Source organism: Oncorhynchus keta, chromosome 10, assembly GCF_023373465.1.
Source record: "Oncorhynchus keta strain PuntledgeMale-10-30-2019 chromosome 10, Oket_V2, whole genome shotgun sequence".
Classification (NCBI taxonomy): domain Eukaryota; kingdom Metazoa; phylum Chordata; class Actinopteri; order Salmoniformes; family Salmonidae; genus Oncorhynchus; species Oncorhynchus keta.
Window position 1 is genome coordinate 57,659,663 of NC_068430.1, and position 53,004 is coordinate 57,712,666.

The 53,004-nt window shown below is 42.2% G+C and overlaps 2 protein-coding genes across 2 annotated transcripts in view; both read left to right on the forward strand.

The window, feature by feature from the left end:
* The first annotated feature begins 7,746 nt into the window (after positions 1–7,746).
* On the forward strand, positions 7,747–40,316 carry LOC118389026 (neuroendocrine convertase 1-like). Its single transcript, XM_035778715.2, has 14 exons — positions 7,747–8,149; positions 10,466–10,570; positions 11,119–11,241; positions 16,427–16,573; positions 18,191–18,267; positions 22,946–23,034; positions 24,686–24,858; positions 25,091–25,303; positions 25,447–25,547; positions 25,685–25,918; positions 27,926–28,083; positions 34,401–34,534; positions 34,717–34,878; positions 35,711–40,316. Exons 1-14 carry the CDS (start codon positions 7,961–7,963, stop codon positions 36,134–36,136), a joined length of 2,331 nt encoding a protein of 776 aa, XP_035634608.1. The 5' UTR covers positions 7,747–7,960; the 3' UTR covers positions 36,137–40,316.
* An 8,449-nt stretch (positions 40,317–48,765) lies between these two features.
* The window catches only part of LOC118389556 (globoside alpha-1,3-N-acetylgalactosaminyltransferase 1-like), a 10,876-nt gene continuing 6,637 nt past the window's right edge, over positions 48,766–53,004 (forward strand). Inside the window, exons 1-2 of the mRNA XM_035779453.2 lie at positions 48,766–49,075; positions 52,516–52,578. Coding sequence (XP_035635346.1) covers positions 49,042–49,075; positions 52,516–52,578 — 97 coding nt within the window. The 5' untranslated portion in view covers positions 48,766–49,041. The remainder of the gene's footprint in view (positions 49,076–52,515; positions 52,579–53,004) is intronic.

A 53,004-nucleotide genomic window follows, 5' to 3' on the forward strand; every position in this document is an offset into this window, starting at 1 on the left:
TAGTGTATATTTGATCATTTTTTATGTTTAGCTCACATAATACACTGCTCAAAAAAAATAAAGGGAACACTTAAACAACACAATGTAACTCCAAGTCAATCACACTTCTGTGAAATCAAATTGTCCACTTAGGAAGCAACACTGATTGACAATACATTTCACATGCTGTTGTGCAAATGGAATAGACAACAGGTGGAAATTATAGGCAATTAGCAAGACACCCCCAATAAAGGAGTGGTTCTGCAGGTGGTGATCACAGACCACTTCTCAGTTCCTATGCTTCCTGGCTGATGTTTTGGTCACTTTTGAATGCTGGCGGTGCTTTCACTCTAGTGGTAGCATGAGACGGAGTCTACAACCCACACAAGTGGCTCAGGTAGTGCAGCTCATCCAGGATGACACATCAATATGAGCTCTGGCAAGAAGGTTTGCTGTGTCTGTCAGCGTAGTGTCCAGAGCATGGAGTTGCTACCAGGAGACAGGGCAGTACATCAGGAGACGTGGAGGAGGCCATAGGAGGGAAACAACCTAGCAGCAGGACCGCTACCTCCGCCTTTGTGCAAGGAGGAGCAGGAGGAGCACTGCCAGAGCCCTGTAAAATGACCTCCAGCAGGCCACAAATGTGCATGTGTCTGCTCAAACGGTCAGAAACAGACTCCATGAGGGTGGTATGAGGGCCCGACATCCACAGGTGGGGGTTGTGCTTACAGCCCAACACTGTGCAGGACGTTTGGCGTTTGCCAGAGAACACCAAGATTGGCAAATTCGCCACTGGCGCCCTGTGCTCTTTACAGATGAAAGCAGGTTCACACTGAGCACATGTGACAGACGTGACAGAGTCTGGAGACGCCGTGGAGAACGTTCTGTGTGAAGTCATGGGTCAGTCATGGTGTGGGGTGGCATTTCTTTGGGGGGCCGCACAGCCCTCCATGTGCTCACCAGAGGTAGCCTGACTGCCATTAGGTACCGATATGAGATCCTCAGACCCCTTGTGAGACCATATGCTGGTGCGGTTGGCCCTGGGTTCCTCCTAATGCAAGACAATGCTATACCTCATGTGGCTGGAGTGTGTCAGCAGTTCCTCCAAGAGGAAGACATTGATGCTATGGATTGGCCCGCCCGTTCCCTAGACCTGAATCAAATTGAGCACATCTGGGACATCATGTCTTGCTCCATCCACCAACGCCACATTGCACCACAGACTGTCTAGGAGTTGGCGGATGCTTTAGTCCAGGTCTGGGAGGAGATCCCTCAGGAGACCATCCACCACCTCATCAGGAGCATGCCCAGGCGTTGTAGGGAGGTCATACAGGCACGTGGAGGCCACACACACTACTGAGCCTCATTTTGACTTGTTTTAAGGACATTACATCAAAGTTGGATCAACCTGTAGTGTGGTTTTCCACTTTAATTTTGAGTGTGACTCCAAATACAGACCTCCATGGGTTGATAAATTTGATTTCCATTGATAATTTTTGTGTGATGTTGTTGTCAGCACATTCAACTATGTAAAGAAAAAAGTATTTAATAAGAATATTTCATTCATTCAGATCTAGGATGTGTTATTTTAGTGTTCTCTTATTTTTGTGAGCAGTGTATAATGTAAAAGTATACATGAAGGTGTCAGTAATAGTATAAACGTGGCAAAAACAAATGTAGACATTTCTATAGCTTTGGGTGAGTAGTAAGATCTAGGCACTTTGGATTCAAAACAGTGCCCCTATCAGTAATCTAGTCTATTTATACATCCTTTAGCTAACTAGTTGAGCGAGCAAACAATGTAAGAAAATTATAATTTCCGATTCGAAAAATACTCTGTCAACAGGCTCTGCATTTCAGGAATCACAGTGGCAAGCACCCCTGGTGCACTGGTCAATTATTTAGCCAAATAAACAATACAACTTTTACACAAAAAAAACACACAAAAAAATGTATTTGTCACATGCCGAATACAACAGGTGTAGTAGATCTTACAGTGAAATGCTTACTTACAAGCCCTTAACCAATGATGCAGTTTTAAGAAAATACCTAAAAAATACAAATAAAAAAATGAAGAGATAAGAAAACAAATAATAAAAGAACAGCAGTAAATAACAATAGCGGGGCTAGATACAGGAGGTACTGGTACAATGTGTCAATGTGTGGGGGCACCGGTGTCGAGATAATTGAGATAATTATGTACATGCAGGTAGGGTTGTTAAAGGGGCTATGCATAGATAATAACAGAGAGTAGTAGTACTGTGGGGGGTGCATATAGTCTGGGTAGCCATTTGATTAGCTGTTCAGGAGTCTTATGGCTTGGGGTAAAAACGGTTTAGAAGCCTCTTGGACCTAGACTTGGTGCTCCGGTACCGCTTGCCGTGCGGTAGCAGAGAAAACAGTCTATGACCAGGGTGGCTGGAGTCTTTGACGATTTTTAGGGCCTTCCTCTGACACCGCCTGGTATAGAGGTCCTGGATGGCAGGAAGCTTGGCCCCGGTAATGTCCTGGGCCGTACACACTACCCTCTGTAGTGCCTTGCGGTCGGAGGCTAAGCAGTTGCCATACCAGGCAGTGATGCAACCCGTCAAGATGCTCTCGATGGTGCAGCTGTAAAATCTTTTTAGGATCTGAGGATCCATGCCAAATCTTTTCAGTCTCCTGAGGGGGATTAGGTTTTGTCGTGCCCTCTTCACGACTGTCTTGGTGTGCTTGGACCATGTTAGTTTGTTGTTGATGTGGACGCCAAGGAACTTGAAGCGCTCAACCTGCTCCACTACAGTCCTTAGCTTAGTGATGAGTTTTGTGGGCACTATGGTGTTGAACGCTGAGCTGTAGTCAATGAATAGCATTCTCACATAGGTGTTCCTTTTGTCCACGTGGGAAAGGGCAGTGTGGAGTGCAATCAAGATTATTTCACCTGTGGATCTGTTAGTGCGATATGCAAATTGTACAGCTGCAGCTAAATAGCCCACCCAATTTACCTACATCATCCCCATACTGTTTTTATTTATTTACTTTTCTGCTCTTTTGCACACCAGTATCTCTACCTGCACATGACCATCTGATCATTTATCACTCCAGTGTTTATCTGCTAAATTGTAATTATTCGCCTTCCTCCTCATGCCTTTTGCACACAATGTATATATAGACTCTTTTTTTTCTCTTTTCGTTTACTGTGTTATTGACTTGTTTATTGTTTACTCCATGTGTAACTCTGTGTTGCTGTCTGTTCACACTGCTATGCTTTATCTTGGCCAGATCGCAGTTGTAAATGAGAACTTGTCCTCAACTAGCCTACCTGGTTAAATAAAGATGAAAAAAAAAAAATGTAAAAATAAAAAAATGGAGTGGGTCTAGGGTTTCTGGGATAATGGTGTTGATGTGAGCCATGACCAGCTTTTCAAAGCATTTCATGGCTACAGACGTGAGTACTACGGGTCGGTAGTCATTTAGACAGGTAACCTTAGTGTTCTTGGGCATAGGGACTATGGTGGTCTGCTTGAAACAGTTGGTCAGCGCTTGCTCACAGTACATGTCCTGGTAATCTGTCTGGCCCAGCGGCCTTGTGAATGTTGACCTGTTTAAATGCGGAGAGCATGATCACACAGTCATCCGGAACAGTTGATGCTCTCATGCATGTTTCAGTGTTACTTGCCTCGCAGCAAGCATAGAAGTTATTTAGCTCATCTGGTAGGCTCGTGTCACTGGGCAGCTCTCGGCTGTGCTTCTCTTTGTAGTCTGTAATAGTTTACAAGCCCTGCCACATCCGACGAGTGTCGGAGCCGATGTATTACGATTCGATCTTAGTCCTGTGTTGGTGCTTTGCCTTTATGATGGCTCTCTTGAAGTCATAGCGCAATTTTTTATAAGCTTCTGGGTTAGTGTCCCGCTCCTTGAAAGCGGCAGCTCTTCCCTTTAGTGCGAATGTTGCCTGTAATCCATGACTTCTGGTTGGGGTATGTAACGTACAGTCCCTGTGGCGGCGACGTCCTCGATGGACTTATTAATAAAGCCTGATGTGACTGATGTGGTGAACTCCTCAACGCCATCGGAAGAATCCCGGGAACATATTCCAGTCTGTGCTACCAAAACAGTCCTGTAGTTTAAGCATCTGCTTCATCATCTGACCACTTTTTATAGACCAAGTCACTGGTGCTTCCTGCTTTCATTTTTGCTTGTAAGCAGGAATCAGGAGGATAGAGTTATGGTCCGATTTGCCAAATGGGGGCGAGGGAGAGCTTTGTACGCGTCTCTGTGTGTGGAGTAGACGTGGTCTAGAATTTGTTTTTACCTCTGGTTGCACATTTAACATGTTGATAGAAATTCGATAAAACTGATTTAAGTTTCCCTGCATTAAAGTCACCGGCCAGTAGGAACGCCGCATCTGGATGAGCGTTTTCCTGTTTGCTTATGGCAGAATACAGCTCAATTAATGAGGATTTAGTTACAACCTTGCTCTGTGTTGGTATATAGACAGCTATGAAGAAAATGGATGAAAACTCTCTGAGTAAATAGTGAGGTCTGCAGCTTATCATAAGATACTCCACCTCAGGCAAGCAAAACTTTGAGACTTCCTCAGATATCATGCACCAACTGTTGTTTACATAAATGCATAAGCCCCCGCCCCGTATCTTACCAGAGGCTGCTGTTCTGTTCCCACTGCCCTCATTGGCTTTCATGCATTTCAAATGTCAGCTTGTCCGAGCAATATGTCGGACTTGACAGTTGCTATCCATTGGAGGGCTGCGATTGGTTGCCCAAAATTCCGTGATGGGGCTAACCGAAGGGTCAATTGATTTAGCTGCTCGAGAAGACAAGATAACTCTTCTCAAATGCACAATTGCATGTCAAAGAAGGGAAACACAACATCCAAAAGGACACTTAGATTTAATACAACCAAGTGAGTTTGTCGCTATGGTCATCAAAGCCAACCTGGACTCAGGGGTAGATGTAACATAGTAAATGTAAATCCGGAACATTCCAATTAGTATGATATGTTACGTTTCATATGGTATGTATTAATTTGTGGATGTCCATCATCCATTTCATATGATTTGTTTCGAATTAAAATGTGTATGATATTTAAGTTAAGAATTGCATTATGAATTTTTAAAACGTATAATATGTTACAAATTCAAATTTATTGTTGCTAACATTAACTAAGTGGCTAACATTAGTGCTAGCAAAACAGCTAGATAGGGGTTAGGGATTAAGGTTAGGGTTAGGATTAGGGTTCGGAGTTAGGTTAAAGGTTCATGTTAGGGTTACAGGAAGGGTTAGCAAAGTAGCTAAAAAATAGTATGTTTTTTATTTTTTTTAATCCGTTATTTTACCAGGTAAATTGACTGAAAACACGTTCTCATTTCTAGCAACGACCTGGGGAATAGTTACAGGGGAGAGGAGGGGGATGAATGAGCCATTTGTAAACTGGGGATTAATTAGGTGATCGTGATGGTTTGGGCCAGATTGGGAATTTAGCCAGGACACCGGGGTTAACAACCCTACTCTTACGATAAGTGCCATGGGATCTTTAATGACCTCAGAAAGTCAGGACACCCGTTTAATGTCCCATCTGAAAGATGGCACCCTACACAGGGCAGTGTCCCCAATCACTGTCATGGGGCATTGGGATATTTTTTTTAGACCAGAGAAAAGAGTGGCTCCTACTGGCTCTCCAACACCACTTCCAGCAGCATCTGGTCTCCCATCCAGGGACTGACCAGGACCAATCCTGCTTAGCTTCAGAAGCAAGCCAGCAGTGGTATGCAGGGTGGTATGCTGCGGGCAAGTACTAGCAAAGTTGTTAATTATCTAAAATGCTAAAGTTGTCTGTGATGAGATTTGCAACGTTTAGGTTGCTAGATGTTCGCGAATATATATTTTGCATAAGTAACATTCTGTCTTATGTAACATATCATACCAATTTACATTTACTATGTTACGTCTAGTCTATGAGACCAGGCTGTCAAAGCACACAACACTCTCCTTGCTTTGATGGGAGGGCATGGAATTAGCATTAATTACGTGTGAGAGCATATTATAAGTGAGCCGGATTACAATTAAACCAATTTTCGCCGTTGTGGCTGGATGATTCATTGTGACATTAGTGTAGGTGGTTTAGGTTATGCCTATTCATGAGTTTATTTGAGCCCTTAAAGGTCCTGAACAGTCATTCTGAAAAGTACCTTTTCTCTCATGGCTAACTACCAAGAACTTTGAAAAGACAGGCTGAGTGGACGGGGAGCTTATATTCATGAGCTTGCCTTGACTGACAGCTCTGTAAAATGCCTATGTCAAGCAACTTGGATACAGTGAGCAGTGTTGCAGTAAAGTCATCTCAAGCTAATTTGGTGATACATGAAGCAACTCAAACATTGAAATTGCATCAATGATAGATATATATATTCTTTCATATAGATCTCTCGTTTGGCATGTCTCCTGTGATGCGTTTCACAGCAGCACTGACGGATGTGTTGACTTGACAACTGTGTCAGAGGTTTCAATAACCCTTCCCCCCTTTTGCTCTATGCTGTCTGAAACACCTAGCTAGCCAGTAACTAGTTAACACCAGACACAGATGAAAGGGGAAACATATAGTATCTTTGCCGTAGGCCAATAGGGTCAACTATTAATGATCATTTCTGACACCCTACAGTCGAATTCCAAATAACATACACTACTTAGGCTACTTCGTTAGTCTATTCTTATCATAAGTCTCGACGACATAATAGGCATGCCCCCCCAAAAAATGAATTATCATTCAGTATCATAAACATAGGCCTAGTATTACGTTGTATGCTCTTTAAGCCCTATGCCCTATTATACAGGCTGTTATACACTGAGTATACACAATCCACAATCCATGTCTCAATTGTCTCAAGGCTTAAAAAATCCTTCTTTAACCTGTCTCCTCCCCTTCATCTACACTGATTGTAATGGATTTAACAAGTGACATCAGGAGCGGATCATAGCTTCCACCTGGATTCACCTGGTCAGTCTGTCATGAAAACGCAGGTGTTCCTCAAGTGTTGTATACTGAGTGTATTAAGATGATAATATATGACCTAAATTCAAAGCACACAGTAAATGATCTATTTCAATCATCCATGTTTTTCACCGACAATCATTTGCCCATCTGAAACCACTTGCTTGCTTTCTTTCACCTTGTCCTCATCCAAAGAGCTGTCCAATGCGGTGGTGCTGAAACAGCGTCTACACTACCGTGACGTGGCCTGCATAAATGCGTCACCACAGTGAGCTCTCCTTCCCGGGGGCAAGTAACAGATACACTTGAAGACAATCGTCAATCTGAGGTATTGAAATTGAGTCGTGCCATTATCTTACACATCTCAAACACCCACACAGTATACTGCAATTCTAAAAGAACACAGTGCCTATTCTTGCTCTTGCATTTTCCTTGCACAATAACAACAACAAATCATAGAGATAACGCAATAATAACATAATTATTAAGTTTGGGCGTGCTTCAGGTGATGGTCTGAAGCTAACGTAGTCTATGGTTAGGCTCTGCATAGACATGTTGGGTGCACATACATTACTGCTATAGTAATCTAGTATTAATTCTTATACTCCTGCAAACGTGAATAAAAAAATAGAGGGATATTTTTAGATATAACTTTTCCCTCTGACGCTCTTTCTCCCCAACTGTCTCTCTCGGCACTCGAGCATAGACCCTATCCCAGGTATAGACTCGTTGACGTCAGAGACCCTTCGTAATTTGACGTGTAAACATTCTCGTCCCCTTCCACGGTTTACTCTCCGCTTGCTTTCCTTGATGGTTCAATAAGGCAATAACGCCGTGACAGGTCCTCTCATTCCCACTCAGCACGTTGAAGGAAAAAAGACACGAACCAAGGGGAACCAACAGAAATTTATTTACTTAATATTACTTACATTTTCGTTTTGAATTGTCTTATATGCTTTCTAAGAGCATCAATCTAGTCGTATTTTCTCTGAGATGGAAATGAGATGTCGCCCAACAACGGTAATGTGCTGTGCTTTTGTGGTTCTGTTCTCCATCGCTCGTTCTGTGGATGCTTCATTCGGGGACAGACAGTACCTGAACGAATGGGCGGTGGAGATTCCGGGAGGACCGGACGCCGCAAGGTCCATCGCCAAAGAACTAGACTACCGACTAGTCCGCCAGGTATGTTAGCGCCACAGCAACGCCCCGAGACCACGTTTATCCTCGAGTAGTGTTTGAACTGTGTACTTCTCTCTTTACACTATACAATTAATATGTTAAATTTGGCTCAGGGAATAATCTTGTCTTGTTCTCAGTAGCCTATTCAGCTTTGTTTGATAAATTATTCAGTTGGTTGTATTAATACATAGCTGTTGAAAGCTCATGGAGGGCGCCACGGCAGCCTTGTTGCTGATGTTGTAGCCCGTACAGCAGCATCCTTACCGAACTTCTGCTTCAGCCAAGATTAAAACACTACAACTATAGTGATTGGTGTATTCTGTCAATCATCTTCATTATTCTGATCAGAGTGAGCAGGGCAATTCAATTGTGTAACCTATGAAATTTCCATGATTGTATTTTTTTTACCATCAGTGTTTTTCGGTATCACTGTTACTTTATATTAAGTACATTGATATCATCAATCAAAAACAAATCATTCAGTCTATCAGTGTATTTGGGCAAAATATGGGGATCCAATCCATATTTTAAGACTTAGTCTTTTGAACAAGTTCATTTTGTACTGTATACATTAGCCCCCTTCTGTAAATATGTCTATTGCCAATGTTGTAATTCACTGTCTACCTTGTCCAAAACATTAGGCCTGTACACCCACTGACGAGCTCTCTATAGTCCACTCAGAGGAACCTAAGCTCTCTGACTACACAGGTCAACAACCTATGTTTCCATTCGGCCAGGGGGATGGGTGCCATATCAGCATTATCAATATAATAGGCCTGAACTGTGGCTTAGAATCATTTATAGGTTAGGCCTAAATCATTCATTGAATTTTATTTTAATTTTATTTTCTGCCTTGACCAAAGCACCCTCTAGTGGCCTCATGGGTGGGTGTTTTAAATATTTTTTATAATTTCGTAATGAATAAACTTGTTTTTTTTAACACAGAAAATCTGGTGTTTCTATGTCAAACGGTTTTGTTATATTTCAGTCTACTGTGATGTATATAAAGTCTAATATTGGGATGTAAACTCAAAATGCAATACATTTCAACTATATCTGACATGGTACAGGTTTCTTCTTTTTATTGAGTTAGTAATATGCTTTTGTTTCAAACTATATTTATTTAAGAATACCAAGAAACACTCTGTGTAACCCTGATTTAAAAGGTAAACAGTAATATGTGTGATTGATTCATTATTTGCACATTTGCACAATTTGTGTGATATCGTGACAAACACCTGTAGATTCCGTGGGTTCAGCTGTGTTAACCTTGCTTTCTGAGGTAATTGCTGAACAAAGCCTGCTGTAAATACAGTCAGGTCCGATATTATTTGCACCTTTTATAAAGATGAGCAAAAAAGACTGTATAAAATAAACAATACAAATACTGAGCTATAAAAAAAAGTGAAAATTATATTATTGTAAATTAATACAATTGCTCAGAAAAATAGATTTTATCAAGTTATATAAAAAAAAATCTCCAAAATATAGGGGTCAGAATCATTGGGAACCTTTACTTTCAAACCTCCAGCACCCCCCCTTTAAAAAAAACATTTATTCAACTAGGCAAGTCAGTTACAAACACATTCTGATTTACAATGAAAGCCTACTAGGAAATAGTGGATTAACTGCATTGTTCAGGGGTAGAACAACATATTTTTTACCTTAAATAATACTTTTTTTCCCACCATAATCTGCAAATAAATTCATTAAAAATCATACAATGTGATTTTCTGGATTTTTTTTTCTCAATTTGTCTGTCATAGTTGAAGTGTACCTATGATGAAAATGACAGTTCTCTCTCATCTTTTTAAGTGGGAGAACATGCACAATTGGTGGCTTACTAAATACCTTTTTGCCCCACTGTAGCTCTATATATCGATTATTTATTCTATGCAGTCTTTTTTGTTCATCTTATCAAGGGTGCTAATAATTTGGGACCTGACTATAAGTACCAAGGAAACTGGCATGGCTATTGTGGTATCTACCTTCCAGTCACATAAATATAATAATATAATATCAACATCTACCGACGTTTGAGAACGATCTAAGGTAAGCCTATTGATTTAACAAGCTGTTCAAGACATTCAAAGTGAGATGTGTGTAACATGACGCAAGGCGCTTGTATGGCGATGCCAAAGGAAAATGTCCATCCTGGGTGGACAATAAGATTCTATTCTTTGATTCTATTCTATAATTAAAAAGGATTGCATTAACAATGACATGCAGTCCTCTGTTAGGGGATTGACAGGAAGAGGTCAATGGTGTTACACCACTGCTGTGATATATTCAACAACCCACCACTCTCCTCGTCTGCAGATTGGGACGCTAGAAAACCATTACTTGTTCAAACACCAGACTCATCCTAGCAGGACGAAACGAAGTGCCGATCACATCACCAAACGCCTGTCTGAGGATGATCGGGTAAACAATCCTGTATCTGTAACATTGTCTGTGGCTGTGTCTGAACTGGTACCCTAGGTCCTATTTAGTGCTCTACTTTTGGCCAGGACACTTGTGCGTGTGCATTAGCAACGTAAACAAAAGGACAGTATGAACATAAGTAATTGACAGATTGTTTTGGCCTGTGTGGTCCAGAGGTTATAACTGCAGAACCCCGGCACGCAAGTATGCCAGAGTCGGCATACGTTTGAATCCAGCCCACTGCCCCTTTGACTTTAGCCTGGGTGCCAGTCTGTTTCTGCTATCATGCCAGCTACTTGTGAGATTGTCATGCCAACGACAATGCCTTGGCTTGACAACGACAATGCCTTGGCTTGACAACGACAATGGAGCAGGCGAAAGCACAAACAGATCTGAGACCGGGCGACTTTGAGTCCTCCTCCCCTCTATCTTCCCATTTCTCCAACTGTACTATCGCTTAAATAAAGCTCAATGAATATGAAATTAATGGGACTGCCCCACCCCTTATACAAATGTTGATTCATTCTCTCATCTCGTTGGGTGTCTAGGTATCGTGGGCGGAGCAACAGTATGAGAAGCAGCGCAGTAAGCGGGCGTCGCTGGGATCATGCCGGAACTGTCCAGTGGACAAGCTGTTCGATGACCCCATGTGGAACCAGCAGTGGTACCTGGTATGTCCTGAAGAGCCACACATTCCTTTATCTTTCTCATAGGCTAAGTCAGTTGGTGACATATCAGTTTGGATATTAAGATTGGTCTATTAAGGTTGTTTTTTGGTTGTCTGGTGGTCCATGTGGTGTTTTGGTTGTTTTGGTTGTCATTGTGGCTAATAGCTGATGCCACAATGTTAGAATTCAAACCCTACATACACAGCAATCAAAAATGTGTTTTCTAACACTAGGTTGGGTGTTTATGTTATTTATGGTTATTTGGTTCTCATGGTGGCCAATAGTTGGTGCCAGAATTGAAGTCCTACTTAAACTGCAGAAAATGTGTTTTCTGACCCGACCATCAGTTCAGATCCAGCTGGTGTCTTCTGCTGCCTTCTGTTTGGCCTGATTCACAAACACAATCCTAGCCTGGTCCCAGATCTGTTTGTGCTGTCTTGCCAATTCCTAATGGTCATAGTCACTAGGTATTGGCAGGACAGCACAAACAGATCTGGGACCAGGATAACACAATCCCAAAGACCTTCTGAGATTCAGCGCTGGCAGGGATGGACAGCTCCCCAAATGCTGAGTGTGTCACAGTGCGGAGACTTTGCCTTCACAACCCTTTTGGATGTACAGTCATACATATTGTTTAGTGATGAGCTTGCAGGTCTTGTATTAGGGGTTTGAATACATGTTGTGGGATAGTTTATATCACAATTAGCACCTGTCAAAATGAAAGGAAAACTTTATATGTGCGAGGAATACTGTGTGTGTGTGTGTGTGTGTGTGTGTGTGTGTGTGTGTGTGTGTGTGTGTGTGTGTGTGTGTGTGCGTGCGCGTGCGCATGCGTGCGTGCGTGCGTGCGTGCGTGCGTGCGTGCGTGTACATGCATATCACAGCGAGAGAGGATGAGACAAATATCTTCAGCGATCACGCATGAATATGTATAGGAAACTTGAGAAATGTGAGACAATAGGTTTTTACTCTGTGATAAGCAAATTAATTAGTAATCATCCAAAATCCCAGGCAAAGGACCCATTTGTTGAATTGAACATGCTGGCCTGGTAGGCGATTGTAAGGGAAATCAACTTTCTCCCACCTTAATCCAGTGGAACGGAATAGGCCGTCACGCATTAAGGCCCAATTTAGCGGTTATTTTAGCCCATTGAAGCCAAGTGGATGATAGTGTCACAGCTGTGTATTCCCTACCGGATACATTACAGACAGCACATTCACTTTGTCCTGTGTTCAGGATTAACCTACGGTAGTCCAATTGGACTCCTATTCCGTGTCATTAGTGATGGATTTCTTTCATCAGTTATGTTTCGATAGCTTCCAATAATAGCATTTTAGCAATTATTGTGAGAGTGGAGAGAGCAGTTTGTAATGGTTGATTCAAAGTACTCGGTCATTTATTAAAAGCATTGGCCGTGTCCGGATACCTTGCGTGTAACGCTCGTCTGAAGAAGAGGAGCGTGGTACGTGTTCATGATCATTTATTCAAACTGAACATTCAGACAAAATAACAAAGTGGAACAAAACGAAACAGTTCTGTCTGGTGCAGAAACACAAAACAGAAAACAACTACCCATTAACCCAGGTGGGAAAAAGGCTACCTAAGTATGATTCTCAATCAGAGACAACGATAGACAGCTGTCCCTGATTGAGAACCATACCCGGCCAAAACAAAGAAATACAAAAACATAGAAAAAATAACATAGAATGCCCACCCAAATCACACCCTGACCAACCCAAAATAGAGACATAAAAAGCTCTAAGGTCAGGGCGTGACATTGCGTCCTAAATAGTAAGCCATTTGGGTATGCTGAAATAGAACATTTTATAGTATGTGAAATGTCAAAGATTGTGTATGTTTATGTTTAGATGCCAGGATGTCGTACTCATTTCGGCTTTTTATCTAGTGCGAATTTCGCTACGTGCTACCGAGGAAGATAATCGTCTTTTCAGACCCACCTGTGTTTGACAACAGGCCTAGCTAATAATCAGCTGATAATCAGACAAGGGGATTGAATACCGAAATGAACGAATGGTGGTAAACAAAGCAATTGCGCATAAGATGACACATTCTCAGTATGGGTGAGCCCACTATGTTGATACAGTGCCTTGCGAAAGTATTCGGCCCCCTTGAACTTTGCGACCTTTTGCCACATTTCAGGCTTCAAACATAAAGATATAAAACTGTATTTTTTTGTGAAGAATCTCAAACAAGTGGGAGACAATCATGAAGTGGAACGACATTTATTGGATATTTCAAACTTTTTTAACAAATCAAAAACTGAAAAATTGGGCGTGCAAAATTATTCAGCCCCCTTAAGTTAATACTTTGTAGCGCCACCTTTTGCTGTGATTACAGCTGTAAGTCGCTTGGGGTATGTCTCTATCAGTTTTGCACATCGAGAGACTGAAATTTTTTCCCATTCCTCCTTGCAAAACAGCTCGAGCTCAGTGAGGTTGGATGGAGAGCATTTGTGAACAGCAGTTTTCAGTTCTTTCCACAGATTCTCGATTGAAGTAGTATGATTAACACATAGTATGTCATTTCAGTAAGTAGTAGGCAAGACATATTTCAGACACAGCCATTAAGTCACTGTTTCAAATGTCTTAATCAGTTTTCCAGTCAACACCTGTTATTTCAAAGATAGGACGTGTGTTGTCTGTCTGTTTACATGCGTCAGTGTGTGTATTTTATCTGCTCTATCCATTTTCCCTGAACTTGATGTTGTGAGTCACTCATTACAGGAAATAAGAAAATAAATCGAGATGGCCCCTTTTTACTTATCTGGGCTGATGATCCTAATTGAATTGGTCATGAAGTGCTCTCATTTACTGTACGTCAGTAAACGGCCATGGCTGACAAACACCTACTCCCGCCCACTCACTTGTGACAGCACTCTGATTGGCCTGGGGTGGCCCTAGGGACTGTCAGTCAGGGACATCGAATAGGCAAGAAGCAACGAGACAATGTCAATGTTTATTTCTTACATTTCTTCTATGACGGCTTTATCTTTAGGAGGGCATCTACTCGACTATAGATCGGTAGATATATAGAAAGAAAGAAAGATAGAAAGAAAACAGTAGTAATAACCAAGAAAATAGAGATATGAGGGAGGGGTGGGTGGGAGGAGATAGAGGAAGAGAGAGCAGCAATGAGACCGTAGTTACTGAGAGGATAGAGTGATCGTGAGAGGAAGGGAGGGGAAAAGGAGTGCGTAGAGAGGTAAAGGGATGGAGGGAGGGATGGAAGAAGAGGACATGGACAAAGGTATGGCTGTACTGATGGACAGCAGAAACGAAGGGAGGTTGAGTTAGGAGCAGAAGGAAGTGAGGGAGAAAGACAAAATTGAGAGAGGGAGGGATGGAGAGAGAGATGTGGAGAGAGGAAAGATGGAGGGAGAGATAGTGACTGCGTGCAGGGAGAGTGTGTCCCAGGAGTGGGTGACTGCCTGATAAAGCAATCAAAGGAGTGACTCATAATAGATTGAGATTCCTAGCTCCGTCATGGGCTGTGTGTGTGTGTGTGTGTGTGTGTGTGTGTGTGTGTGTGTGTGTGTGTGTGTGTGTGTGTGTGTGTGTGTGTGTGTGTGTGTGTGTGTGTGCGTATCATGCGTGCTGATCTCAGGTCTCAGTTTGTGCACGTAAGCGCATGTGAATGCCGATGTGTTTGTTTAACGCAAGTGTCCATTCTAAATGTATGCTTGTGCGTGCGAGCTGGGCTGTTTGGAGACAACAGGTTATGTGCCAGTCAATAGATGAGTCATCCAATAAGATACCAAGACAGAAGAGCTACAGAAGCCATCAATAGGACTGCACAGCTTGATTTCTGATATCTCCGATATGCTGCCCCATTCATACGTTTTATCATATATGTCATATATTCCACTGTTTTGTCAACCGTCCCTGTAGCAGAAACGTATGGTGTGGCATCTGTGTGGATGGATGAATAGGATGGTTTTAAAGATCATTCTAAACAGAGACAGTCTCCCACAACCACCCTGATCCCTTCACTTCCTCCAGTAGCCAGAGGGAAACAGAAAAGGGGAGCTAAAGAGGAGAGAGAGAGGGTAGATGGGCGAGAGAGAGAGAATCATTGGGGAGGAAATGGAGCAGGGGAGAGAGAGAAACAGAAAGACAGGGTCCAAAAGAAAGCGCAAGAAGATGGAGAGACGGGATTGAGAGGGAGCAAGAGGAGAAGAGAAAAAGAAGGCGAGAGAGAGAGAGAAAGGAGAAAAGGAGAAAGGAGAAAAAAAGAGAGAGAGAGAGTGGCGTTCCGCAGTATCTGTGCATAATGCGGAAGCAGAGCAGCTCCAAAATGTTCCTAGTCTTTTTTTTTGTCCTGTCTCCTGCTCTGAATCATCCCATCTGCCCTCAGGGAGGACTGCTGCTAGCATGGCACTGCTGTACTCTTACTCCCCACTGATTAGCCAATTAACACTAGTTGGGCGCCCCACACATATACACACTCATTACATGCATTAAAGGGACCACTGATTATTAGATAGAGGATTGGTAGAGGTGACAGAGGCTTAGCCTTGCACTATGACACATAATCATGACATATTATCATTTTATTACACATCGCAAGATTCACAACCTTAGCACGGTCTTCAGTGAACCACGTACATAAATAATTTAGTTCTGGGCTGAAATATTAGTCTGAACACTCTACATAACAAGGTTTTCTACCGTAAGCAGTCAAGAGAGCCAGGACAAAGCAACATATTAATAATGAATTGCTAAAGGTCCATGTGGGACATGACTGTCTCCATTAGCGAAGATGGAGCTAGTGTCGCCCGACGGCCGTCTTAGGTTGACCTTTCTCCATTCTTTTCTTAATACTTGATTTTCACAGAGGCAATTTAGGTGAAGTACCTCATTCCTTAATTGTTAGAGTGCCTTTTTTTCCAGTTTCAGTATAGGTGTGCTACTTCCTGTATGTAAATTCTGTGCCAATGTCATGCGTATGTCAATGAGCTTATAAGCTCTATGAACACTGTATATATGCTTCAGGAATAGGGTTCAATAGTTCAACAATTGTCATGAAAACCTCTCTCTCTCCTTCTCTTCCAGCTTATATGACCTTAATGTAATGCTTTAATGCTATATGTACTGTATACATGATTTAATTACAAATAACTAAAACTACTCTCTCCTCCTCCTCCTCCTCCTGTGTCGGCCATTCCAGCAAGACACTCGGACGTCGTCCTCCCTGCCCAAGCTGGACCTCCACGTAATTCCCGTGTGGAGGAAAGGGATCACAGGGAAAGGAGTGGTCATCACCGTGCTGGATGACGGTCTGGAGTGGAACCACACCGACATCTACCCCAACTACGTAAGTCCACATTTCCATGGCAACAGAAATCACTAAGGGAGACCGTTCCCATAGCAACATCGGTGACACTTACACAGCCATCCATGAAGCACTAATAAGCAGTAATAAATTGCAATATGATAGGTGGTGATGACGGTTGTAAGCGTGCATAGATTATAGAATGGAATTATTATGGAATTATTATGGTCCTGGATTATTTTTTTGTGGTTGTGTTGACAGGAACTACAGTATAGGTGGCTTGGAGGCAAACAGTTCTTTCTCTATGAGACACAAGGCATTGAGAGAGAGAGAGAGAGAGAGAGAGAGAGAGAGAGAGAGAGAGAGAGAGAGAGAGAGAGAGAGAGAGAGAGAGAGAGAGAGAATGACAACAAGGCTGACTATAATTAGCGCGACTGTGATTAATCAAAGGGACTTAATCAAGCGAGACGCTTATCCATCTTCACTCAAAGTCTCGAAGCAGACCTGTTTCAGTGATTCTGATGCAGTGTAGGTATAAAAGTGCAGCCTGACCTCAGAGCCATACGAAACATACTATACACATTTTTCTGCATCGCCAAGACTTATGATATGTACTAATCGTGTAGTTACTTTAGACAGAAACAAAAGTAGGGTGGTAGGTCCGGGGAGGATGGGTGGGGGCGTATACCTCGAACCGACTAGCGATCCAAAGGTTGCATCGAGTCGCACAGGGGACTCGATGCACAGCTTCTATCTCAAGGCCATCAGACTGTTAAACAGCCACCACTAACATTGAGTGGCTGCTGCCAACACACTGTCATTGACACTGACCCAACTCCAGCCACTTTAATAATGGGAATTGATGGGAAATGATGTAAATATATCACTAGCCACTTTAAACATTATATAATGTTACTTACCCTACATTATTCATCTCATATGCATACGTCTATACTGTACTCTACATCATCGACTGCATCCTTATGTAATACATGTATCACTAGCCACTTTAACTATGCCACTTTGTTTACATACTCATCTCATATGTATATACTGTACTCGATACCATCTACTGTATGCTGCTCCGTACCATCACTCATTCATATATCCTTATGTACATATTCTTTATCCCCTTACACTGTGTATAAGACAGTAGTTTTGGAATTGTTAGTTAGATTACTTGTTGGTTATCACTGCATTGTCGGAACTAGAAGCACAAGCATTTCGCTACACTCGCATTAACATCTGCTAACCATGTGTATGTGACAAATAAAATTTGATTTGATTTGATTTGTGGCATTTTAGGTAACCCGTTCCCTAAACCTTTTCGTGTTTCTTCGTTAATAAATAGAAGAATGTCTTCACATCACGCTGCGCCTTGGTCTCCTCCATTCAACATACGTGACAGTAGCAATAAACCTTTCAGACGAAGACATATTGACAAATGTTCGACATTCCCCTTTCTCAAAAATAATGGCTTTGTTTCAGCCCTAAATCATTTCCTACCTCGTCCTCTTGTCTGGTGTTCAACCATCCATGTAATTTACAGTCCCTCTCAGTGACAGGTCCCCGGTGCGGTCACCTAAGTGGGTTAAGTGGGTTGACAGATTGGGTTCTGGAGCGTATGGTGATTTTCCCTTCTCTCTCTTTCTTCTCCAGGACGCAGCAGCCAGCTACGATTTCAATGACAACGACCCTGACCCCTTCCCCAGATACGACTCCACCAATGAGAACAAGTAAAGTGTCTATTTATTTTAGGGATATGCCTGCTATCATGTTTTTGTTGTTGTGAGAAGTGTGTAGCATTTTTCACACACATTTGTCTCTTTTCAAATCCTCACTTGTATATTCATTATTTACATGCATTGGCATATTACTTATGTGGGCTATGTAGCATAGTAGCCAATAAAAATGATCTTGACATCCAGTATTAATGGAAAGTACATGTTCCTCATTGTTCGGGTCCCATGCAGTCTGGTGACCACTATAAAACCCATGTAATCCTGTTCCTAGTTACAGCATCCTCACTGTCGATTACACAACTAGATAAGAAGGGGAGCAGCCAGCTATCCTGCTAGACACACACAGGTCACACTCGCTGGAAATGGGCATATCTGGCACACACAGATGGAGCTGTTGATGTAACAACAGTTATATATATATATATATATATATATATATATATATATATATATATATATATATATATATATATATATATATATATATATATATATATATATATATACATACATACATATATATATATATATATATATATATATATATATATATATATATATATATATATATATATATATATATATATATACATATATATATATATATATATATATATATATATATATATAATATATATATATATATATATATTTTTTTGGGGATTTCTCGCAGATTCCCAAGGAATTTATATATTTACAATTTTTCTACATTTAACGTAAAATACAGTATTTATTGTACTTACATACAGTGAGTATAGAAAGTCATCAACCCTTTTCAAAATGTTCACCTTTTGTTGCCTTACAGCCTGAAATGAAAACACATAAAAGCAGACGTTTTTCGGCTTCATTTACACACAGTAACCCACAATATCCAAAACATAAAAACTCTGAAAATGAATTACAATGAAGAGTGTAAAATACCGTATTTGGATAAGTGAACACCCCCCTGGGTTAATACTTGGTGGAACCACCTTTTGCTTGAATTACAGCCATGGGTCTCTTTGAATATGTCTCTACTAACTTTGCCCACCTAGACTGTGCAACATTTGCCTACTCTTCCTTGCAGAATTCTTCAAGCTCAGTCAAATTGCATGGTGACCGCTCAAGGACTGCACTCTTCAAATCATTCCACAGAGTCTCGATGGGATTTAGGTTGGGGCTCTGACTAAGCCACTCAAGGACATTCACCTTCTTGTCCTTCAGCCACTGTATGGTTGCTTTGGAGGTGTGCTTTGGGTCATTGTCATGTTGAAACGTGTACCATCTTCCCATTGTCAACTTCCTGGCAGAGGGCTGCAGGCTCTCCTCAAGAATTTGTCTGAATTTTGCCCTATCCATTTTCTCTTCTATCCTGACAAGTGCTCCAGTCCTTGCTGAAGAGGTCTTGGAATTTGTGATTTTTGGAAAAGCTCAATCAAGACTTGATGTGGCTTTTTTTGAGGAGTCTTTTTTTTCTTGCCACCCTCCCATAGAGGCCAGATGTGTGGAGCGCATGTGATATTGTGGTCACATGCACACATTGACCAGTCTTTGCCATAAAGGCCTGAAGCACCTTCAAAGTCGCCATTGGCTTCTTGGTAGCCTCTCTGATCAGTCTCCTCCTTACCCGGTCATCCAGTTTGGAGGGACAGTCTGATCTATGCAGGGTCTGGGTGGTGCCATACTCCCTTCTACTTCTTAATAATGGTATTATTAGGGATAGACAAAGCGTTTGAAATCTTTTAATATCCATCCCCTGACTTGTGCCTTTCCACAACTTTATCTCGTACATCTTTCGGCCCAGAGTGGATTATTTGCTTTGAATTGCACTACTAAGCAGTAGAGTCCTCTGTGAACAACTGCTTTTAATCTGACCTAATACAAATCAGTACAATTGATCACAGATGGATGCCAATTAGCTTGATTTGTGATCTGGAAGGTGGTCGGTTATGCCTCAGAAAGTTTGCAATTGCAATTGTAAGGAGGGGTATTCACTTATCCAAATAGGTTATTTTACAGTTTTTTCTAATTTGATAAGTTTTCATTTCAGGCTGTAAGGCAACAAAAGGTGAACATTTTGAAAGGGGGTGGTGATTTTCTATACCCACTGGACATGCCCATAAGATTGTAGCCTTGGAGCCATATATGTTGTACTGTAGGTTAGTGTTTGAGTCAGTAAAATTAGTGCCAGAATGACATTCAGACTGGAAAGATTTAGTTGATAGCCTATCTCCCATTGTGCTTGTTAGCATTAGCTTGTGGTAGATCCCATAGATGTAGAATTACAGAATTACAGATAGTAGAATTATATTAGTTATATGTCTATGCGTACAGTGGCTTGCGAAAGTAATCACCCCCTTGGCATTGTTCCTATTTTGTTGCCTTACAACATGGACTTAAAATAGATTTTGGGGGGGGTTTGTATGATTTGATTAACACAACATGCCTACCACTTTGAAGATGCAAAATATTTTTTCTTGTGAAACAAACAAGAAATAAGACAAAAAATATGGAAAGCTTGAGCGTGCATAACTATTCAACCCTCCAAAGTTAATACTTTGTAGAGCCACCATTTGCAGAAATTATAGCTGCAAGTCTCTTGGGGTATGTCTCTATAAGATTGGCACATCTAGCCACTGGAATATTTGCCCATTCTTCAAGGCAAAACTGCTCTTTCAAGTTGGATGGGTTCCGCTGGTGTACAGCAATCTTTAAGTCATACCACAAATTCTCAATTGGATTGAGGTCTGGGCTTTGACTAGGCCATTCCAAGACATTTAAATGTTTCTCCTTAAACCACTCAAGTGTTGCTTTAGTAGTATTCATAGGGTCATTGTCCTGCTGGAAGGTGAACCTCTGTCCGAGTCTCAAATCTCTGGAAGACTGAAACAGGTTTCCCTCAAGAATTTCCCTGTATTTAGTGCCATCCATCATTCCTTCAATTCTGACCAGTTTCCCAGTCCCTGCCGATGAAAAACATCCCCACAGCATGATGCTGCCACCACCATGCTTCACTGTGGGGATGGGGTTCTCGGGGTGATGAGAGGTGTTGGGTTTGCAACAGACAGATTTTCCTTAATGGCCAAAAAGCCCAATTGTAGTTTCATATGACCAGAGTACCTTCTTCCATATGTTTGGGGAGTCTCCCACATGCCTTTTGGGGAACATCAAACATGTTTGCTTATTTTCTTCTTTAAGCAATGTATTTTTTCTGGCCACTCTTCCATAAAGCCCAGCTCTGTGGAGTGTATGGCTTAAAGTGGTCATATGGACAGATACTCCAATTTTCGCTTTGCAGCTCCTTCAGGGTTATCTTTGGTCTCTTGATTAATGCCCTCCTTGCCTAGTCTGTGAGTTTTGGTGGGCAGCCCTCTCTTGGCAGGTTTGTTGTGGTGCCATAGTCTTTCCATTTTTTTATAATGGATTTAATGGTGCTCCGTGGGATTTTTCAAAGTTTCTGATATTTTTTTATAACCCAACCCTGATCTACTCCACAATTTTGTCATGGTGTCGCTAGCTTGGTGGTGCCCCTTGCTTAGTGGTGTTGCAGACTCTGAGGCCTTTCAGAACTGGTATATATATATATATATATATATATATATATATATATATATATATATATATATATATATATATATATGTGTGTGTGTGTACTGTATATATATACTGAGATAATGTGGCAGATCATGTGACACTTAGATTGCACACAGGTGGACTTTATTTAATTAATTATGTGACTTCTGAAGGTAATTGGTTGCACCAGATCTTATTTAGGGGCTTCATGGCAAAGGGGGTGAATACCAGTTATGCACCAGTTATTTTTTTCACTTCACTTCACCAATTTGGATTATTTTGTGTATGTCCATTTTATAAAATCCAAATAAAAATCCATTTAAATTACAGGTTGTAATGCAACAAAATAGGAAAAATGCCAAGGGGGATGAATACTTTTGCAAGGCACTGTATAGCCAACCATAGCAACTCAAAGCAGTCCATTTGACCAAAATGCCACATCGTCGGAATCTCTCTTTCTCTCTTTCTCTCTCTCTTTCTCTCTCTCTCCTCTCTCTCTCTCTCTCTCTCTTTCTATCTTTCTTTCTGGGCCTTTGTCTCACAGACAATACCTGTACATGATGACTCACTCTAAGCCAGCTGTGAGGGTTACACAAACACACACTCAGCCCCACTTCCCACCCCTGTTAGTGCACTCTTTTGTTGTCAATGTACTCTGATCACACACTGTATAATTTAGACTCCAGCAGTAGGCTGTTTATTGTCTCCTATAGGCATGCCCGAATGACATGAAACCAAAGGGCCTTCCATTTTTGGTTGACAAGATTCTCCCTCAATATCAATATTTTCTATGGCAAGCACATCATTAAATGAAGAATCTTACATAACCACATTGAAACGAATTGAGGGACACTGGCACTCTTTCAAGAGTTTTTATGATGGATCCAATCTGTTTTTGAGATTTTTACGTTTACTGTAAGCAATACTGACATATACTATAAACCAGTTTGTAAAGGTTCCAGATCAGACTTGTTTATTCTGAATTCACTGCTACATGTATATGAAATTAGAACTCAAGCGTATTAGAAATGAGAATTGTGTCAGTTAGTGGGCCAGTTTGTAAAGAAAAAAGCAGTTATGTATAGTTGTAAGTGTGTGTTCTGTTTCTGTATGTACTCAGGCATGGAACCAGGTGTGCCGGTGAGATCGCCATGCAGGCAGATAACTATAAATGTGGAGTTGGGGTGGCGTACAACTCCAAGGTTGGAGGTAAGAGATGTAGCTAGCAACGTGCATGCCCTACCCACCTGATGATCTTTCTTTTTCTATTTCTGTGTTTGAGGGCTGCAAAATCCCCTTTTTCACTTAAATATGCCTAGATGAATTGCTTGAATTTGACTCTGGAGACTCCTTCCCACTCTTGCTTTTGTGTCACTCGTTTGTTCATATTTAATGTAACTACCGTTGTAATGACGTGTCAAACACTCCAATAATGGCTGAAATGGGCTCAATGGAAAAAACATTGGCTTTCCGTTGCACCTATAAGAATGTTAATGCTTCGTCAGGATTTAACACGCCGTCTCAACACTTACATCACAACAAAGAGAAGAAAGATCACTTTATTTTGGTGTGTGATTTTTTTTTTGTACAATTGATAAAAATGCATGATTTAATGTAGTTGAAATGAGATGAATGAGATGTGCTGAAATGAAAGCAACTTTCGAAAAAGAACACTCAGATTATAGTGATATTATGTCTAATCTCACAAAAAAAAAGATATCGTACAGTATGTACAGATAGGTGTTATCTAGAGCCAAGCGTTTTGATTTTAAATCGTGTGGCTATCCTTCTCTTATGCAAGAGAACATGACAACGACAGTAGTGAATTAATCATTAATGAGGAAGTCTAGACTGCACAGGTGAGCACAGGTAGGCCTAGACAGAGCCTGGTTTTGGTGGTTGCAGGCAACTTGCAGCCCTTTATATTAATTTATTAATGTATGCAAATACACCCAGTGTATATATGCAAATGAGGCAGATATAATTGTCTTTATTTTATCCCAAAGTATGACAAAGATACCTGATATACTAAGAAAGATAATATATATGACTGCATAATAATATTTTCGTGGGACATTTTACAATCAATTGAATACCTGAAAATGCCTCAATTTATTTATTACAGAACAATCTTTTATGTACTATAATTCAGTCAATATCTGAGCGATGTGTGTGTGTGTGTGTGTGTGTGTGTGTGTGTGTGTGTGTGTGTGTGTGTGTGTGTGTGTGTGTGTGTGTGTGTGTGTGTGTGTGTGTGTGTGTGTGTGTGTGTGTGCCTGATTATCAAACGTGTCCCGGAGGTCGAAGGGCACCCAAATAGCATATGTGTAGAATTGCATGAAATATGCTTTAAAACTGCTACATTTTATCTCTGCCCCATGGCAAAAAGTGTAGAATTGCAGGAAATTTGTTTTAAAACTGCGACATTTTCTCTTAACCTCATGAAAAATGTGCAGAAAAGCATTGTGAAACTACACATTTTTCTTTCTGTATATAAAAAATGGGGGGGTGAGGCCCCTCAGAGGTTGGTGCTCCAGGGCTCCAAATGCTGTAGTCCGGCCCTGTGCGTGCTGGTTTGTGGGACCCAGACAACAGCTGGAAGATGTCCTGGTGGTGGCCTACTTTTTTGAGCGGATGATTACGCAATACCACTTAACCAAATGACTGAGCAACAATTGGGCATCTGTTCCTCAGGGGGCTAAAACATAGCCACAGAGGAGGCAGCTCATATATAATATTAAAATGAGAAAATCCATTTGGGGGCACAAGACCACTCTACTTTCGAAGTATGACTTAAAATACTTCAACTACAGTTAAAAACAACTAGTTGCTGACGATTTTCATCATGTTGACCCTGCAGGGATCCGCATGTTGGACGGTATCGTGACGGACGCCATCGAGGCCAGTTCTATTGGCTTCAACCCAGACCATGTGGACATCTACAGTGCCAGCTGGGGACCCAACGACGATGGCAAGACGGTGGAGGGCCCCGGTCGCCTGGCGTCAAAAGCCTTTGAGTACGGCATCCAGAAGGTAACATACCACAGTCCTCTCTTTTTTACCCCCTCAAAAAACATATTCATTGTAAAAATGTACTCAAATGATTATTTACCCACAAAGCAGTCAAAACAAACTGAAATCCAAACAAATGGCCCATCTAAATACATTGAAATTGGATTAAAAGGGAAGATAGAAAAGGGACCTAGGCTAAAGGCTACTAAAAACAAACTTAACACTAACTCCTCACCTGTCTCCTTCCCATCAGGGCCGCGGCGGGAAGGGCTCCATCTTTGTGTGGGCATCGGGGAACGGGGGCCGTCAGGGGGACAACTGCGACTGTGACGGCTACACGGACAGCATCTACACCATCTCCATCAGCAGTGCCTCCCAGCAGGGCCTGTCTCCCTGGTACGCTGAGAAGTGCTCCTCCACCCTGGCCACCGCTTACAGCAGCGGAGACTACACCGACCAGAGAATAGTGAGTTCAAGTGAACTCCACACCACACCACTGGATAGTGGAGATTGGTATTGTGCTACATTTTGTTATGGTACATTGCGTTTTTAACTTGACTTTTCTTTACTGTACCTGTGGTTTTTTTATTTACTTCTGTGTCCCTGCAGACCAGTGCTGATTTGCATAACGAATGCACCGAGACGCACACGGGAACCTCCGCCTCCGCCCCACTGGCTGCTGGGATATTTGCCCTGTCGCTGGAACAGAAGTGAGGCAACAATCTTGACTTAAACAATGTCAATGGAATATGTGTTTAGGACTCCCTGTCATAATGAAATATGTGTGCAGGAAATATGTGTCCTATCTGATTTCTTATTTGTCCATCCCTACTAACCCCTCCCCCAGCCCTGAGCTAACATGGAGGGATCTGCAGCACTTGGTGGTGTGGACTTCGGAGTTCGACCCGCTAGCCAACAATCCCGGCTGGAAGAGGAACGGGGCAGGCCTGATGGTCAACAGTCGTTTTGGATTTGGCCTGCTCAACGCTAAGGCCCTGGTGGACCTGGCCGACCCGGCCACCTGGAAACACGCCCCCGAGAAGAAGCAGTGCATCGTCAGGGACGACTCCTTCCAGCCCAGGTACAAATACACTGCACTAGTCTAGTAGATCAGAAACATCTAATCCTCCTGACATAACATACATGTTGTATTGTTCACTTCAGACTAATTCTGGTGGGCAAGCAAACTTATAGTGTACCAGTAATTCCTTTATGGACAGAGTCCCGTGTCCTAAGATGTCCCTGTGTTTTGGCTCTTATATTGACGCAGATCAAGAGCTCTTTGATAAGACACTATCTCTACTTTTGACTAGTTTCCCATATGGAACAATATGTCAACAGTAAAATGAAAGCTAGAGGTTTGTGTTTGCTCAGGTGTGTTTTTGTGTATTTCATGTTTTTGTGTATGTGCGTACGTGCACATGGTCCGTATTGGTAGGAAAGCTGGAATTCCGGCTTAGATTTCTGTAACGGAGGGCTCAAAAAATCTTTGGAGCAAACTTTCATTTGTTAAATCACTTTAGGTTTTTAGGCTTTAGGATAAGCTAAGGAAGGCTAGCTGGTAATATTGCTATGTCAACATTTATCTCCAGACTAAATCTGTTCCCGGAGGAAGGGATTTTTTTTATCTGAGCAAATGTTTTGTTTACCTTCCTTTTGGATTAACTGCCTCAGGACATGTAGTGCACTAACTACAATAGGTTAGCCACCAAGGCTAGGCTACATCATCTAAATTACCTTCATCTTAAAGGATATGTTTGGTATTTTAGAGCTTACGGTTATACGGTTCCTTACCCTGGCATTAGTTTACAGGCCAGGAGAGATTGTATTTTTCATGGTTAGGATTTTCTTATGCAGCCACTACTAGCCTCTGCTAACCCCCAAAAAATCTATGGGAGAGATGAGGACATCTGCACAATGTTAAACATTTAAACGCCAAATCAACTGAAATCACCTCAATGATTTGGTCACCTTTACATCACTTAAAGATCCAATGCAGCCCTTTTTTTATCTCAAATATCAAATCCTTTCTGGGTAACAATTAAGTACCTTACCGTGATTGTTTTCAATTAAAAAGTTCAAAAATAAACAAAAATAGCTTCTTAGCAAAGAGAAATTTATCAAGCAAGAATTTTGCTAGGACAGTGGGGAGGGGGAAACTGCAAACTAACTGTTATTGTCAAGGAGGTTTGGAACTCTCTTTCTTATTGGTCTATTAACTAATTTATCACCTGGTGATGTCACCAGGCAGGCCAAAACTCCATCCCACCAAAGGGCAATATCATAACTGTCATAATTTCACAGTATTATTCCAACCTCAGTGTGGAAATATATATAAAGCATAGGAAATCATGTATTTTAATGCACTGGGACTTTAAATGAATAATCTGTAACTATCTTTTGGTATTTGTTTCATTGGCCCACTGTTGATACCGTCCCGAAATGTTTTGCATGTCAGCAATCAAGTTATCAATAAATAGGACTTTCAAAAGACAAAATGTAACTTGCCATATCGTTACGATGATGCGCTTTGCGTTTTAACATGTTAAAATATGTTTTTTGAAAGTACTATATAATCTACAAAAATGACATGAAACGGTTTCCCAATCTGGCCCATTGATTTGTGGTTAGTGAATAAAAAGTTAGTAATGGCTGTTTAAAGAATTCCCTGGCCCGTGGACTACTGTCAGTATGAGGGACCATATAACTGTCAATTCTAAAATACCAAATGCATCCTTTAAGTTTGCTATCACCTCTAGCTAATAACTCAATTATTGATGATGTCCCTACGCCAGGCAGCTTGGGTTAAGCGACTCAGTGGCATTGACACCCAGTTTCCCCTTTACCTAGGCCATCATGATCATTGCCATCTCAGCATCTCAGGAGGATTTAAGACTCCACGTGTGTCATTGCTCACTGGTCTGCAGCCCCCTTCCTCCAGTCCTGTATGCCAGCGTGTTGTGTTTGACTGTATTTGTTAATATATAAATAATGACATGTTATGTTATATGTTAAGCTAAAGGTTTGGTATGTTGTGCTGTGTTGCAACCAACAGTACTGATTTCTCTGTGCTGTGTCTTTCTGCCAGGGCATTGAAAGCAGCAGGGGAGATCACCATTGAGATCCCCACCAAGGCCTGTGCCGGCCAGAACAACGCTGTCCTGTCACTGGAGCATGTGCAAGTGGAGGCCAGCATCGAGTACACCAGGCGAGGAGACCTACACATCAAACTCACTTCCCCATCAGGTTCGTTAGACACACGTACATGCACAAAATCTATATGTATACAGTACCAGTCAAAAGTTTGGACACACCTGTTCATTCAAGGGTTTTTCTTTATTTTTTAAAACTTTTTTCTACATTGTCGAAAAATAATGAAGATATCAAAACTATGAAATAACACATTTGCAACCATGTAGTAACCAAAAAAAGTGTTATTCAAATCCAAATATATTTTATATTTGAGTTTCTTCACAGTAGCCACCCTTTGCCTTGATGACAGCTTTGCACACTCTTGGCATTCTCTCAAACAGCTTCACCTGGAATTATTTTCTAACAGTCTTGTCGGAAGTTTACATACACTTAGGTTGGAGTCATGAAAACTCGTTTTTCAACCACCTCCACAAATTTCTTGTTAACAAACGATAGTTTTGGGAAGTCGGTTAGGACATCTACTTTGTGCATGACACAAGTAATTTTTCCAACAATTGTTTACAGACAGATTATTTCACTTATAATTCACTGTATCACAATTCCAGTGGGTCAGAAGTTAAAATACTATAAGTTGACTGTGCCTTTAAACAGCTTGGAAAATTCCATAAAATTATGTCATGGCTTTAGAAGCTTCTGATTGGCTAATTGACATCATTTGAGTCAATTGGTGGTGTACCTGTGGATGTATTTCAAGGCCTACCTTCAAACTCAGTGCCTTGACATCATGGGAAAATCAAAAGAAATCAGCCAAGACCTCAGAAAAAAATGTGTAGACCTCCACGAGCCTGGTTCAGCCTTGGGATCAATTTCCAAACACCTGATGGTACCATGTTCATCTGTACAAACAATAGTATGCAAGTATAAACACCATGGGACCACACAGCTGTCCTACTGCTCAGAAAGGAGACACGTTCTGTCTCCTAGAGGTGAACGTACTTTGGTGCAAAAAGTGCAAATCAATCCCAGAACAACAGCAAAGGACCTTGTGAAGATGCTGGAGGAAACAGGTATCCACAGTAAAACGAGTCCTATATCGACATAACCTGATAGGCCACTCAGCAAGGAAGAAGCCATAAAAAAGGCAGACTACGGTTTGCAACTGCACATGGGGACAAATATCTTACTTTATGGATAAATGTCCTCTGGTCTGATGAAATAAAAATAGAACTGTTTGGCCAGAATGACCATCGTTATGTTTGGAGCCAAAGAACACCATCCCAACTGTGAAGAACTGGGGTGGCAGCATCATGTTGTGGGGGTGCTTTGATTCAGGAGGGACTGGTGCACTTCACAAAGACAAATCTGCCTGATACCTACCAGCCTTGCTGAGCACCCCCAGATCATTACCGATCCTCCACCAAATTTCACGTGGGTGTGAGACATGGAGAGGCCTACAAGCCACAGAGTCTCACACCCCAAATCCTTATTAATCTGAAACACAATAGCCCATAATGACAAAGCGAAAACAGGTTTATAGACATTCTTGCAAATGTATAAAAAAATATATTTAAAAAATACCTTATTTTCATAAGTATTCATACCCTTTGCTATGAGACTCAAAATTGAGCTCAGGTGCATCCTGTTTCCATTGAACATCCTTGAGATGTTTCTACAACTTGATTTACCACCTGTGGTAAATTCAATTGATTGAACATGATTTTGAAAGGCACACACCTGTCTATATAAGGTTCCACACTTGACGGTGCATGTCAGACCAAAAACCAAGCCATGAGTTTGAAGAAATTGGTCCGAGACACCGAGACAGGATTATGTCTAGGCACAGATCTGGGAAGGGTACCAAAACAATTCTGCAGCATTGAAGGTCCCCAAGAAAACAGTGACCGCATCCATTATTAAATGGAAGAAGTTTGGAACCACTAAGACTTTTACTAGAGCTGGCCGCCCGGCCAAACTGAACAATCGGGGGAGAAGGGCCTTGGTCAGGGAGGTGACCAAGAACCCGATGGTCACTCTGACAGGGCTCCAGAGTTCCCCTGTGGAGATGGTTGTCCTTCTGGAAGGTTCTCCCATCTCTGCCTCAATCCACCAAACACGCCTTTATGGTAGAGTATCCAGATGGAAGCCACTCCTCAGTAAAAGACACATGACAGCCAGCTTGGAGTTTGCCAAAAAGCACCTAAAGGACTCCAGATTCTCTGGTCTGATGAAACCAAGATTGAACTCTCTGGCCTGAATGCTAAGCGTCACGTCTGGAGGAACCTTGGCACAATCCCTACGGTGAAGCATGGTGGTAACAGCATCATGTTGTGTGGATGTATTTCAGCGTTAGGGATTGAGAGACTAGTCAGGATTGAGAGAAAGATGAAGGGAGCAAAGTACAGAGAGATCCTTGAGGAAAACCTGTTCCAGAGCGCTCAGGACATGAGACTGGGGCGAAGGTTCACCTTGCAACAGGACAACAGGATTAACTTCCGGCACCGACAGAGATGGCCGCCTCGCTTCGGGTTCCTAGGAAACTATGCAGTATTTTGTTTTTTTTACGTGTTATTTCTTACATTGGTACACAAGGTAATCTTAGGTTTTATTACATACAGTCGGGAGGAACTACTGGATATAAGAGCAACGTCAACGTACCATCATTACGACCAGGAATACGACTTTCCCGAAGCGGATCCTGTGTTTTGCCCACCACCCAGGACAATGGATCGGATCCCAGCCGGCGAACCAAAACAACGATGCTGTAAAAGGGGCAGACGAAGAGGTCTTCTGGTCAGGCTCCGGAGACGGGCACATCGCACAACGCTCCCGAGCATACTACTCACCAATGTCCAGTCTCTTGACAACAAGGTTGATGAAATCCGAGCAAGGGTAGCATTCCAGAGAGACATAAGAGACTGTAACGTTCTTTGCTTCACGGAAACATGGCTCACTCAAGACACGCTATCGGAGTCGGTACAGCCAGCTGATTTCTTCACTTATCGTGCCGACAGACACAAGCATCTTTCTGGTAAGAACAGGGGCGGGGGTGTATGCCTTATGATTAACGAGACGCGGTGTGATCATAACAACATACAGGAACTCAAGTCCTTCTGTTCACCTGACTTAGAATTCCTCACAATCAAATGTCGATCGCATTATCTACCAAGACAATTCTCTTCGATTATAATCACAGCCGCATATATTCCCCCCAAGCAGACACATCGATGGCCCTGAACTGACTTTATTTGACTCTATGTAAACTGGAAACCACATATCCTGAGGCTGCATTCATTGTAGCTGGGGATTTTAACAAGGCTAATCTGAAAACAAGACTCCCTAAATTCTATCAGCATATCGATTGTGCTACCAGGGCTGGTAAAACCATGGATCATTGTTATTCTAGCACCCGTGCTCAGGTCTGTTCAACGCTGGCCTGACCAATCTGATTCCACGCTCAAGATTTCTTCGATCACGTGGACTGGGATATGTTCCGCATTGCGTCAAACAACAACATTGATGAATAAGCTGATTCGGTGAGCGAGTTTATTAGCAAATGCATTGGTGATGTCGTACCCACAGCAACTATTAAAACCTACCCAAACCAGACACCGTGGATTGATGGCAGCATTCGCACAAAACTGAAAGCGCGAACCACTGCTTTTAACCAGAGCAAGGTGACCGGAAACATGACCGAATACAAACAGTGTAGCTATTCCCTCCGTGGGGCAATCAAACAAACTAAGCGTCAGTATAGAGACAAAGTAGAGTCGCAATTCAACGGCTCAAACACACGAGATATGTGGCAGGGTCTACAGTCAATCACGGATTACAAAAAGAAAGCCAGCCCTGTCGCGGACCAGGATGTCTTGCTCCCAGACAGACTAAACAACTTCTTTGCTTGCTTTGAGAACAATACAGTGCCACTGACACGGCCCGCTACCAAAACCTGCAGACTCTCCTTCACTGCAGCCGATGTGAGTAAAACATTTAAACGTGTTAACCCTGGCAAGGCTGCAGGCCCAGACGGCATCCCCAGCCACGTCCGCAGAGCATGCGCAGACCAGCTGGCTGATGTGTTTACGGACATATTCAATCAATCCTTATCCCAGTCTGCTGTTCCCACATGCTTCAAGAGGGCCACCATTGTTCCTGTTCCCAAGAAAGCTAAGGTAACTGAGCTAAACGACTACCGCCCCGTAGCACTCACTTCCGTCATCATGAAGTTCTTTGAGAGACTAGTCAAGGACCACATCACCTCCTACCTGACACCATAGACCCACTCCAATTTGCTTACCGACCCAACAGGTCCACAGACGACGCAATCGTAACCACACTGCACACTGCCCTAATCCATCTGGACAAGAGGAATACCTATGTGACAATGCTGTTCATCGACTACAGCTCAGTATTTAACACCATAGTACCCTCCAAACTCGTCATCAAGCTCGAGACCCTGGGTCTCAACCCCGCCCTGTGCAACTGGGTCCTGGACTTCCGGATGGTGAGGGTAGGTGGTGAGGGTAGGTAACAACATCTCCACCCCGCTGATCCTCAACACTGGGGCCCCACAAGGGTGCATTATGAGCCCTCTCCTGTACTCCCTGTTCACCCACAACTGCATGGCCATGGACGCCTCCAACTCAATCATCAAGTTTGCAGACGACACTACAGTGGTAGGCTTGATTACCAACAACGACGAGACGGCCTACAGGGAGGAGGTGAGGGCCCTCGGAGTGTGGTGTCAGGAAAATAACCTCACACTCAACATCAACAAAACAAAAGGAGATGATCGTGGACTTCAGGAAACAGCAGAGGGAGCACCCCCCTATCCACATCGACGGGACAGTAGTGGAGAGGGTAGTAAGTTTTAAGTTCCTCGGTGTACACATCACGGACAAACTAAATTGGTCCACACAGACAGCGTGGTGAAGAAACCTCAGGAGGCTGAATAAATTCGGCTTGTCACCAAAAGCACTCACAAACTTTTACAGATGCACAATCAAGAGCATCCTGTCGGGCTGTATCACCGCCTGGTACGGCAACTGCTCCGCCCACAACCGTAAGGCTCTCCAGAGGGCCATGTGGTCTGCACAACGCATCACCGGGGGCAAACTACCTGCCCTCCAGGACACCTACACCACCCGATGTCACAGGAAGGCCATAAAGATCATCAAGGACAACAACCACCCGAGCCACTGCCTGTTCACCCCGCTATCATCCAGAAGGGGAGGTCAGTACAGGTGCATCAAAGCAGGGACCGAGAAACTGAAAAACAGCTTCTACTAACATTGAGTGGCTGCTGCCAACATCCTGACTCAACTCCAGCTAGGAAAATTTATGTAAAAAATGTATCAGTAGCCACTTTAAACAATGCCACTTAATATAATGTTTACATACCCTACATTAGTCATCTCATATGTATATACTGTACTCTATACCATCTACTGCATCTTGCCATCTTTATGTAATACATGTATTACTAGCCATTTTAAACAATGCCACTTAATATGTTTACATACCCTACATTACTCATCTCATACGTTTATACTGTACTCTATACCATCTACTGCATCTTGCCATCTTTATGTAATACATGTATTACTAGCCATTTTAAACAATGCCACTTAATATAATGTTTACATACCCTGTATTACTCATCTCATACGTATATACTGTACTCTATACCATCTACTGCATCTTGCCAATGCCGTTCTGTACCATCACTCATTCATATATCTTTATGTACATATTCTTCATCCCTTTACACTTGTGTGTATAAGGTAGACTCGCATTAACATCTGCTAACCATGTGTATGTGACAAATAAAATGTGATTTGATTTGATTTGACAACGACCCTAAGCAAACTACTAAGACAACACAGGAGTGGCTTCGAGACAAGTCTCTGAATGTCCTTGAGTGGCCCAGCCAGAGCCTGGAGTTGAACCCAATCGAACATCTCTGGAGAGACCTGAAAATAGCGATGCTCCCCATCCAACTTGACAGAGGTTGAGAGGATCTGCAGAGAATAATGGGATAAACTCCCCAAAATATAGGTGTGACAGCTTGTAGCCTCATACCCAAGAAGACTCGAGGCTGTAATTGTTGCCAAAATGTGCTTCAACAAAGTATTGAGTAAAGGGTCTGAATACTTATGTAAATGTGAGCAATTTTATTTTAATTTTTAATACATTTGCAAAAATAAAAAATAAAACATGTTTTTGCTTTGTCCTTATGGGGTATTGTGTGTAGATTGATGAGGGGAAAAAAACTATTTAATCAATTTTAGAAAAAGGCTGTATTGTAACAAAATGTGGAAAAATTCAAGGGGTCTGAATGCCCTGTATATAGTAGGTAAATCTGAAAACTGGAGTTAAACAACTCTATATTGTACATTATTTTCTCCCATTAGGCACCAGCACAGTCCTGCTGGCGGAGAGAGAGAGGGACACGTCATCTAACGGCTTTAGGAACTGGGACTTCATGTCAGTTCACACATGGGGAGAGGACCCCACTGGCACCTGGACCCTTAAGATCACTGACACAGTGAGTCCCAGGGCTGGAGAACACTTTGGCTGTTTCACAAGTTTCATATATTTTAAGGGATATTTCCAATCCAGTATTTTCCAACAAATTTCAAACCACATAGAAAATGTAGCTGGTAATTGCATCAACATGTTGTCTAAACAGGGTGATTTTTACACTCTTTTTCAATTTCCCTCTGTCAGTCGGGGCGAATGGAGAACGAAGGTCAGATCCTAAGCTGGAAGCTTATTCTCCACGGCACGTCAGAAAAGCCTGAGCACATGAAGAAACCCAGAGTGTACGTCCCCTACAACGCTGTCCAGAATGACCGTAGAGGAGTGGAGCACATGGATGACATGATAGAGGTGAGCTTGATAATTAAAGTGGCAATTCACTTCTTTTTAACCTCCTATTCATTATCTCCAGAAGCATACCAGTTTCTACATAGAGCAGCATACCACCCTGCAGCCCACTGCTGGCTTGCTTCTGAAGCTAAGCAGGATTGGTCCTGGTCAGTCCCTGGATGGGAGACCAGGTGCTGCTGGAAATGATGTTGGAGGGCCAGTAGGGGGCACCCTTTTCTCTGGTCCCCAAAAACATCCAAATGCCCCAGGGCAGTGATTGGGGACATTACCCTGTGTATGTTGCCATCTTTCGGATGAGATGTTAAACGGGTGTCCTGACTCTCTGTGGTCACTAAAGATCCCATGCAACTTATTTGTAAGAGTAGGAGTGTTTACCCCAGCGTCCTGGCTACATTTCCAATCTGGTCTTCATACTGTACCATTATGGCCACCTAATCATCTCCAGCTTACAATTGGCTCATTCATCCCCTCCTTTCCCCTGTAACGATTTCCCAGGTTGTCGCTGTAAATGAGAATGTGTTCTCAATCAACTTACCTGGTAAAATAAGGGATAAATACAGTATGTATGTATGTATGTATGTATGTATGTATGTATGTATGTATGTATGTATGTATGTATGTATGTATGTATGTATGTATGTATGTATGTATGTATGCATGCATGCATGCATGTATGCATTGTCTGTTGACTGACCAGAAATTGAATTCTGTGTGGCTTACTGACCTTATCCACTGAAAAAGTGCAGAACTGAGGAGTTAAATCAACTCCTAGGTAGAAGCTACCTCTAAACCATTTTCTGAAGTTCTGTTTGTCCTTCTCCCTGTCATATAGGAGCTGCCCACCCAGGCTGAGGTTCACCCACCACAGAAGACCCAGCCCCCTCCTCCTGCCACCCCTGAGAGGAAGGAGACAAGACCCTCCTCCTTCCCCCCCTCCCTGGCCCTTCTGCATCTCCTCCAGACGGCCTTCAACAGACAGACCCCAGCCGCCCTGTCCCAGTCCCCAGCCAAGGCCTCTAGCTGGGGAGAGCAGCACACGGGCAGGGCCCCCTCCCTTCCATGGAGAGCAGGCCCTCATGTCGCTCCACAGAAGCTGTACCAGGCTCTGGACAGGATCAACCAGTACCAGCAGGGTGGGCAGGACAACAGCCTGTATAGCGACTATAGCGACGGCTTTTATAGCACCAAGCCCTACAGACACAGAGATGACCGACTGCTCCAGGCGCTCTTTGACATGCTCTCTGACGACAGGCAGTGAGGAGGGAGGATATGGGAGGAGAGTGGGTAAGGCAAGGGCGGAACTCCAGTCCTGCAGTGTGTGTTGGCTTTTGTTCTAGCTTAACAGATCCGGCCCCCGAATCCCAACTTGAGTCGAGTTAGGATTCGGGGCCAAATGAACACACCCGATTTAACCAAACACGGTCTACATTGAAGACCTCCTTCGTTGACTACCGGTAGGTGAATCAGGTGTGTAAGTGCTGGGCTAGAGTCTGCACAGCCCTGCCACTCTCCTTGGTCAAGAATGGCCACCCATGGGGTAAGGGGTGAGAGAGAAAGTGTGAGGAGGTGGTAGCTGGGCATGGAAGGAGGGAGGGGGAGAGTGAACGCCAGATAGAAACTCTTCCAGCCAACTGTGATGTTGTTTTTCCAAAACGCTACTTTTCTTTCCTTGCAGCATTCTAGCCTGTCTGTCTGTAGTTTTGTATTTCATTCTGTACAGTTAGTTGTAAGTCGGTTGCATCTCAATACCCACAAGTGGCTTCCTTTCCTCCTCCTCCTTCCTTTCCTCCTCCTCCCCCCTCCTCCTGATGTAATTGAAGTCTAGCTAACCCATAGACCATAGATCTCTGTCATATTGCTTCAGTCTTTTCAGATCAATATGCAGGAAGGAAAGGAGACAAGGAAATGGAACCCCTGTAGCGTATTTAAATTAATCTGTGGTTGCATTCCACCCCTCCTCCAGCCATCTATCCAATAGTCTTCAAGTGACAGTTAACATCAAAGTCAACGTTCAGCCGATGTTTTCAGCCCTCAAAAGTGCTCTGATGTCAGGATGTGTCCAGGCCCCACGACATCTGTTTTGTAGACTCAGCTGTATCCCTCAACTCCAAATTAATGAAAAACATAGCCACTGCGCTGCTAAATGCATATAGGGGAAATGCTGCTCTATTTGACACCTTTACCTGTCAGTCGTATTGAAAGTAAGGAGACAAGAGAAGGAGAAAGGGACGAGGAAAGGATGTTTTTAAGACTTTTGGGACACAGCCCTATTCTCCCTTCACGGCACTACCTGCTTGAGCATGCTATGTACAGTACCTTTAGAATTTCAAGTTCATAATTGTATTATGACTGACACTATTATCTATATATTATACAAAGACAATGAATGTAATGTTGCTTTTACACTGAACAAAAATATAAGCGCAACATGCAAAAATTTCAACGATTCTACTGAGTTACAGTTCATATAAGTAAATCAGTCAATTGAAATAAATTCCTTAGGCCCTAATCTATGGATTTCACATAACTGGAAATACAGATATGCATCGGTTGGTCATAGATACATTAAAAAAAGGTAGGGGCGTGGATCAGAAATCCAGTCAGTATCTGGTGTGACCACCATTTACCTCATGCAGCGCGACACATCTCCTTCGCATAGAGTTGATCAGGCTGCTGATTGTGGCCTGTGGAATGTTGTCCCGATTCTCTTCAATGGCTGTGCTAAATTGCTGGATATTGGCGGGAACTGGAACACGCTGGCGTACACTTCGATCCAGAGCATCCCAAACATGCTCATGGGTGACATGTCTGGTGAGTATGCAGGCCATGAAGGAACTGGGACATGTTCAGCTTCCATCTGTGTACAGATCCCTGCGACATGGGGCTATGCATTATCATGCTGAAATATGAAGTGTTGGCAGCTGATGAATGGCATGAAATGACAGTGGGCCTCAGCATCTCGTCATGGTATCTCTGCATTCAAATTGCCAATCGATAAAAAGCAAGTGTGTTCGTCGTCCGTAGCGTATGCCTGCCCACACCGTAACCCCACTGCCACCATGAGGCACTCTGTTCACTAGGTTGACATCAGCAAACCGCTCACCCACACGGCACCATACATGCTGTCTGCCATCTGCTTTGCACAGTTAAAACCAGCATTCATCTGTGAAGAGCATACTTCTTCAGCGTGCCAGTGGCCATCGAAGGTGAGCATTTGCTCACTGAAGTCGGTTACAACGCCAAACTGCAGTCAGGTCAAGACACTAGTGAGGACGACGGGCACACAGATGAGCTTCCCTGAGACTGTTTCTGACAGTTTGCGCAGAAATGTCTTTGGTTGTGCAAACCCACAGTTTCATCAGCTGTCCGGGCGGCTGGTCTCAGACAATCTCGCAGGTGAAGATGTGGAGGTCCTGGGCTGGCGTGGTTAAATGTGGTCTGCGGTTGTGATGCCGGTTGGACGTACTGCCAAATTCGCTAAAACGACGTTGGAGCTTATGGTAAAGAAATGAACATTACATTCTCTGGAAACAGCTCTGGTGGACAATCCTGCAGTTAGCATGCCAATTGCATGCTCCCTCAAAACTTGAGAAATCTGTGGCATTGTGTTGTGTGACAACTGCACATTTTAGAGGGGACTTTTATTGTCCCCAGCAGAAGGTGCACCTGTGTAATGATCATGCTGTTTAATCAGCTTCTTGATATGCCTAACCGGTGGGCTAGATTGATTATCTTGGAAAAGGAGAAAGGCTCACTAACAGGGATGTAAAAACAAATGTGTGCACAAAACTTGAGAGAAATAAGCTTTTTGTGCGTATGGAAAATGTCTGGGATCATATATTTCAGCTCATGAAACATGGGACCAACAATATATGTTGCGTTTGTGTTTTTGTTCAGTATAAATATACTTGACCTCTAAACTAACCACCTCTCTAAACTCCAAATATGAAATCTGTATTTAATATTTATATTTTGACATATTTATTTTGGCATATATTTGTTTTTTTGCAAGAGTAGACGTACTCACTGTGCTACTGTATCTCAGCCCCAAATCCTGATTTGGGGAATGTACTTTTGAGGTATATTCACAATTTCAATTTAGGAGTCCGATACTTTATTATGCATAAAAAAATGCAGTCCCCTTACTGTTTTTCAAACTGAAAACTCTTTTATGCTGTTCTATTGAGAAAAAATGTGTAGTAAAGTTCACTTCTTTGCGATTTTATTTTATAATAGAAAAAAAAGAAAGAACAAGAAATAGAGACAATAAATGACCAAGAACCAATTGGTTGAGTAATTCTTATAGAGGTTATTCAACCCTCGAGATCTATAGATATAATGAATATGATTAAAGCTTTTGCAAATTGGTCATGTTGAAACCATTTGAATAATTATTTAAACTGACAATATAAAAGAACTCTAAAAGGAAACATTTCAAATATATATCTATATATACAGTAGAACTATATACATATATACATATACTACACATGTTGTGTAATTTGATTTATTTTAGATTCAAAGTACAACGCTACATTAAATGAAATATTTTTCTAAAAAATAAAAAAATTGTATACGTATATATAAATCCCTTAATTCATTCCGTTTATATTACAAATGGTTTTAGTTGACATTTTCAGTTAAATTCTAGGTTTAAATTAAAACAAAATAAATGGAATTATGAATAGAAATGAACATTGCCAAACTGTTGTGCTGCTGAAGAAAAATAGCTTTTCTGTGTTTGGGTGTAAAACAGGCTTGGATGTTGTTGCTTCATTTACAAACTCATGTTGACACAACTACCTAGTTACATGCAACGTATTGGATATCTTCATTTCTACATGTATACTCTTTGGTATTAGTGGACCTATCATCATTCAATCCAAGTATACTTTAGTGAACTGTATACTGGTAATACTTTAATGTAGGAGCTTTACACTAAAATACTATAACACATTTATAAGCTATATATTATACCTTCATATGCCCTACATAAACGTTCACGTTTATGCTCTCAACTGCAGGTCGGTAGATGTCACTGCATATCTTATGTCAACTTGCGGTTGTTAGTCTTAGCTGACATTTACATGTATAAATGCTTATGTAGTGCTTATGACAGTGTAATGAACTGCTATGAATGTGATGTTTCCCTATGTATGTAGAGCCCCATACATTACAGTGTTAAGTAGTCCCTATTTTCTGTGGTATTGGCTCTAGCCCTGCTCTCTGCCAAACAAGGTGAAAGATTGAGACGACAGATGAAGAACAGTTTACATGCATCCTATAATTATACATCTTTCAATGTAGCCAGTGTTGTTCTAATGTTTGTTTATATTTTGGATTTAAATCGATGCTTCTGTCCAAAATTGTTTACAAAAGCTGAAATATTCTGTATGGATGTACAAAATTAGATTTATCGTAATAAACTGCAAAGTGACTTTGTGAGTGTGTCTGAGTTGTTGGGATTGTGACTGATCTGCCACTTGAGTTCATATAGACATCTGAGTTCATCGACATTTCAGTTCATATAGACATTTCTGTTCATATGGACATTTCAGTTCATATAGCGTAGACATTTCAGGTCATATTACCTTTCCAAACAATCTATTGTTTCTTCTGGCCTTGCTGAGAACATTTTGAGTTCCATCACTGATTAATTGCTGTGAATATGGATATTGGAATAGAACAAATATGTGCAATGGCTGGGGGTTCCTGAGGACGAGGTTGGCCTATGTCATACTTTGTCATTTGAAATTCCTAGTCATGTCATATGCCAATTTCATGTTTAAATACCACCACCTTGTGGCTAAAAACGCAACAATACACAGCGGGGGGGATAAACAGTCAACGCTAAACAATTGAGAGAAATCTGCAAAAAATGAATAGCTACCCTTTTTCAACTCAGCCAACCAGTATATTACAGTTCCAACACAACTGGACGGGTGAAGGCAGACTCCTAGCACCACATCACTTCCACCTATCCTGTATTTTCAGATTGGTACAGTAGATGAGAGATGGGTGCAAAAAGTAATAGCCTTTTTTTACTTTTCAAAACATGAATTCATTTATACACGTTTTTACAAAGTTACTTGAAGTAATGTTCAACCTATTTCCACTGAACAATAAACAAACACATTACTCATCAATCCTTAACTGTAGAGATACAGTATGTCTGTGCACTTGAAAAAAAAGTAGAAATGTTGTGGGATAAATACGTGTAGTTCTCCTTGTTTAACTTCTTATGGCAGGGGGCAGTATTGAGTAGCTTTGATGAATAAGGTGCCCAGAGGTGCCCAGAGTAAACTGCCTGCTACTTAGTCCCAGTTGCTAATATATGCATATTATTAGTATATTTGGATAGAAAACACTCGGAAGTTTGTGAAACTGTTTGAATGATGTCTGTGAGTATAACAGAACTCATATGGCAGGCAAAAACCTGAGAAAAAATCCAACCAGGAAGTGGGAAATATGAGGTTGGTCATTTTCAACTCATTCCCTATTGAAGATATTGGTCATGTTGCACTTCCTACGGCTTCCACTAGATGTCAACAGTCTTCAGAACCTTGTTCGATGCTTCTACTGTGAAGTGGGGGCGAATGAGAGGGGAATGAGTCAGAGGTTTGCCAGAATGCCTTGAGCTCGTTCACGTGAGAGTTAGCTCGTGTTCCATTGCTTTTCTACAGACAAAGGAATTCTCCGGTTGGAACATTATTGAAGATTCATGTTAAAAACATCCTTAAGATTTATTCTATACATCATTCGACATGTTTCTACGGACTGTAACGGAACGTTTGGACTTTTCGTTTTGGACGTTTTCGTGCTAGTGCGCCATGAAATTGGATTACTGGGCTGAACGCGCTAAAAACAAGGAGGAATTTGGACATAAATGATGGAAATCTGACACAGCGGTTGCATTCAGATACACAAGTGTATTTGAAGTTCCATGTATAACACTTGTATTTTCATCAACATTTATAATGAGTATTTCTGTAAATTGAGGTGGCTCTCTGCAAAATCACCGGATGTTTTTGGAACTACTGAACATAACACGCCAACGTATACTGAGATTATTTGATATAAATATGAACTTTATCGAACAAAAGATAAATGTATTGTGTAACATGAAGTCCTATGAGTGTCATCTGATGAAGATCATCAAAGGTTAGTGATTAATTCTATCTCTATCTCTATTTCAGATTTTTGTGACTCCTCTCTTTGGCTGGAAAAATGGCTACTTGCGCGCTCTCACGACCACCCCGTGAGAGCCCTCTGTGGCCAAGAAACAGTGGGGTTTTGACAAGCTAACCAGGGTAGGCCCAGCACCACAGGATACGCAGGAGAAACAAAAAGGAAAAGACTCATCTTTCCCCCCTGCGTTACCATACTCAAAGGAGTGGTGGCCTCCCTGATAAACTCTGAACCTAATGGTCAACTATCTAAGGTGTGAACGGGGAAAAGCACAAGGACAGGAACAATGGAGATCCCTAAACTATGAGCTAATACTTTATTAATGATTTTCCCAGCCGCGGCTGAATCTACTGGCGCCTTATGCTGGGAACGCGGGGAAAATTCAGGAAAAGTGACAGAGACAAACATATGTGCAACAGAGGGCTCTGGATGAGAATGGTGCCTGCTCACCTGGGGTGACGCCAGAGTGCCCTGTCTGGTACCTCGATTCCCAGAGGAACCAACCCGGCACCGACCAGCAGTGTGACCTCTGCGACCACATATGGTGCACGAGCGGGAACCCCCTCCGGTCTGCCTGCGTTTCGTCCCTCCCAGCTCCATGGGTATCGGAGAGTGTGTGCAGGAGGATGGAACAACCAGACCCCGATCTGGACGTCTGCGAGTAGCCAGCAGGTTGTCAGGCCGGATGGACAGGTCTACCAGCTGGTTGAAGGTGAGGGTGGTGTCTCTGCAGGCCAGCTCCCAACAGACGTCCACGCGTAGACTACAGCGGTAATGGTCGATCAGGGCCCTGTTGCTCCATCCAGCGCCGGCAGCCAGAGTCCTAAACTCCAGCGCAAACTCCTGGGCGCTCCTCGTCTCCTGCCTTAGATGGTAGAGGCGCTCACCCGCCGCTCTGCCCTCGGGTGGGTGGTCGAATACTGCCCGGAAACTGCAGGTGAACTCCTCAAATTGGTCCAAATCTGCATCTCCCCCTCCACATACAGCGCTGGCCCACTCCAGGTCTTTCCCGGTGAGGCACGAGACGAGGGCGAAACTCTTCTCACGGTCCGATGGAGCTGGGTGGACCGTGGCAAGGTACAGGCTTAGTTTGAGGAGGAAACACTGGCAGCCGGCAGCATATCCGTCGTACCCCTGTGGCATGGATAGATGGATCCTGCTGGGTTCAGGCGGGAAAGGAGCACTCAGAGGAGACCCCGGTTGTGCTGGTGGAGGCGCTGGAAAAACTCCCTGTGTCTCCCAGCGGTCCATATTCTGGACAACGCGATCCATGGCGGGGCTCAGATTGTAAAACATCTCTGTATGTTTCATGACGCGCTCCTCCACCTCCATGGCCAGGGTACCTTCTGCTGCTGACTTCATGTAGGGTCAGAGATTCTGTCAGAGTCATGTGTATAGGTGGCATGGAAGTCAGGCGCAGGAGAATCAAACTTGTGGAATGGAGTTGTTTAATAACTTGAAAACAAACATTACTCCAAAACCAATAAATAAAACAAAGTGGGTACGAGGACCCGTCGCACACCAATACAAACAACACGAATACTGAACAACAATCTCTGACAAAGACATGAGGGGAAACAGAGGTTTAAATACACAACAGGTAATGGATGGGATTGAAACCAGGTGTGTAGGAAGACAAGACAAAACCAATGGAAAATTAAAAATGGATCAATGATGGCTAGAAGACCGGTGACGTCAACTGCCGAGCACCACCCGAACAAGGGGAGGCATCACCTTCGGTAGAAGTCGTGACACTCATCCATGTACACCTTGTCAGTAACAACCACATCATGAACATTAAGGGACATGTGCAGCTGTGAGGAGGAGGGTTTATTCTCCAGGTCTTTCACCGTTTTCCAGAACTTCTTAGGGTTAAACCCACAGAGCAAGAACTGCTCCTTAAAGTAACTAACTTTAGCCTTTTGCATTGGCGACCCATCCTGACCCCCACCTGTTTTGAGACCCACATTTTTAGCAACAAAAAATATATATTGAGATAATAAAGCAATTGTTCCAGCCTAGCTCAGTGCTTTCTGTTGTGGTGGGGAAAGCCAGCAGAAAATACGGAGCGTTGCGCCGTGATTGGCTCAGTGTTCTGTCACTCATGGGGACACTACGTCACCGCCAAGTCTAAGGGTAGAGCTACAAAATTCTATCCCCATGGATGCTGCCTGAGTTACATTAGAAGTGCCCATCCAAGAAGGCTCAAGGTCATTGGCCATAGAATAAATTATGTCAAATCACATTATATGTACCGTAGCTTTGATTGGACTGATCATGTCAACATCATACTTTCAAAATCTTAGCTAGCAGTCATCATCATGAATCAAGTTGAGAATCTACTGGCAAATCCTTTTTAATCCTTGTCATATGAAGAGAAATAATGAAGAGAAATTATAGATAAAACGTATTGGTGCTAATCATCCATTGGACATAAACATTACAGAACATGTTGGAAATCGCAAATTCAACAATGAGTGGTTTGGCAGGAATCAGTGACAGCGGTTAACTGCAAGCATTGCAAAGCAATCACTAGCCTGCTATTCAGTGGAGTGGCTATGAGGACCCAAATCTGGGATTAAGGGTCTCTGTTCCAAGTTTAAAATGATAAACACTCAACATTGGTCATGCTGTTGTCACGCCCTGATCTGTTTCACCTGTCTTTGTGAGTGTCTCCACCCATCTTCCCCATTACTCCCAGTCTATTTATTCCTGTGTTCTCTGTCTGTTGCCAGTTTGTCTTGTCTTGTCAAGCTTACCAGCGTGATTTTCCAAGCTCCTGTTTTTTCCTAGTCTTTGTTTTTTCTAGTGCTCCCGGTTCTGACCTTTTGCCTGCCCTGACACTAAGCCCGCCTGTCTGACTATTCAGCCTGCCCTGACCTCGAGCCTGCCTGCCGCCCTGCACCGTTTGGACTCTGACCTGGTTTATGAACTTGTGCTTGTCCTCGACCTGCCTCTTGCCTGCCCCTTGTTGTTTAATAAATATCAGAGACTCAAACTATCTGCCTCATGTGTCTGCATCTGGGTCTCACCCTGTGTCATTATAGCTGTCAATGAAGCATGATTTGTGCCTCGCTCAAAACAACAGTTAATTCGGAAATGCGAAAACTGGAATAAACGAGCTCTGAAAATAAGTTTTGCACGGTCATCCAACTCGGAATTGTAAATTCGGGCTCTTTCTAGAGGTACGACCTGAAGATCAATGACATCATCATGATCAAACTTTGTTTTTTTAAGTTCCAAGTTGTTTGGAATGCACCATAAATACAGAGAATGCCAGACTTTCATGACAAAATTTGCCCACGAAGGACCACAGCACCACCTTCTAATTCTAGTGAGCACAGCACAAGGTGAGTCCAAAAATGTATTGTATGCTGCTGCATAAATGATTTAATATACCAGGTAGATCTGTATACCGTAACTAAGAAAGTAATACTAAGTGTATGTTGTGTAGAAAGATAGTTAGTAGCCCATGTGCCTCAGCCTAATAATTTGGTCTATTTACCCCTCTCAATTTCACCTACTGTTCTGACTTGGTGGTGCACATGTAGCCTATAACCTGTTTTAGAGAAATGTAATCATCAAATATTGTAAGAGCTTTCATTGTCTACTTATATACCCACTTTATTTATCTTATGGTTCTGACTTGGTGTACAAGAAGAATACTGTAAGAACGGCCCATGTTCTGAATTCTGTCGCTGTACATTTCAAAAGTGCTAAACAAATAGTTATCTTGACTATGTCCGTCCTAGCCTGCTAATTAATGTCTTAATTGAAATTACGTCCCTTTATCCCATAGTTTGTACATCTCAATTGTCACTAGAAACCACATTTGTTTAAGCAAGTCAGCCATATCAACTACAGTCTGTTTTTTTAAAGGCAGTAAATGAGGCTGAATGAACTGTTTCGCTGCCAGACAAGGCTCTGCTGATAGCCAGGTGTAGCAGTGGTAAGATGTCGGGACTGCTGTTGGGACAGCTTTATGTATAGGCCCTAACAGTTTATGGCCACTGTTAGTCACAGTTTTAGGGCAATTAATTTATGGTTTATTGTTGTGTTGTGCAGTGGCTTTGCTGGCATGTATCCCACTTTATTTATTGTTTGCCCCACCAAGATTTACATGTTAAAATCGCCACTGGCCTTCCGGACAGCCTGAGTGCACTTATTCCCCTTTGCCTGAAATATAGCCAGTCAGCATGAGTATGTGTGTGCCGAGCTTTTCGCCAAATGGAATTCTTGAGGTGGAGTAACTCTGCCTGATCACGGTCGAACCAGGGGCTGTTAACAATACCACTGAAAATGCCAAACCGAAGGTCCAAGCGTATTCGACAGAGGGGATCAAGCTTATTCTATACCAATTTACAGAGGCCAGGTCATGAAGGAAGGCTTGCTGATTCATCTCTGGAGAGACCTGAAAATAGCTGTGCAGCACCGCTCCCCATCCAACCTGACAGAGCTTGAGAGGATCTGCAGAGAAGAATGGGAGAAACTCCCCAAATACAGGTGTGCCAAGCTTGTAGCGTCATACCCAAGGAGACTTGAGGCTGTAATCGCTGAAAAAGGGGCTTCAACAAAGTACTGAGTAAAGGGTCTGAATAACTATGTAAATGTGATATTTCCGTTAGTTTTTTGTTTTGTTTTTGGCAAAGATTCCTAAAAACCTGTTTTTGCTTTGTCATTTTGGGGTATTGTGTGTAGATTGACGAATGAAAAAATAAACAATTTAATCCAATATAGAATAAGGCTGTAATGTAACAAAATGTGTAAAAAGTCAATGGGTCTGAATACTTTCCGAATGCACTGTACCTGTTTAATATAATAATAATAATATATGCCATTTAGCTGACGCTTTTACCCAAAGCGACTTACAGTCATGTGTGCATACATTCTACGTATGGGTGGTCCCGGGAATCGAACCCACTACCCTGGCGTTACAAGCGCCATGCTCTACCAACTGAGCCACAGAAGGACCACCACCATGACAGCGGAGAACTGACATTAGGCAGATGGAAAGTATGAGGTGATGTTCAACCATATTGGTAACATTGAGGAGAGTCTACCGGTACTTCCATAACCTGGATGAGGAACGTACACTGTACAGTAAAGATGGTGATGAAATTGTTGAAATAATATTACCCAGTTATACATTTTCATTGCTGACATCCTCCACTTGTTTATCGCTCTCTTCCAATAGGTTGTCCTTCTCTGCCAGTCTGTGGTTCCTGGCTTCTAGTTTAATGTATTTTTTCCTGCAGGTCCTTCCCCAGTGCCTCCAGTTGTCTCTTTAATAGTGTTTTCCAGTAGTCTCCCATTCTCTCTCACTTGCTTGGTCATATCATCCAGTTGCGTGTCTTTCTCCTGAAGGTATTTGATGTCCTCATTCAGATGCTTTGCGTTTTTTTTTCTAGGCTGCCCTCTGTGGCCGTAAAGATGCTTTGTGTTTTTTTTCTAGGCTGCCCTCTGTGGCCATAAAGATGCTTTGTGTTTTTTTCTAGGCTGCCCTCTGTGGCCATAAAGATGCTTTGTGGTTTTTTTCTAGGCTGCCCTCTGTGGCCGTAAAGATGCTTTGTGTTTTTTTTCTAGGCTGCCCTCTGTGGCCGTAAAGATGCTTTGTGGTTTTTTTCTAGGCTGCCCTCTGTGGCCGTAAAGATGCTTTGTGGTTTTTTCTAGGCTGCCCTCTGTGGCCGTAAAGATGCTTTGTGTTTTTTTCTAGGCTGCCCTCTGTGGCCATAAAGATGCATTTTCTAACGTTTGTGTAATTTCAGCCAGTAGTTTTGAAAGAGGTGTTCACTAGCCAAAATGGGTCCCTGTTTTTTGTATACTATGTCATCCAATTCTGTACTCCATCATCCATTTTGTGTGATGTTACGAATTTTGCAATTTGTGTGATATGTACAAATCCAATTTGTGCAATACATTACGAATTTGTTGCGCTTAAGATTTTGGCGTGCATCTTTAAATTATTTCTCTCCTCCACAGTTGTGTTCTTCTCTTTTAGCTTCTCTTCAGATTCACTCGATGCCTTCCTCTTCTCCTCAAGTCTGTTGTTGTCTTCTTATTTCTGGCAGCCTGTCTGTCTCATTTAGTTCTTCTTCCAACTTCATCTCTGAGGGAGAGTAATGAGAATATTTAGATTTTTATTGATCACTGATAATTGTGATGACTATCTTCATGTTATAAAAAGGATTAACCTGACACTATGATGTAAAACAGAAAGGCTTTCTTGATCCTCCATTATCCAAGATGGAAAACCATGAATAATAATAACAAGACAGAATATATTCGTTATCATTATTATGAAATTACCATCTGTCACATTAGCCAATCAATCGGCATAAGTAATGGCACATTCTTTTGAATTTCAGGAAATTAACTTTAACTGCAACACAATCTGGCTTAGGGCCCCCAAAAGGCTAGATATCTGCAGCTCACTGGAATTCAGACAGGCAAACCTCAGGTTACTAGCCCACCTCTCTTATCTTAAGACTACCACAAACTTTATGCATTTGTTTTCTTGTAAAGAATTAAATGAAGGCCTCATGTTGTATCATTTGAAAGCACCCTCCACTCTAATTTCCCCTCTTCCACTCCTTCTCGTCTGCTTTCTCTCCATATCTTATTTCCAAACTCATCCCATCTGCCACAGATTCCCAAAACATCTGGTTGCTTTGGGCATGCTCCAGATGAGAAGCCTCCAGAATCCTGAAGCGGAAAGAGTGAAAAGAGAGGGGAAGAAAAGAAAGAGAGGAGGAAAGACAAGGGACCGGGCTTTGAGAGAGGAAAACACAACGGAGAAAGACGACTGAGAAAGACAATATTGACGTCTTAAAAAGTGCCAGACGTAGAGAAAGAGAGAGATAAATATATATATGTATATATATATATAGAGAGAGAGACAGAATAGGAGTATCCTGGCAGCTATCCAGGCCTCAGCCCAAAGCCAGGTCCTGCTGTCGCTTCTTGTCTGTCCAGAACATGGTGCTGTTCCCACTCTGCAAACTGCTCTCAGGTCAGTCCAACTTATCCATCAAGGCATCTTCTTTTCATCTCTCTCTCCCTCTCTCTCTCTCCTTATTTCTCTCTATACCTCACTTTCCCCTCTCTGTGAACCGTCACGTCGCAGGCAATTGGTAAACAGGTCATGGTTTTTCCAATTGCGAAATGGAGGAGAGTGAGAGATGTTTTTTTTTTGTTCATGTTTTAACCTCATACTGTTCTATCCGAAGCAATCAACCTGTTCAGTAGAAACAGAAGAAACAGAAGAAAACGCTGCAAAACAGAGTGAAACAGGAGACCCAAAAAGAAACACTTGTTTTCATTTTCTATTGCAAAAGTGTTTCTACTGTGTCCCCTAATGAACACAATCCTGGTGTCCTGATTTTGTATTTTGGATCTAACACAGTTGTTTCATAGATACGATCTTGGTAGCTCACTGACTACAAGACATTCAGGACACGATGGTAGGCCTACATGAAGCAGGATCATTTAGAAAGTAGCCTTGGGTGACACAGCCTACAAGTTCTGTAATGATACCGAGAGAGACTTTCACTACTAAAAGAATTGCAAGTTGTCACGGTTCCAAAGTGTAAGTGCATTCTTCTCATTCCCAACCTGGACTTGTAACATTTCTTCCCTCATCAATGCTTCATTTTCAGAGCCACTGAGACATTTGTAAGCTGTGTACATAAAGGCCCAATGCAGCTGTTTTTATCTCAATATCAAATCATTTACAGGTAGCAATTAAGTACCTTACTCTAAAATAAGAAAAATAGCTTTTTAGCAAAGAGAAAATTTCTTAAACAATAATATTGCTAGGACTGTCTGAGAGTGTTCTGAGCAGGGAGGGGAAAACTGAAAACGAGCTGTTATTGGCAGAGAGTTTTGGAACTATCTTCTATCTTCTTCTACGTGTTTCTACATATGCATTGCTTGCTGTTTGGGGTTTTAGGCTGGGTTTCTGTATAGCACTTTGTGACATTGGCTGATGTAAAAGGGGCTTTATAAATACATTTGATTGAATGATTGATTATTGGTCTATTAACTAATTTACTGCCAGGTGATGTCACCAGGCTGCATTTTCAGGTAGGCTGTTCAAACAACTGTTACACTAAAAGGGCATTATCATAATTTTCACAACTTCACAGTATTATTCCAACCTCATAGTGTGGGAATGTATATAAAACACATTTTTGACTGCAATGGGCCTGTAGCCCTTTCCTGCAGCGAAATGACCAAATCACCATCTAGTGGCCTCATGGGTGGAATGTTATTAATATTGTTCATCATTTCATAACTAATCAACATTATTTCAAAAACCTGCTTAAAATCTGGTGTTTCTATATAAAATGTTTTTGTTATATTTCAGTCTTCTGTGATCTATATACAGTTGAAGTCAGAAGTTTACATACACCTTAGCCAAATACATTTAAACTCTGTTTTTCACAATTCCTGACATTTAATCCAAGTAAAAATTCCCTGTCTTAGGTCAGTTAGGATCACCACTTTATTTTAAGAATGTGAAATGTCAGAATAATAGTAGGGCCATTCCCAGTGGGTCAGAAGTTTACATACACTCAATTAGTATTTGATAGCATTGCCTTTAAATTGTTTAACTTGGGTCAAACATTTTGGGTAGCCTTCTACAAGCTTCCCACAAGAAGTTGGGTGAATTTTGGCCCATTCCTCCTGACAAGAGCTGGTGTAACTGAGTCAGGTTTGTAGGCCTCCTTGCTCGCACATGCTTTTTCAGTTCTGCCCACAAATATTCTATGGGATTGAGGTCAGTGCTTTGCGATGGCCACTCCAATACCTTGACCTTGTTGTCTTTAAGCCATTTTGCCACAACTTTGTAAGTATGTTTGGGGTCAATGTCCATTTGGAAGACCCTTTTGTGACCAAGCTTTAACTTCCTGAATGATGTCTTGAGATGTTGCTTCAATACATAATTTTCCTTGCTAATGATGCCATCTATTTTGTGAAGTGCACCAGTCCATCCTGCAGCAAAGCACCCCAACAACATGATGCTGCCACCCCTGTGCTTCACAGTTGGGATGGTGTTCTTCGGCTTGCAAGCATCCCCCTTTTTCCTCCGAACATAACAATGGTCATTATGGCCAAACAGTTCTATTTTTGTTTCATCAGACCAGAGGACATTTCTCCAAAAAGTAAGATCTTTGTCCCCATGTGCAGTTGCAAACCGTAGTCTGGCTTTTTTATGGCGGTTTTGGAGCAGTGGCTTCTTCCTTGCTGAACGGCCATTCAGGTTATGTCGATATAGGTCCCGTTTTATTTTTGAATCTGTTTTTCCTCCAGCATCTCCACAAGGTCCTTTGCTGTTGTTCTGGGATTGATTTACACTTCTCACACCAAAGTACGTTCATCTCTAGGAGAACGCATCTCCTTCCTGAGCGGTATGACGGCTGCGTGGTCACATGGTGTTTATACTTGCGTACTATTGTTTGTACAGATGAATGTGGTACCTTCAGGTGTTTGGAAATTGCTCCCAAGGATGAACCAGACTTGTGGAGGTCTACAATTTTTTTCTAAGGTCTTGACTGATTTCTTTTGATTTTCCCATGATGTCAAGCAAAGAGGCATCGAGTTTGAAGGTAGGCCTTGAAATACATCCACAGGTACACTCCAATTGACTCAAATTATGTCCATTAGCCTATCAGAAGCTTCTAAAGCCATGACTTTCTGGAATTTTCCAAGCTGTTTAAAGGCACAGTCAACTTAGTGTATGGTAACTTCTGACCCACTGGAATTGTGATACAGTGAATTTTAAGTGAAATAATCTGTCTGTAAACAATTGTTGGAAAAATTACTTGTATCAGGCACAAAGTCTTAACCGACTTGCCAAAACTATAGTTTGTTAACAAGAAATTTGTGGAGGGATTGAAAAACAAGTTTTATGACTCCAACCTAAGTGTATGTAAACTTCTGACTTCAACTGTAAAGTATAGTGTATAAAAACTGAATACATTTCAACTCTATATCTGACACGGTATAGGTGTTTTCTTTTTTTTAAGCCCATAACCATGTGTGTGAAGTGTATACTTATGTTTCAAAATAGATTTGTTTAACACTACAAAGAAGCACTCTGTGTGACCCTGACTTAGCCCACTTCAGTAAATAAGACAGGAATGTATGTTCTCACTCTTTGACTCAAAAGGGCCACAGATCCATTACTGTGTATTCTAGGCTGATGGAACCAGTGTGGTCATTTTGTTTGTGTGTGTGTGTGTGTGTGTGTGTGTGTGTGTGTGTGTGTGTGTGTGTGTGTGTGTGTGTGTGTGTGTGTGTGTGTGTGTGTGTGTGTGTGTGTGTGTGTGTGTGTGTGTGCGTGTGTGTGTGTGTGTATGTGTGTGTGTGTGTGTGTGCGTGTGCGTGTCCGTACACACCAGCCCCAGGTCAGTTAACCAGTAGGCTGTGTTGTCTTATATCCAACAGGGTCAGTCAGAGTGACCAAGAAGCAGCTGGTCCTGTACTGTCTGCTCCTATCTCTGCTCGTATGTAAGTGTTACATCAGTATTTGTTCTCTCGTCACATTCTGTGCTCAGGAAGTGGAGAACGCTTTTGTTTTTGTCAGGGTACCTTTCGTGCTGTAACCTCATTTGCCATGAGTGGTGTCTAAAAGTAGTTCCCTTCATTTCAGCCATTTTCAGCAGTCTGCTAAGAAAATACGATACTGACAAACAATTCGATGACACGTCTTTCCAAACATTCTGTGGTAATATGGACAGATGAAGATAATTAAGACCAACTCAATACATTCTTAACTTCATTACAAAAGTGCACTGGTCCTATTGCTTCACATTGCAATAGAACCACTCACACTAAATATTTGATTTGTTCCTATCGTATAGTTGATGTGCTTCTATGTAATTCATCTGTAAAAGTGAATAAATTGCACGTTATGAACATGGTTGACAAATAGTT

Bases quoted from the DNA above. Each gene is read 5' to 3' on its own strand.
- LOC118389026 (XM_035778715.2), top strand. From the start codon at position 7,961: ATGGAAATGAGATGTCGCCCAACAACGGTAATGTGCTGTGCTTTTGTG. The intron at 10,571-11,118 runs GTAAACAATCCT...TTGGGTGTCTAG, and splicing joins GCCTGTCTGAGGATGATCGG to GTATCGTGGGCGGAGCAACA. The intron at 28,084-34,400 runs GTTCGTTAGACA...TTCTCCCATTAG, and splicing joins CAAACTCACTTCCCCATCAG to GCACCAGCACAGTCCTGCTG.